The sequence below is a fragment of the Chelon labrosus genome, assembly GCF_963514085.1.
Source record: "Chelon labrosus genome assembly, chromosome: 4".
In the NCBI taxonomy this organism is placed as follows: Eukaryota; Metazoa; Chordata; class Actinopteri; order Mugiliformes; family Mugilidae; genus Chelon; species Chelon labrosus.
The window spans coordinates 4,634,255-4,706,343 of NC_140340.1; the positions used below are offsets into that span (position 1 = coordinate 4,634,255).

Here is a 72,089-nt window from a genome sequence, read left to right on the forward strand (position 1 = left end):
AAGTGGAGTAATGGAAGCCATCTACGTCGGATTGGAGGAGGACCTAAATTTAATCTGACATCAATTTACAATATAGTCCTAATTTCTGTCCCCAAGAAGTTTCAACCCCATTCACACCTTGAGACTGGAGCTTCTGACTGATAATGGGTCTATAGGGTTCCCATTCATACAGTACCCCCCAACGACAGGTAAGTATCTAGTTGTTAATGGACACTAGTCATGCCAGTTTCTGATCGTTAACAGAAACAAGTCAAGCAAGTTTTTTCTGATGTTCCTCAACTCAACCTCAACTTCCCTCCAGTCCCTTGGAACTCAAGAAGGTACTCGGATGAAACGTCTTCTCAAAAAAAAACTCTACAAGTCCAGTTACCTTTATTTAAAGCTTCTTGGATATATACCATGACCTGGACGATGGAGAACCTTCACAGACAAGATTCTCTGGGTTCTAATCCATGGGCCGACTGGTTCCTTTCTGTGTAGAGTTTGCATGTTCTCCCTGTGTCTGCGTGGGTTCTCTCCGGGTACTCCAGCTTCCTCCCATCGTCCAAACACATGCTGGTTATTTTCACTGGTGATTCTAAATTGGCCGTAGGTGTGAGTGTGAATGGTTGGAGACCTGTTCAGGGTGTACCTGGGGCGTCACGTGGGCACGCTTGTCTCAGTTTTGCTGGGTACAGGAGTTTGCATTGGCACACCATTTCCCCAATTAAAATATATGGAATATAATATGTCAACTTGAAAAATGAAAATGTGTGACGTCTCACTCACTGATAATCTAAAACTGCTGAAAAGCTGTGTTATTCACCTGTGATATTAGTGAATCGGGTTGACAGAATAATAAAAGCTTTACTTTTTAGGTTCAAGTTAACGGTAACAGTTTTTGGCATCATGATCCATGGGACGATTTGTTTTTTTCTTCTTTGCTTTATCTCGCCTGTCTTCATGCGTTAGTATTCCCCACGATAAATACTGGGCTCTTAACACATCCCATATTTTTTCAGGGTAAATACGCCGAACCAACACTTTTCAGCAAGCTTAACATCACCTTTGGCAAGATTCTGTGCTCATCTGTTGCCGCCGCCGCCGCCGCCGCTGCTCTGAGCTTCTTTTTTTATTTGACTTGCTCCTGGGAGATAGTGTTGCAGCAGTATGTGTACACTAAATATCAGCTCTCCTGTATCAGCCGCTAGCTGGCCCTTCGGCATGGGATTTTGGCTCTGCTTATTTGGTTGAATGAATTATTAATGGCTCACCGATTTTCCACGAGTTCCAGACGTTTTTATTTTTTATTTCTCTCCCCCAGAAGGCTTGATGTGGACTCCGTCTCCTCATCTCCACACCGCTCATATGCCCTTCTTTTTCTTCCACAGCCAAACGGAGGAGTGCTTTGCCCAGGAAATATTCTCCACTCTGTGGCGACTGGATGGGAAGGAGGAGAGTCTTTGACCTTGGAAAATGAAGATGCTGTTGCCATGGGAACTGTTAATCCTTCTGTCACTCAAAGAGTGCCTTGCTGGTGAGCAGCGCTGGATCCAGGTCGCCTCTCGTGACACAACTGATATGCACGGTAGTACATTTCTCACAGGGAGGGATTGTCTCTTTATCGTGCATGTTTAGGATATCATTTCATTTCAAAGGGATGACAGCAGCCTCAGAGGGGATCCCAGATTTGGTCACTTTTGTATGTGAGTCCACCGCATTAAAGACATGGTCAAATTTGAAAATTTCCTTTTTAGATTTTTAGAGTCTGAAATTCGTTTTTCCTATTTAACATTAGGGCGCTGTCACGAGGTAAGGATCTCAAGTGGAGTTCAGGTTTTCTTCTCAGAGCACCTCTGGCTCACTGTCAGAGTTACATCTAGAAAGAGGCTAACATACACCGATCGGCCACAACATTATGACCACTGACAGGAGAAGTGAATAACATCGACCATCTTGTGACAATTCAATGTTCTGCTGGGAAACTTTAGGACCTGGCATTCATTGGTGTGGATGTTACTTAGACATGTAGCACCCACCTAAACCAGACCAGACACCAACACCCCATAGCAATGACACTCCTTGATGACAGCAGCCATCCCCAGCAGGAACGGCTTAGAAACAGCTAAAAAAAAACAAAAAAACATGAAGAACAGCACAAGGTGTTGACCTGGCCTCCAAATTCACTAGATCCCAAACTGATCAAGTATCTGTGGGATGATCCACAGAGGCCCCTCCCCTCAAAGGCCCCTGACTAATAACATTATGTTGCCAGGCACCGCAGGACACCCTCAGAAGAACCATGTCCAAGGGAGACCTACGCAATATCAAGGAGGTGGTCATAATGTTATGCCCGATTGGTTTATAGGAGATCTGCTGCACTGTTTTCTTATACAGATTTCCATGTCCACATGCCACCACTTATATGAAATGTGGCCAAGCACTGTGCAAATCAACACCAGCTATTTCCAGCTATTTTTTTCTCCTCTGTACTCTAAACTACCTACACCCACGATATGCATTGAGGAAAAAGCAGACTAACACCAGGTTTTGGTTTCCTAACACCTGCATGAGTTATAGCCCCAGCATTAAAATTTCACTAAGCGCTCTCACTTTATGCCTGGATGGTGTAACCCCGCGCAGCCCGGCGATTTAATGCCGACAGTCACATCTGAGGGATACGCTGTGTGCTCAGCTCAAGTCAACCGTTTACAGGCCATCAAACAAATACATTTACGTTTATACAGCATATGGAGAGGGCTGTGTTTTACTGTTATTTATGGTTCCGTTCTCATTGATTTAGCGCCTCGCCTCAAGTCAGCCTTTTCGCCGGGAGCCGGTGCACCGTGCAGCCTGGAACGGAGGGCCATGCGTGCCGTGCTTCGTATGCATGTGTAGCTGCGGCGGTCGAGCTCCCGCCCGCTTGCACGCGTTCCCATGAAACCTAATTAAGAGCAATTTGTATGTGCGCGTGTGTTCCTGCGTGCTAGCGGTTCGCCTCCAGTTCGTGTGTTTACGGGGCAGGCTTGCTCTCCCAGTCATTTCCCAGGTGAAATAAACCGACTATTAAAGCTTCATTAATTTGTTTAATTTAAAGGACGCTGGAACCGGGGGTGAAAAAAATTAAAGGCACCTCCCTCAGAGGACAGGGGAAACAAGGCCCTTACCTGAGGCAAAGACTCCCGCTCTCATTAGGATGATGATGATGATGAGGATGATGTGGGAGGGAGCATTCTTTGTCCTGTTCAAGGTCAGAGACGTGCATAAAGACGAAGCAAGCGCGGAAAAAGGGGAAATGAACAATTTTTTTTTAATTTCTTCCGAGAGCAGCGGCGCTAAACGTCCCTGTTAACGTGACGCGCGGTGTCAGAAGAAAGTGACACCAGTGTTTGTGTGTGCGAGCGGTGCATCGTTTGAAGAAACGTTGGATTTCACGGGAGTAATTAGTGCTACATCGGCTAATTACTCCCGTGTATTGATAGTTTGGCTGGAGCAAACCAACGCTACAAGCCTGACAGGGCAGACGCACACACACACACACACGCTCAAACAACACACGTATAGACAGCAGCTTGACAGGGCTCCTGCTAATTAGATTATCAGCAGAGTAAGGCAATACTCTGATTATTGCAACTCTCACGTAAGCGCCGTAACCAAGTTATCCCTACTCGCAATAAAATAATGATGAAAATAAGCACAGCTCGATTAGCCAGCTGGGTAACTTGTCAGTCTCTCTAATTACACTCGACACGTCACAGCTTTCTGCTCTTGTTCTGATTCTGTGTATGATTTATGATTTTAGGCTTCAGAATGTATTGGGTTTGCACGGTTTGTGTGCTGTAGGTTTCATTTTAAATGAATCAAATTGACATTTTTTTTTGCCCATTGGTCCACACACAATAAACCCTAATGACATGAGCAGTTTTTTTTTTTTTTTAGAATATTTGTCAAATTGATTAAGTATTATCCTATTTTCAACTTCGTACTCGGGCAGCACAGTGACATGGTGGTTAGCACTGATGCCTCACAGCAAGAAGGTTCTGGGTTCTAATCCACGGGCCGTCTGGTTCCTTTCTGTGTGGAGTTTGCATGTTCTCCCTGTGTCTGCGTGGGTTCTCTCCAGGTTCTCCAGCTTCCTCCCACCGTCCAAAGACACGCTGGTTAGGTTCATTGGTGATTCTAAACTGGCCGTAGATGTGAGTGTGAATGGTTGTCTGTCTCTCTGTGTTAGCCCTGAGATAGACTGGAGAAGATGAATGAAAGTTTGGTTTTAAAAGCAAACACAAAAAGAAATTCTAAACAAGTAATATTGTTTAATAAAAAACAGAAAGACAATTAAACAAGAAATCAGTCATTATGTGATTCGTATAAAATTGGACGTTTTCGCAGAAGAACAAGACGACGATGAAGAAGAAATTAAACGGAGCACATGCACAGCCTTGGAACAATATTCAGATGCAGTTTTAGACTTTATACACACAAGGTATGTGGTCGTCCGAATTATTATTATTATTATTCATCTGAGTGTTTGTCTTCTGAATCTGGAGAAGCACCAGGTTTTGTTTATTTTTTTACACACGAGACGTCCTAAAATATCGGCTTTTTTTTTTTTTTTGCACTTGACTTGTCGCACCTTTGCTTTTTGAATCAGGTTAGTAAAAATAAAAAGTCTAATATTAACTTTTTATGGCTGCACAGTGGCGTGGTGGTTAGCACTGATGCCTCACAGCAAGAAGGTTCTGGGTTCTGATCCATCATGGCCGACTTGGTCCTTTCTGTGTGGAGTTTGCATGTTCTCCCTGTGTCTGCGTGGGTTCTCTCCAGGTTCTCCAGCTTCCTCCCACCGTCCAAAGACATGCTGGTTAGGTTCATTGGTGATTCTAAATTGGCCGTAGGTGTGTGGAGGTAGGAGTGTGAATGGTTGTCTCTCGCCCCAATGACAGCTGCTTCCTGAAGCGACCACAGCATATGAACACAAAACGAAACGAAATGAGCTGTGTTTTTGTTTGTTTTTTTCCACATCTACAACTATTTGTTATGTCCTGTATCAGCAAATGCTCATCCATTCCACACGTTGTATGCCAAAGGTATTTGTGTCATGTATATAATTACACTAATAAAGTCATCTCCACGAGTGTAAATGTTGTGAAGAAAATAAAATGTATTTACGGCCGTGCTGCAGATGGCCTATGTGCTACAGGGTTATCTTCAGTTAATTGCGCCCTCATCATAGTGTATTATCTGCCTGTTGACACAAGAAGAGGCTTTAATAAAATGCAGAATCTGCTCAGAGCTCATGTTGGCAGCTAATTATAACGGGTGGAGAGTGTGCATACAGTCACCTGAGCGCTAAGTGATGAGTTTTTGCCTTAATTCACTGTCACTCGCTTTGTGCCTTTGAACAGCTAATGTGTTTTTTTTAATTTTTTTTTTTTTTTTTTTTATTTTAACAGAGAATACGCGTCACGGTCCTGTCTTCACCCAGGAGCCGAGTGACAGCATTTTCCCAATGAGCACCGGAGATAAGCAGGTGTTCATTAATTGCAAAGCAAAGGGAAACCCGGCTCCGCATTACAGGTGAGCGTTTCCACCACTCTGTGATTATCTGCAAGGTGAAGCTCAGAGCGTGTAACATCTGTTGTTATATTTGACTCAACCATTAGAAATGTGGATTTCTGTTTGTTCACGTTCTATCCCAGCATTTCCCTCAGCAAAAAAAAAATGCAGAATGTGATTTACCTCATCAACAGGTGGAAAGTGGATGGGAAGGAGATAAACACAGACTCAGATCTGAACTACAGCCTCGTGGAGGGGAACCTGCTGATCACCAACCCTCACGTCATCAATCACGGAGGAGTGTATCAGTGCATCGCCACCAACGCGTTCGGGACTGTCGTGAGCAGGGAGGCAAGAGTCCAGTTTGCATGTGAGTAGACTGTCGTGCTTTAGAAACGTCTCTGCAGACGTGAACGGCCGCAGTGTTCACGACCCTGCATCCAGAACACGATCTACCCCAGTAGCCGTGTTAGCTAGTTATGGATCTAGAAATACAGAGATTCAGATTCAGATTCAGAAAACTTTTATTGTTCCGGGGGGGGGGGGGCAATTTAAGTCAGAAGAGCAGAAGCATGACGTGCAAGAACAAGACACTTTATAAGGACCAAAATAACTAAAACAGAACAATACACAGTATGTACAAAGGCAAAAACTATGCAGTAAATGTTTTAACTTTCCAAACTGTCCATGGAGGATGTAAATGTGACTGTGAAGTGAATAAAGTGCAGAGAGCTGAAGGAGACGTAAGCCTCTGGGTGTTCCTCTGCATTCACCAGCTCCACTGCAGTTTACTCATTTATGAAAACAGCTTTTCAGTCCTTGTGGACGTTTAGCCTGCAAATGCTCAGAGCTCGTGGGAAATGGGTCTTGTTAGGTGCCACACAAAATAAATAAATAAATCTGCAGTTGGATTGTTTAGCATAGGTGCAAAAGTCATCGGGATGAGTCCTGGATCCGAACACATCAGGGTTAGCGGTTTGATCCCCGGTACACGGACCACACACGGGGTAGACGTGTCATTGTGACTGTGAAGCACCAACAGGTAGAAAAGCGCTATATAAAAACATACACAAGCATTTCCTTTAGTTCACTTTGGTTTCCCGTGGCAGAGTTGGCCAGCTGGTCCCTCTGCTGCTTTTGTAGACGGATATCTCAGCAACTCACGGCCTGACTGCCAGAAAATTTGGCACACTCATTTATTGTCCCCTGGAGGAAGAGGAAGAAGAACTGACTTTCTATTTTATCTGGCATTAACAGCAGGTAAAAGGTACCACTTAAAATTTACGCCTATCCTTAGTGTGCTAGGATGATAAAAAGAAAATCTTCTTCTCTGAATTGAATGTAGAAACTTTTTATTTAGATATTTTAATTTTTCCACAAAACAAAACATTCGCTGACATATAACCCAATGAATTAAAATACAAGTAAACAGAATGCGATAGAAATACCATAAAGGTAAATCACATGGAGAATAGATATTTGTACCAAGGGGTATTACAGCAATACAACATCAATCACAGAGAAACACATCAATCTTACAATAACCCATATTCCTCCATCAGTCATCCAAATTCAGAGTAATACACCACCTTTCCACCTTTGTTCCAAAGTGTCTGTTTCCAGTTGCAGACTTGCAGCCATTCGCTCCGTTGTCTAGACCCTCCTCAGTCTCTGCACCCACTGAGTTATGGTCGTTGGTTTTGGATCCTTCCAGTTGACGGTTATCATTTTCTTATCAATCAGTAAAAGTATCCGTAACATGTATATTTGATCCAGACTATATGTATCCTTAGGTATAAGCTCCCAGTAGGAATATCAGTGGGTCTAGTGCTGGGCAGTCCCAAAAGATGTGTGAACTATCTCCAGTGTTTCCTCATTTTCTCCAACATAATTCCACATTAGGTTCTTTCACGTGCGTTGAAATAATGAGACGTTTATTAAAATACCTTATTTTTAATTTCCACTCAAATTATTTCCATAACTGACTACGAATGTAGAAACTTTTTTAGGTCTACTGTCGCTTCTATTAAACAAATAAATAAATAATGAATCTTGTAATTGTCTTTGCTTCTTTTATTTAATTTTTAATTTTATTTATTTAAATATTTTTTAAAATTTTATTTATTGCATTATCATTTTTTGTTTTATTTTTCTATCTTACACCTATTTTTCTTTTTACTGGTGGTTTTCAAGAGTGTTTTTATTATTATTTTTTTAAATCTACTTTCGCTTGTACTTAAATAATAAATCTTGTAAATTTCTTCATTTTTTTATTTTATTTATTTTTCTGTCTTGCAGTATCTTCAACATATTTGTTTTTACTAGTGGTTTTATTATTTTTTAAGTTTACTTTCACTTCTACTTGAATAATAAATCTTGTAATTTTCTTTGCTTTTATCTATTTATTTAACTTTTTTTATTTTTTTATTTTTTTATTTTATTTATTGCATTATAATTTTTTATTTTATTTTTCTATCTTACACTATCTTACACCTATTTTTCTTTTTACTAGTGGATTCCAAGAGTGTTTTTATCATTATTATTATTATTTTATGTGCACCTGAGCTACTGTGACCAAGTAATTTCCCTTGTGGGTCAATAAACTCTATTTAAGTCCAAGTTAAAGAACTTCTCAATAATACATAAACAAGTGCTGACAGAGATGATAAAATACCAGTAGGAGGTCTTACAGAGACCTCTTCATATTAGTGTAGCATGCACAAAGAAATGAAGACTGCGAGTCTTCGGGAGGGGGGGGTTAATCAGTTGGGCTCTGATTTGACCTCTTCTGATATTTGCTTGATCCTTCCTGGGACTTGCTGGTATTTCTAAGACATTAGGATTGATATGTCTTCCCGCCGCTTTTCCTCTCACGCGGCACAGCAGCATTTAATTAAAGGTGAAAGTAATCTCAAAAGCTGGGTGAGGGGCGCTCTGGCGCACCCTCTGCCCGATTCTCCCGGGCATGGCGTCATTCCGGTGATATTAACGGAGCAGCGTTTGCTTTGACTTGTAAGGTGGAGTGAAAAGACAAGGACTGAGATGCCCTTCCTGGAGCGCAGCCTTTAGGAAAAGAGCGATTACAGCTGTCAAACCCTGAAAAAATGTGTGCATTTATTTATTTTTTTTTTCATCCCCGACAGTTCTGCAGAACTTCAGCAAGAAGTCGAGGAACACGGTGTCGGTGAAGGAGGGTCAAGCTGTGGTTCTGCTCTGCGGCCCTCCGCCCCATTACGGAGGTACGGCGCTCCGTCCTAACTCTTCTGCGTTGCCTGCTGTAGCCTCACTCTCCTGCCTGCCTCAGCGATCTTTATTGTTCCTCACTCTGCTGCTTATTATCGCCCTGTAACGCTGCTGTGTCTCTTTTGTTTTTACACCTTCCCACCTTCTCTTTCCTGCTGCTCCTCTGACTCACTTCTTCCCCTTATCTGTCATACCGGGAAGTTTATTTTTTATTTTTTTATGATCAGCCGCTCAGACCCGTGCCTTCACATCTATAGTTCATAGTCTCATACTTCTTAACCTTGAGCTCACTTTTCTCGCCCATATGATCTGTGACCACGCTGTCTTCTATAAAGTCTCCAGTGCTCCACTTCCCCCAGCTGTCATTTCTCAGTGTGGGCAGGTTATCTGTTGGGTAATAAAGGCTGCCGGTGGCTGCTGCTGCTGCTGCTGCTGTGACCGCGGGAGCGTTTATCCCGTAGCACGGCTGTGAGTCGGCTCATGTGCCTGTGCGCTGCTGATTAGCAGGCCCTCAAAGTGGTCTGCACCCCTGCAGCCGTTCGGTGCCCACCAGCGCAATTTCACGCCAGCGTACCAGCCTTGCTCCGCTCTCCGTTTCCAGCTGAAACCTGCGGCCACGTGGGATTCCACACTTTTAGCAATTTGCCCTTCGGCCTTCCCTCCCCTCCCACCCGCTTTAAAATCCTAACCGGTGCATAGCCACACATTTGATGGGATTTGCAGGACATGATAATGCTAGCTAGAGGTGTTCTAAAATTGAAAAGTGGTGCAAAGTGGTGTGTTGTTGCTTTTTCGGTTGCTCTCGCCAGGTTTTAAGTCATATCAAAGCCCCTTTAATGCTTGCTGTTGCATCACTTGAGGAATGCAGTGAGGCTTCTTATTGAAAGAGGAGTCATCTGAAGCTTTTCTGTGCAATCAATCGGTAAGCGGACAAAAAAAAAAGAAGCTGCACTGAGAATTAAACTCTCGTCAGAGGACAGGAGATTATGTGCCTGCAAGTCCTCTGTTGCAGTGAGACTGCGGCTCTTCAACGTACCCGGTCTCTGATAGCCCCTAATCATGAAAGGTCTGTCAGTTTCTGACTTTCCTTGTAATGATTTTAATTCACAGTTTTCCCCGAAGGCAGCGAGCGGGACTTTTTAACATCTGTCCAGTCAAAGGGGCTGACTGCGGAATGTCATGTGTCTGAGGCAGGAGGCCTGCACTAACAGCCAAGTTCATTCTGCCGTCCCTGCAGACACCTCTCCCCCTCTCTCTCTCTCTTTCTCCTCTCTGCTCGTGTGTGTTTTACCTTTGTGCGTTGATATTCTCATTGTTCCTTTCCCTTCTTTATTGTGACCTGCATTCCTGTTAATCTGTGTACACCAACTAATACAGTCTTTTGTAGCTTCTATTATGTGACAAATAAGCACATGCAACGTTGCATGATCAGAAAACACAATTTAAAGGCTCTGATGTTATGTTGTAAGGGGAAGACTGCATACCACAGTACTACAGAGGATATATAGACAGTATAACACCAGCCGTGCAGCTGTCACATTCTTAATTAATGCCACAATTATGTAAATATTCATGGTTTTGACTAATTTTAATCAAGGACTAATGTGCAGATGAAACAGCTGCGTCATATTATGCGCTTGATTTTATAAAATAGCCCTGCCACTCAATTCAGACGTCGAATATTCAATTCAATTTTCAATTCAGTTTTATTTACATAGCGTCAGGAGCAATACAAAGCGGAGAGGAGGGCATGGGGAGAGCGGGACACACAGCAGTCAACATGCTGTACAGTAGTAGCACACAACTGCATGAGTAGTAGTAGAGAAGAAATTAGATAAGTATACCATATTATACTGTAGCCTGTAGTTACAGGTCCACTGCATTTGTCAGCCTCCTTCAATTTCACAATAAGAACTAAATTACTGGTATCTTGGTGTTAGCGGAAACACAATTGGATAATCCTCCAACCGATCAGAGCCATTTTTCTTGTAAACAAATTCACCTCCACGGTGCTCAGGTGGACGTGTATGACTTCAGTGCTGTTATTCTTCAGTCCGTCGCCGAATAAAGCACGTCCAAATGACCGTCTGCCAGATCTTTGCAGGAGCATGATCAGCTCCCAACAGAGAGACTCCAGACAACGGGCTGGAGTCCGTGTTAGCATTACTAAACAAACCAGTGCTTTTCAAGGTTCTTTACATTCACAATGAATTGCCTTCGTTCACACAAGCGCTCACACATTCGTAAACTGTAAGCAATTCGGGCTTCAGTGTCTTGCTCAAGGACACTTTGGCTTGTGGTCCACGTACCAGGGATCGACCCGCTAACCTTTTGGTTGGTGGACACCCTGCTTCCCTCTGGAATTACATACTGATCACTGTAATTTAGACACTACTACAACTAATGATAATAATCAGGGTGTCATTGCCATAGACTGTCTATAAATATGGACAATACGTCCCCACTTCCTTGCATTGGCCAAACTGGCGCTATTTTCCCGGGGATATGGGTAGCACCATCTTGTCAGAGTCTGATCAGTACGGTCCAAGAGTGGAGCCACGTGAAGACGCGTTATCGATGCCCCGCCCACACTTCCTCCAGACTCACTCGAGTTTTTGTTTATTCAGTACTACGCTCTGCTCTACCTCCATCAATTACAAAGAAATGTTGGATTATACACTGTACTTTACGGAGCGGTTGGCATGGCAACTGGTAGTCGCCATCATGATGTCACATCCTGTTTCTATAGAGTCAAAATAACTAAAACAAAACTTATCTAAAATATTGACACTTGAACATGCATCAACATGATATTAACTACCTAAAATGACAGAAACCATCCTTGAAAAAAAAAATAAAATTGACATGTAACGGGTTTTAGTTTGGCCCAAGTCCCGCCCACTAACATGGAGGGGGAGGAGCTTATGACCTACACTGCAGCCAGCCACCAGGGGGAGCTCTACTTGCTTTGGCTTCACTTTAGAGGAGCTGTTCCGCCTTCCATCTTTATTACTACTGTCTATGTACTGTCTATGATATGGCCGTACATATAGTCTTAAATAAAACATAATATATTAGCTCAAATAGGCTAACTAAGCTTGGCTAACGTTAAATAAGGCTGAGACCACCTTTAAACTTAGACTTTATTGATCCATGAGTGAAACAGTAGCTCAGTTGCACATAATAATAATAATAATACATTTTATTTAAAAGCGCTTTTCAAGATACTCAAAGACACTTTACATAAAAAGGACATCAAATTAGCAAAACAATCTGAAATATAACATCAAAAACACAATAAACTGAGCTAAACATTAAAAGCAATTTTAAAAAGGTGTGTTTTTGACAGGGATTTGAAGGTAGGAAGGTCGGTACAGTCGCGGATGTGTTTGGGGAGACACATATGAGCACATAAAACAATGAAATAAATAAAATAAAATACAATAGTATAAGAAAACAAAATACAAGATTTGCATATTTACAAATCTAAAAGAAATAAAAATAGAAGTAAATATGCAATATACACAGGACAAATGATATGGTGCAATAATAACGATGGACGTAAACTACTTACACGTGGAAGGCAATTCCAGCTACTTTACACGCTCGCAATCTTTTTCTCTACCATGTTGCAGCTGCGTGTTCAGCAACCACCACCTGGTCCCTCATATATACCAAAAGGGCATTCTCTAGCTCCTATGTGGTATTTTCTATCTATGAGTGAAAAGCCCAAACCCCCCCCAAAACAGTTCTTTTTGAGGTTCAGCTGAAATACATATTACAACACATTACAAAGTACTCCACTGGAAATGTTGCACTTATGCTGGAGAGTGTTGCATTGCCTTGTCATAAAAGTTCCAGGTTCAAAGCTAGCACGGACTGATCGTGCATTCTTACGCTGTATTCCCCGGTGAGGGCGGCCACGCAGAGCAATCCAATTCAAATTAGGACACTACATTATTTTTTGCATGCGTCGATTTGAACTCAGACCATCTCTCGGTGCCAAAAGAAGTTGTGCATTGCTTCTGGATTATTTTCTAAGGTGGAATAAAACACAGTATGGGTGATAGCGTATATGGGCCAGATGGAAAATAATGACAGCAGCAATGGTAAAGGGGATAAACGAACGTGTGACTCACTGCAAAAATATGACCCACTACAGACTTTTTATTCACATAGTTTAATGTTTTTTTGTGTCCCTCCTCTTTGACAAAACACTATATATTCAAGAACTGGACCATTAGCTGGTGTCATAGCTATTAGAGCATAGTAGAAGGTTTTACTTTGCACAACTTGAATAGTACAGTCACATCTAACGGATCAGATCTTCTCTTGTAATTAAACCCTCCACTGATTCTATTTAACTAAAGAAGCTTAGGACACTCAGCCATTTCACTGAGCCTTTAAACATTCAGGCGTCGGCTGCACGGGGTCAGTTTATCGGTAGACTGCATGGGATTTGTGGACAAAATAACACTGAAGATATATTACGTCTTTATATTTATATATATCTTGTTCTTTTTTTATTTTATTTTCAGAGATCAAATATTCCTGGGTTTTCAACGGACGGCGCGGCTTCCTGCACCAGGACGCCCGTCGTTTCATCTCCCAGAAGACGGGCAACTTGTACATAGCCAAAGTTGAAGCCTCGGACGCAGGGAACTACACGTGCGCAGTGAGAAACATGATGACCAACGCCACGGTGCTCAGCTCTCCGACCCCTGTGGTGGTTCGGAGGGACGGTAAGCCGCCCTCGCTCGCCTCTCGGTTATCTTGTGCACTGAACTGACACTCGCTGTCGGAGCGAGGGCGAGCCGGGGAGATAAATCGCCTGTTTTCGCTTTTGTTTCCAAGTGAGTTTTTTTTTCTTCCCACCACCATCTCCAGACCTCTGAACTACACGGGGTTATGTATGCGAGAAACCCTCTGTATCTGCATGAAGGCACATATTTGCATAAGCAGAAACGTGGCCTGACAAAAATGCATGCAGGCTCACACACACACACACACACACACACACACAGCAAGGAGCTCGCCACCCATACTAAACCCCATCACGACTATTTATGTGTACCACTCCAGATTTGAGCTGAGGCAGACATGTAATCCAAACCCACCCATCCACTAAGCCAAGCGCTGTTGTATACGCCGTCAACATGCACGCTTGCTTGTGCCAGTGTCATCTGCGCCGCGGCTCTTACAGCTAGTGTGAATTATCGGATCTGCATGCCCCTCTTGTTGTGTTTTGACTGATGTGATTTCCTCTTATCCCTCATGCAGCAGTGATGGGCGAGTACGAGCCAAAGATCGAGGTTCAGTTTCCCGACACCCTTCACGTCTCCAAAGGATCCTCAGTGAAGCTCGAATGCTTTGCCTTGGGAAAGTAAGTCAGCAAAAGCCTCGTGAAGTAGCTCCCGCTGTTGCGGCAAACAGACAAACTATCAAGTCAACAATATCAGCAGCCCTTCTGGTCAGCGTGAGCAGGATCATGTGGTCGGTGTGACCTTTTGTGTGTGACCTCTGCAGCCCGGTGCCTTCCATCTCATGGAGAAGAGCTGATGGAAATCCACTCCCTGGCAAGATTAAAATCAACCACTCCAGTGGGGTTCTGGAAATTCCATATTTTCGCCCAGAGGATGCCGCCGTGTACGAGTGTGTAGCTGAAAACAGCAGAGGACGAAATGTTGCCAGAGGGCAGCTTCTTTTCTACAGTAAGAAAGACATAAAATTCTGGTACTGCTTAATGGAGATGACTGCTTTTATTTTATTTTTTACTTCTCCCGCTGTATTTATTACCTTGTGCTTTGTTATATAATCATTTAATACGTGCACTATTAACCCAGAAACAAACTTCATTTTCATCACTAATACTGAGAGTAAAGAGTTATTCCCTCTGTATGATTAATACTAAGATTACCTGCAGGATAATATTAATTTTTTACGATCCCGACGTAAAAATCTCCCCCATCATGCTAAAAAAATGTATTTTAAACCGATGGCCCGGAGTGGAAAATACGATTACTTATACGTCAGGTTAGTTCTGCCACCTCCGTAGAATCAAAAGAAACTAGCTGCCAGACGCAAAGCTGCATGGCATAGGAGAGCACTGTCGTTCACGCAAGCAGAGTAATGAGTATGTGTCTCGCTTGCTCCTGTCTGTGATGATAAGAAAGTGGATGGATATCGGTCTCTATATTTTGTTTTATGTCGAGTCCGTTGTTTGGAGCGTAAGGCATCTAGTTTGAGACTACAGTGCTCATAACACGATGGAATTAAAATGGTGAAACACTAATTACACAGATTGAAACCAGTTAAGGCAAATAGCAGTGATAAAATAATTAGAAAATAATCAAATTCCATAGCGGAAGTAATTAGAGCTTAAAGTTCAGTCTCAGGTGGTAGGGAACAAGAAATGTTTTTAACCTGGCTTTAAAGGTAGTCGCGGTCTGGGCAGGTTCTATATCTTCTGTTCCAGTTCTCTGGTTCTAAATGCTCTATTTCAGAGTTTAATTAACCGAGATGGTTCATTCAGTAGACACTTGCAGATCTATCTTGGTCCTAAACTGCTGACAGGTTTGTAGACCAGGAAAAGTGCAAGAGGAATTACTCTGAATGAGGTGAAGCTGATCAAAGGGCCTGTTCAGACGTCGCATTAAGATCCGACCTGGGTGATACGATCACGTAAAAGACAGGTGTGAAAACCCCCAGGACGCATTGAGATCCCATTTGAGAGATCTGCTCTCTGACCACATTTGGAGGTGGTCTGGGTCGCATTTGTCTGCATGTGTCCATATTCCTTCGGTGGTGTGAAGGTAATGCGTCCTGAGTTTAAAGACCTCCTATACTCAACAGGGGTGCTCCTACGTCCTAGGTTTATTTACATACAGAGCACGAAACTGAGATCAGATCTGGAGTCGCATGTTAACGCCAGGTCTGAACACACATACCTAAAGCTGGTCACTTGCCATCGGATAGCCCAGATCGGATCTTAATGGAGGTCTGAACAGGCCCAAATGGACTTTTCAGTAGTGTACGTGGAATCTGCTCAGAAAGCCCCCTGCTCAGTTCATAACAAACAGAAAAACAGATCTTCGTGTTGAGAGAGCCACCTGGATCTGGAGTTTTGAAGCTGGACTTTCGGTTCAAAAGCCCTGTTCCTTTATCCATTTATGCTTTCTTGCTTTCTTCTTCTACTTCTTAAGGGATCTTTGTCAGTTTTGACTCTACAGGACGTATCGTCACCCCCCCTCCGTGTAAAATTACTTACAACTGCACTTCAGATTGCGCTTGCTGTCCATCGCGTTACTAGAATATGAGTCTGGTAACACCCCATTTGCGTTTCATTACGAGGCGTGTTTCAACTGATACAGAGAAAACAAAATACCTCTACATCCAATCTGATGCAACCAATCAGAGACATTTTGTTGCTAACAAATTAAACTCCACGGTGCTCAGATGACGCATACGACTGTGTTGCAGTTACTCTTCAGTCCATCAGTGATTGGTTGATCGGCCTGGCAGATCTTTGCCAACAGAGTAGTTCCAGACCAACAATCAGCCACCAAAGGTTTGGGGGTGGGGAATTGGGTCTTGGTTACAGGTTAACACATAACTGCTGCTTTAATCACTTCCTGATTCCATATTATACAAGGTCATTTTATATAAAAATATTATAATAATATAAGTTTTAAAACTGACAAGGTACAAGCCATAAGCACCTTATCTATACATATACATAGAAATCACACTTCTCAGAGATTAACATCCTGTACTGAAGTCAAATGTTTATGGTTTCCCTATTCAAGGTTTTTCTGATACATGATAATAATTATTCCACTGAATGGCCGCCCTGTACAAAACAGTTTTCTTTAGTCTTGGTTGGAAAAGATTTACAGTACCTTCGGCACCGTTACCTGACTAGTTTTGCAGCTGTACCTAATTTTAGCAATTGTCATTTGCCTCATTTTTGTCATTTGTTCACAATCAGTGCCTTACCAGTGATGACTAATTTATTTCCACCAGCCATTTCACATTATTCTATATAACGTGAGAAAAGATCAGGTCCAACGTGACCGAGAGTGCTGCTCGGCTCAGCTGTCACCGTTCACCCATTATGCCCTCGTACCGGCGCTGCCAGCAGGCATAATAAAACCTCTGCGAATGGTACAAACTGTGGCAGCCCGTCTGGTCTACAATCAGCCAAAGACACCTCATGTCACTCCCTCTTTTTATTGCACACCACTTCCTGTCTGCCGCTGCTCGCATTAAGTGCGGCTCACTAATACTTGCCTACAGCGTAGCCGCCGGCACAGCAGCCGCATACCTGAACTCAGGTTAATGAGCCGTCTCTTTCATTACAATCTGCAATTGAACAGCTAGTCCTACCGACTCTCCGCGGCAGGAAATATCAAACTCTTTTCCTGTGTGCTCCCTTGCTGGAATGAGTAACCAAACACCACTCAGCCAGCAGAACAATTCAGGACCCACCTCGTCTGAGAATAAATGTCATATATATCTTTCTCTCTCTCAGTATATTTATTTCTCTTTTGATTTTTAGTTTTAAATGTCATCATATCAGTCTAAACATAACTATAAAATGATTCTGGCTTTTTTTTCTCATAAATATTTATATTCACTTTTCTGCAGACGTGGAACATCTGCACTGGGTCCAGACACTGAAAGATGCCCAAATGGTAATCGATGCTAACCTGCAGTGGGAATGCAAAGCCATTGGTAAGCCGAGGCCAACATACAGATGGTTGAAGAATGGTCAGCCGCTAACATCAGAGGTAAGACACCAGAAATTCATAAAACCGTCACTGCAAAGGTGCGCTACTCCCAAAGGATACTGCCATAGTGTTTTTATGTGATCTTCAGGGGAGGATCTATGTGGAGGCTGGTAGGCTGACCATATCCAAGATTAGTTTGTTGGACTCTGGGATGTATCAGTGTGTCGCAGAGAATGAACACGGGTCTGTCTACGCCAGCGCTGAACTCAAAGTTGTAGGTAAGCAGGTTTGTTTACAACAAACTGAACCACAGGCGAGGCAGGGATATGCCGTCTGTATATTGCGTTATCGGTGGAATGAAAGGGCTTCCTATCTGAATGTGAATAAATAAATAATTAAATCACGGGCTGAGCTAGCTCCTCACTGAGCCACGGCCTTGCTCTTTCATTTCCATAATCATTTCAGACAATAAGTCAAGTCTGGTGGTGAAATATAATTTCCGTAATTGCCTGCGATGCACTTGACATTTTGGCTGACGCGCAGCTGTTGCCCGTCCGCAAAGCGACACCAATGTCCTCAACACCGGGGTCTCTTCCTCAGCCTCGCCGCCTGACTTCACCCGGCGGCCCGTTAAGAAGTCCACAGTCGTCCAGAGGGGGGGTGAGGCGGCGTTGGAGTGTCGCCCCCATGCGTCCCCGAGGGCTTCAATCTCCTGGTGGAGAGGGGGAGAACTCCTGAAGGACAGCAGGAGGTAGGGCGTTGTAAGCACCGCTGCACATGTCACTGATGCAGTAATTTCTAGGACTCATTGTTATTTATGCCTCCCCTCAAGGGGACTTTGGAGTCAGTGTTGCATAAAATAGCCTTGTTTGGTCAAGAGTTTTCATCTTTTCCGGACGCCTTATTTGTCAGTCATGAGTGTTGGTTTTCTCCTGACTTACAGCAGTTTTCCCTGGTGCCTTTTTTTAAAGCATACAAGAACGAAGCCCAGACACTGAGTCTTATCAGTTTTGCAATGCACAAGATGAAGCGCACAATTTGATTTGAAACTTCAAAGCATCCAGTGTCCCACAGTTTCACTGCTCTTCAAGGCAGAGGAAGAGCGGGATGTAGAATAGAGATCCTGCAGGGACGCTCTCTGTGTGAGAAAAACAATCTGCCTACATCATTCAGAGAAGCCTCCACCTCAGGCTACATGACAGGTCATGCCACGTCGTGATTTAAGGTCTGAGGCAACTCATACCAGCTGAAAGAAACAGTTTTTTGTTCCACTTTATCTTTGCAGAGACTAATGTCCACAATAAGAGGCAGCATAGTTCAAGCGCAGCGTGAGAGCAGCTTTCATTAAATGTTGGGTGTAGGAGGGTTGCTAAATGTTCATTTGGGATCTGGGAAACGGAGGTAGACGGGAACTAAAAGGTAATGAAAATCAAATCATTTTCCAGAAAACATTTGTCAACAATCTGACTTCTGAAGAAGTGGCAAAACAGCAGCACAAAGCATTTGTGACAGTATGTGTATAGATTCAGGTGGAAAATAAAAAGGGATTTCACTCTTCTGTTATCTTTTATTAGCTTACTTTAATTAAAAATTATCCAGTTACTCGAAAGTGCCGGCGAATCAATTTAGAAAACCACTGTCTGATGTAACCATGTAACCAACAACTGACCACAACAAAAACATTACAGGGGAATTACCGTTTTTTACAACCTGGACCTTATTTCTTGCATAAAATACAGTCGTTTACTCACCCATATAACTTTGGTGTCATTTGGAGTTGTTCAGAAGATATTTAGACCCAGTGGAGCGCCGTGTATATCCATATAGTGGGAGTGAATGGGGCACCGAAACGCAGCCTCTAAATAACACATTATCGGCCGCGAAACTCGTTCATTTCACCAATATTTTGTTATGATATGCTGGTAATATTCCCCGTTGAGTCTGGAGTTACTTGTTATCATCATCCGGGGTCTGTAGATTGACCTACTAACCTCTGACCTGGATGATGTCATCTCTCTTGTTTACCTCTAATTTGCTACTGCTAGTTTTTTCCAACATGGCTGAATACTTTTCCGATTCTGAGGTTGTGGACGGCGAGTGTGTGTGTTTATGATACACGTCCTCACCGTTTTGAACGTTTTGAACCAGAGTATACGGATGAGGAGCTCATTGAAAGGAGGATGCGGAGGCAGAGAGAGAAACAGCTGGCCAAAAAGAACAACAAACCGCTGCACGTCTGCAAATAGATAGTAATTGTCGTTGTTCTTGTGGACATTGTTCGTCTATGACAACAAAGGAGAATCTGTTTTCTGGAAAATGCCAGAAATAAGGTCCAGGTTGAAAAAAAACCCGGTAATTTCCCTTTAAAAAGGGAAAATGTAGATATGACCAAATTTTCTGTATCAATCAAGAAAGAAATGTGAAAGAAAAAAAGCATCAGAACAATCTCATCAGAGTGCTGTTCAATGTACTTTGGTTACTGTATGTGTCAGTGAAGTGTATTGCTGTTGTTTTCCTCTTATGCTTTTATTTTTTGGCTCTAGGTCTGATCAATATGTAAAGCCGTATTTTCACAGACTTTCCGTAACTCACCAGACCTGGTTCGATATGTGACCAATGGGACTGATTACTTATCATATTTTTCCAAGGCCTGGCGTTGACAAAATCGTGGGATATTACCCAGGCGCTGCACAGGCAGCACATTTGGACGAGAATAGAAACCCGCCGCTTGGAACGGAGTTTGTCTTCAAAGCAGATAGTTCTTTACGTTTCTATTTGTTTCGCAGCTCATTGCCCCTCAGGTCATGTTCTCGGTGCGCTTCCATCACTCAGCGTTTGATATTTTTGTCAATAAATCAGCGCAAAGCACCGCGTGTCAGACATGCTCTCTGGGTCTCAGCGTGGCCCGAGTGAATACATATTTATTCTTGGGAGCCACATATGAAATTGTTTGATTTTGGAGCCAGCTGCATTTCTGTTTGATTTAGTGAATCCAGAGGTTACAACAGGAGAACGTTATCTGCCTCATTTATGCACACGTTTACATGTTGTCAGACGTGTTAATGTTCCAGGGTATAATTTAAAGTATTATATGGTAAATAAATGTAAACATGTATTGTAACGTGTATTTAGACCATTAGAACATAAGTGCTGATTCAGGCACTTGTCAACATACTCATTAGACAGCCTAAGTTACATTCAGTGTTCATGCAGAGGTGGACCTTGTGGACCACATTTGACCTGAGAATGTTGCCCTGGTCTCCTCCGATTGGCTGGATGAAAACCACATGCTTCTAAACCTCACTGAGAGGCACCAGGACGCAATTTAAAATTTGTGTGGACGTTACCAAATACGGTTCCTTGCCCCATGAAGGGTTAATGTCTTTTCCCCCCTATAATCCAACTGTGTGAAGATCGTCACACATTTATATTCAGTTCAGTCCAATTTTGTTTACACAGTATCAATGACAACACAAACTGTCTCAAGGTGCTTTACAAGACCCAGAGCGATACCCGCAGCGTGATGAGACCACGACCTCAAATAAGTGGTAATGCAGCTCCGGCCCAGGGAAAGTCACAAGAAGATGGAGGGAAAGGGAGATGAGGGACACACGGCTAATAACATGCTATACAGCTGTAGCACATGAATACATGGATAGCAGGAGAGAAGACAATAACGAGGTGATCAGTGTTTCATGGGACGTCCCCCAGCAGCCTAGGCCTATAGCAGCATGACTAACAGATGGTCATCTGAGCCGGCCCTGACTATACGCTTTATTAAACAGGAAAGTCTTGAGCCTAACTTTAAAAGTTAGAGATTGGGACCTGGTTCCATAGGAGGGGGCCTGATTGGATCTACACTGAACAGCCACAACATTATGACCACTGACAGGAGAAGTGAATAGCACTGACCATCTTGTGACAATTCAGTGTTCTACTGGGAAACTTTTGGACCTGGCATTCATTGGTGTGGATGTTACTTAGACATGTAGCACCCACCTAGACCAGACCAGGCACCCCCACCCCATAGCAATGACACTCCTTGATGGCAGCAGCCATCCCCAGCAGGATGCAGCCACAAAAATGCTTTAGGAACAACTCAAAAAAACATGAAGAACAGCACAAGGTGTTGACCTGGCCTCCAAATTCACTAGATCCCTAACTGATCAAGTATCTGTGGGATGATCCATAGAGGCCCCTCCCCTCAAAGCCCCCCCCAACTAATAACATTCTGTTGCCAGACACCACAGGACACCCTCAGATGGCCCATGTCCATTCTCTGATGAGTCACAACAGTTTTGGATGCACAAGGTGGTCATAATGTTATGACCGATCTGTGTTTGTTTGTTGTTTATTACTTGTATCAGCCCCCTCTCCTCCATCATTGCCACAACACCACGACAGAAATCGCGGGAGAAGGGGAAATGTAGTTCATGAAAGTAAGTCACCAGCTGTTACGCTCACAAAACAACAAGGTCATCACTCCTCTGTGTAATTGTTGCTTCAGTCTGCCTGTGAAGATTCTCAGTCATCCAGGTCATAGTTAATCTCAGCGCTAAAACAAAGTCAAACAAAAACCATGTTTTTTCTCCTTCTAGCGCTCTCGGCAGGCCACCAGTCATTTTTAGAGAGGCGCTGCTCTGCATGCGCGTCCGTGGTATTACTTTTAAGAAATGGCTTATAGAATTTAGATACGATCCCCACGTGTTATAGAGCGATAAGGCTGAAGGTAAAGATCCCTTTCAAACTGCGTCCCCCCAATGCTGCCCTCCTCTCCCTATCACCGTCCTGCCCCGGCCCTGGCGGCCTGTTGTGTGTCCAATTAATATGTGCATTGAAGCTATTGTGCTGTCAATACTATGCTGACCCTACAGCAAATCTGTTCTGCTTCAGCTAAGATAATTGTTATCTTCTGAAGCGTGCAAATAGATTTTCGCAATAGATTCTAAAGACTTCATTCAAGAAGAAATAAGTAGGAGAAAAACGTTGAAATGGCTCGAGAAATGAGAGCACGCCGCGGACAAGATGTGGTTAATTTGATCCGTATCGTCTTTTTGTACGCGATTAGCGGTTAAAGAATTGATAAGCAAATGAGGCATGGGCTGTTTTCAGTTTTTGTCACTCTCCTCAGACGGACCATCATGGACGACGGGACGCTACGCATCACCAATATCTCCAAATCTGACGGGGGCAGGTACACATGTGTGGCCAGAAACCTTTTTGGAGCGTCCAGCAGCACGGGGACGCTGGCGGTGAAAGGTATTTCTTTTTTTGCACCTTCTCGTCCGAGGGTTTAAACTTTTGTTAAGGGGAAAAAAAAATAAAAATAAATACCAGCTCAAGCATGAAATTGATAATGAAATATATAGTCGTTTTACGTTCCCGCCTGTTTGACAGACGTATAAGTCATCCGCGCTTTTGTCAGCTGTGAGTTATTGTTCATGTAGCGGAGTGGGGCATGCCACCGCCGCTGTCTTCAGTTGTGAGTGAAGAATATTTTCATTTCATTTAAAAAAGAAAAAGAAAAAGAGCTCCTGTAGCATTTTGAGATTTGGTTTTCTTAAACAATGATGATTACCGAGACAGAGTCCTTCTCTGTCCTTCTCTATTTCTTTCTGTTAGACATTGTGATTGCAGTGTGTTTAATTATTCATTACTGAGTTATGGGAGGCATTCGCTTCCTAAGTGAAGTTATTTAAGGTCATTTAATTACTTTGATAGAACAGAATCTGTCTCACTGTTCTGGGCAAATTAAGCTTTGTTAACTTCCTCATTTGGCTGGATTTAGGAGAGATACAGCCTTGCAGATAGTAACGAATGATTCTTTTTTTCCCCCTCTTCTAAATGCCTTAGAACCTACCAAGATTATAGTCCCTCCATTGAGTTTGGACGCCACGGTGGGACAGAGTCTCGTGTTGCCCTGCGAGGTGTCCAGCGACTCATCCCTGAGCCCTGTCTTCAAGTGGTTCTTCAACGGCAAAGCCATTGATTTCAGCAGGCAGGAGCACTTTGAGATGATCGGAGGGGTACGTATGACATAGATGAATTATAGTCAGCACCAGGGATATGATCTGCATGGGTTTGTGTGCAGTGATTTTCCAGAAATGGTTCTCGAGCATCCAGTTCTTCGTCAAAACCTTGCCAGTTCATTGGATACACTAGTGAAAAAAACGTATCGTACGTCAAAATCCTCATTCAGTTTATTTTTCATGTTCAGCATTAAGCGTGGTTTATACCTCCACAGGACATAGCTTACATACGTAGCCTACGTTGGTGCGAGCCATTTATATCACCTGGCTCGTTCTGTAACAACGCCCCCCAAACACTAGTTGGCGCTGTGCCTTTTCTTGCCATTTGGGTTCATATTTGTTTCTACTTCCTGCATCACTTTCAACAATGGCGTCTGAAACTTTCACCGAAATTTCACCCAAGACAGGTGGTACAAATGTTTGCATCTCCGAACTTCCTCAGTTAACCTTTCCTCGATGCGTTCCATCTTTATTAATCCAAAATAATCAATTCGAAAGTTGCAGCGATGGAGAAGCAGGAGTACTAAAGCGGAAACACCCTACTACCAAATGGACCAATCACAGCTCTTGTGGTCTGCGATGCCGTGATGTGAAGCTAGATTTCTGGGGATTATTGCACGTCAGGCTACGGCGTTAGGGTCTACGTAGGGTCTGGGCTGTTGCCGTAGCTGCTACGTATTAAAGAGGTGGTGATTCAACTGGATGATCACTTTAGAGGACGTAGCTTGAGGTGCTGTTAAACTGGATTGACACTAAAGTGTTTCTGTTATTAAGCCTGGGCCACTGATTATAATTGGGTTGCTAAAAACTAATAGAAACGTGTTACTACAACACAGTACAATTCAATAATACTAGTCAGTTAAAATTTATCGAAAGCTGACTACCATCACATTTATGAAGCTCCTCTACAGCTGTACAGTGGTGGTAAAACTTTACTTATGATGTGTTGTAGACATACTGTATGTAACAGTTTGACATGTTTGGAAGTTTGTCTGCTTTCTTGCTGAGAGTTTAATGAAAAGACACGTGTCTCAAATCTGTCCAGTCGAGCATGGGGACCAGGCCACAGGGCCTAACATGCCTAGTTAGGCGTAAAAGGCTGAAAACGGGAGGGAACAATAACTCCGGCTTTTTCCAGCCGCTAAAGATCACTGTTTTAATGAGCACACAAAGAAATATAAAAATAACAATATGCGGTTTTGCAGGGAGTTATGCACGTCACAATTACCCTCTGCCATTGCTCACACAGGTGCTAAATCTTAACAGAGCGCTGACACGCACCAGCTCTCCTTCGCATACAGCAGCTTTATAGCGTTTGCTCCCCGGTGACTGTTCGTTGACAAGTTCTGAGTGTGTTACGGCTGTTAAGATACAGTTTGTGTTAAACGACACAGTCTAGCGTGAACAAGAACTGCATTACCAACTAGTAAAGTTTCTGAGGCGTCACTTCTCCCAGCCAAGAAATAGTTACACGGGCTTTGGGCTTGTTTTAAACTCTTTATTTTATGTGCAAATTAGGGCTGTGTCAGCGCGAATTCCTTTTAATGCACAATTAAAGCATGCGTGTTATTATGATTCAAACCCAAACTGCACTTTGGAAAATTAGGAAGCACCCAGTGTAGCGGAAATGCTGTGGAAAGCAAGCAGATTCTGAAGTGCAGTTGTAGTAAATCATCTTATCCTGCAGAGGGCAATAATAAGCCCTGTTATGTCAAAACTGCAAAACAGCAGAAAAGAAGCCCCTTTAAAGTCCCAGCAGATGGTTCTTTTGACAAGATAATTGCATTTACTGTAAATTCAGTTGAGAACTGAGCAGGGAGATTTCAGAGCAGCTGAGATAAAAAATAAAAACATGACAGCGCTAGTTCAAATTAAACGTGCAAATAGGTTACAGCTTGGACGGGCTTTATGCTAAGCTAACCACCTACTGGCTATAGTCTTAATTTCAAACTGCCTCCAGTGTTTAGGATGAGCTAGGACACTGATTTCTGCACAAAAAGATTTTTTTTTGAATTTCTGATTTTTCTTTTACGTCTATATCGACCTGATGACAATGAGTTGTTTTCGGCCGGTTTAGTTTAAGCTCACGTGTCAAAGGCCACGCTCATTTAATTCCGAGACGCCAGCAGACGTTACCGTGTGCATTGTGTCTAAACGTAGATGACATTTCTCTGGCCGGGAGGTGATCTCACCGTACGAGCAAATCAATCGATTTCCCCCCGAACAAAGGAGCTGAAATGTTTGTGATTACAGGCCTTGTAGGAATGCACCAGGCCCACTGAAGTTGCGATACGAGCACTGACATTTCCACAGCGATCACAGTCACAACAGCTGTTTAACTTGCCTTTGTTCACTGTACACAAAGAGAACGGCAGCATTTTGTTGGCTTTATATTTTATTTATTTTTTCGGGGAAAATTCTTGCATGCACCATCCTGCACAGCAAAAGCAAGATTCTTGCTAGAGACGTTCATCTCAGCTGTGAGGGCTAAGCGTGGACACAGCAAACACTGATCCAAAGGAAAAAAAGAAAAAAAAAAATACTTTCAAAAGAAGTCATTTTTATGTAGCCTTCCTTACAATGTACAACTGAATTAATTTGTTTTGCTAGACTGTCTTGTCATTATTTTCCTAGTAGTCCTGTGGTGAATTCTTCCGAGCTTATTTTGTAGAGGATTTACAACACATCCCTTCTAAAAGAAATGCAGCCAACCTCGGCTTAATGTGTTCCTGGGGATTTTACATAGGTTTTTTTATTTACGTTTTTTTTTTTAACTTTGACTTTGCTGCTTTTTTGGGGGTGTTTTTCTTCCTTTCAAAGACTTGTATATGTGTGTTTTCTGTCATTAGGGATTTGCAGGTGACCTGATGGCGAGGAACATTCAGCTAAAGCATTCTGGGAAGTACGTGTGCATGGTGCACACCGAAGTCGACACAGTTTCAGCAGCAGCAGACTTAATTGTCAGAGGTACGCCTGTTCCTTCTTACACTGCTTGTCATTCCGTTGCACTCTCTGTGGAGGCTTTCCGTGTCTTGTTTTTTGGGAAGGGTGTGTGTTTCTTAAGATTGTGACGCGCACATATCTCGCTGCTGTCTGACAAGAGCTGCATCGATAAGATGTCAGCGAAAGACAGAAAGACAGTTCTATTGCGGCTTCAGACTGACAAGCATGAACCCTCTGAAATTAAGATGAACCCATGCGCTCTGTCGTTGCACTTAACCAGAAGAAATACAACAAAGTACAAGTAAAGAAGATTCAGGCTTGTCCAAAACGATCACAGACTATTTTCAGGCAAGAATAAACACATGTATTGGTATTCATTAGATTCAGCCCTGTACTGTGTATTCAGTGGAGGGCATCTCTGATATTGAGCAGCTGTGAAGCTGTGAGCACACACAGCTCGGTGTTGTAGCCTATTGTGAGATAAGTCACGGACTTTTGATTATAAAACACCTTCTCTACCTGCTTGAACTACTGGAACATTAACTTGAAATGATTTTATATGTAAATACATTTATGACACTTAGAGTACCAATACTGGTGACACGGTTGGTGATAAATGGTAGTTGCAGGTGAGTTTGTGAACCTTACTTTTTAGAGATTCAAACAGATGGATCGGGCATAACATTATGACCACCTTCCTAATATTGTGTAGGTCTCCCTTGTGCCTCCAAACCAACTGTGACTCATCAGAGAATGGACATGGGCCTTCTGAGGGTGTCCTATGGGGGTCTGTGGATCAGGCTTGTTCCAGTGCATCCCACAGATGCTTGATCAGTTTGGGATCTAGTGAATTTGGAGGCCAGGTCAACACCTTGTGCTGTTCTTCATGTTTTTTTTTAGTTGTTCCTAAAGTGTTTTTGTGTGTGTGTCTGTGTCAGGCTGCATCCTGCTGGGGATGGCTGCTGCCATCAAAGAGTGCCATTGCTATGGGGTGGGGGTGCCTGGTCTGGTCTTGGTGGGTGCTACATGTCTAAGTAACATCCACATGAATGAATGCCAGGTCCAAAAGTTTCCCAGCAGAACACTGAACTGTCACAAGATGGTCAATGTTATGTACATCTCCTGTCAGAACAGACATAAATAAAAATATTTCTGCAACCAATCAGAGTTTCCAAGTAAGATAAGATAATCCTTTACTTATCCCACAGTGGGGAAATGTGCAGTGTTGCAGCAGCACACAGTCCAAATGACTGAAAGTAAAACACCAAATAAACACAGACAATCAAACACAATAGAATTTCTATGTATGCAGTCTACTGGGAGCAGGCTTGGTTGTACAGCCTCACAGCAGTTTGTCCTTTAAAGTTATTTCTCTGTCAATATCTTTTACTGCAGACGCTACAGCTGTTTAGACAGCTCACTTCTCTGGCGGCAGAAATTTTGTTGTAAACAAATTCAGGACAGGGAGATCTTTGCCAGAGCATACTCTGCTCCCAACGGAAGGCTCCCAGACAAACTGAACCCCTACAAAAGAATTTGTAGGCAGGGAAGTTGGTCTGGCTTCCAGTCCCGACGAATATTTATTTATTTTCCCTTTTGAATAGCTAAATGAAAATAGAAATTGGATCTAGTTCTATGTTAATGCTGGACTCATGAAGGCAGTGACTCAAAATGTGAGGTTACATACTGTATGCAACAAAAATTGCCACAAACAAGCACGCTGGGTATTGTCGCCCAGTCACAGTGGTGCTCCACATAGGTCACACTCAACTACAGATACCTTTCAAACGAACGGAGAGAAAAGTTCAGGCTGGAAAGTAACACTGTTTTCTGGGAGGTTCAGATTAGCAAAGCATGGCATCGAGAGTCTGCAGCCAACCTAGGCTTCATGTTTATATGCATAATCTGAAACCAAGCATTGTTGATGCTCAGTGATCTTCTTCCAGCTCTAGGTAGTCCCGCTGAGGGCGCAGTGCTACTTTAGCAGATTTACAAGGCTTAGCAGGAAATCTCGTGTCACTTATCCAAGTCCTGGCCCGCCTGTTTGAACCCATGTTGCCGCTTTCCCAAATTTCCATGAAATCCCAATTTGGGGTCTTGACTTGATTTTCCAAATCCCAGATCACCAGTGTTGTCTCTTATTATTGTCCTCTCCGTTCACTCTACTAGTCTGTAACCAGGCTCTAGAAAGAGAACTTCCTACACAGCAGAAATGTGCACGTATGGTTGAATTAAACACACTCATTTGTGCAAAAAATACAGATTACATTAACTGTAACAGAAAAACACTGCACACAGTGAGTCAAATGAGCTCAGTATACCCCAGTACAGGTCATCACTGGGATACTCACATCCAAAATATGTGCCGACGGATGACCATTCTTTAGAAGCACATGTACTATTGCTTGCCACACTTTGGAGAAGAAAGGAACTTTGATAATAATTCATCATTCTACTCTGATATATACACGGTTTCAGGTGGATCGAAAGGGCTCTGGGACACAGCTGGAGGTAAATTTTAGCCCGAGAAACATCAAAACTGGGTGAACTTGGACCTACTTTAGAAGTCGGAAAAGTAAAACTATACTCATTCTGTGACAATATCCATCCAGCGACTGAGATGTGCCAAGTCAATCTTTCCTATGGGAGACTGGAGAGTTTGTAATTTCATTCTGGGTTAGTTCATTCATTCATTCATTCAGTCATCTTCTGTAACTGCTTATCCTGTGAAGGGTCGTGGGAGGCTGGAGCCTATCTCAGCTTTCAGAGGCAGGGTTCATTCTGGGTTAGTTAATATTTTTCCAAATAAATTTATGAATCTATGTATTGGTTTAAAGAGCTAGAAGGTACAGCATGTAGATTGTATCTGTATTGAACATAATATACTTTTTATTACATTTAGGACGTTTATTATTATAATCAGGAAGCTTTGGTGAAACTAGTCACCTTAAAGGAAAATATACCTACCTACGTTTTTATGCCTCTGCACCGGCGACATCCGGAGGTGTTATGTTTTGTTATGTTCCCTTTCTAGAGGTATCCCAGGAACACCTTCATGGACGGAACTGATTAGAATCTGGTGTTAAGGGGTCAAAGGTCACCGTGACTTCAACACAACATGTCAATAATTCACATGTGCGTGTATGATATACACACAATGTCTTGTAGCAATGACATTTTATACAAAAACCAAAAACAAAAGGTCAAATGTCGACTACACTGGGGCACTAGAATGTTCTGCAAAAACACAAACAATACTTTCTGCTTATTGATACGAGTGTGGCCACGCGTGGGTATGAACAGCGAGGTGGTAATTCTAGTTCTTTCTGAATGAACCCACAAGCCTCTCAGATATTAGGGCAAACAAGCAAAGCCCAGAGAAGAGGACCAGTACAGAAATCTTTCTGTCCTAAAATATACAATTTATTCCTTAATCTCATTGGAATGCATCGTTTAATCACTGGTGTAAACACAAAAACATTGTATTTTAATTCAGTTTTAAACTCAAAACTGGAACATTAAAAACATGTGACTGATCTACCATCAAAGTGGTGAAAAGTAAAATTCTTCAATATGAAATGCAAGGTGCAGAGGAACATTAAAGGATTATTTTATCTTATATTATCAGTACTGTACATCCAACGGCACCTTAATATCTGCATGATCTAGGTATATCACTTATAACATTTTACTTAATTGAGTCTTGATTTATCCATTTAAAAAAACCCAAAAATATAAGGTGATGTACTTCAAGGCAGGTTTGCAGGTCGTATGACTTCATGGCCCAGGTGATTTACACAATCTACTGTCCAATGGCATCGCAAAACTAAGTAAATGTGGTTTTAAAGAGAAAAAATAAACACGTATAGGTTTAATTCAACCCATCACATTTTTTTATTTTTTCACTGAGCTGACACAGAACACGACCAGGCCGGTAATTATTCTGTTATGACACTACAAGACTGGAGTTAAAATCCCCGGCCTCGTGCATAAGTAATCTGCCAGAGTAGAAGGTCTAACCAGCTCAACAGCAGTGTTCGGTATTGATCAGCATGACGTTCCCAGCAGGGCCCATTATATTTCCTGAACTGGACTTTTCACCCGAGTTATGACTCAACACCTGCTGCGGAAACTCACTCTGCCATGCAACGAGCTAACCTGAAGTGATCTCATCTGTTGTGGCTGCTGCTGCTGCTGCTGCTGCTGTGTATAAGGATGCTGATGCAGTTGCCTTTTCTTATTCTTCTTTTTTTTTTCTTTTTTAACTTTTGCAGGACCTCCCGGGGCCCCTGAGGGCCTGGCAGTCACTGACATTACTGACACCACCGTGCATCTGTCCTGGGGCTCTGGACCTGACAACCACAGTCCCGTTACCATGTACATAGTGCAGGCCAGGACCCTCTACTCTATAGGCTGGCAGACTGTGAGGACAGGTAACAACAGCACCACCGTCAGACACTGTTTTCAATTAATGGCTGTCTGTCCTTCCACGAATTAAGCTCATCTTAAGTAACAATAAAAAATAAAAAAAAAACAGTGATAATGGTATTAGCAGTTGACAAGAATAGAATAAGAAGTTTTATTGTCATTGCTCTTTGGTTCGGAAGCAATAAAACTACAAACTATAGCAGCTATACACCATACAACGCAATATATCCAATAAAAGCACACCGTTTTATACCTGCTCTTGAAGAAGATATTCAAATATCCATTAAAACTGTCGCCCATTTGAAAACTCCTTATATTTAACCCTTTAAAATCCAATGCTACTGCTGATATTCATGTTGTTACATAGTCAAGCCAGTCTCATTTAGAATAAAATAAAATAAAATACATACATACATACAAGCATGGATACAAGGCAGGGTTTAAAACAGGCCAGTTAACACTGCACCTTAATTAGGCTGGCTGATTAAAAACCAAAACAAAAAAAAAAAACTGAAAAAACATTTAGTAACAACTATAGAATCAAGTTTTAAAAACCTGAACATTCACCAGCGTTTAACATCTTTGCAGCCTTTCCTGCAGCTCCCGTCAGCGCAACACTGATCATTTGTTTGGTTCGAAATTTATGAAATAATTTTAAAAACGCATAGTTGAAAAACCTTCGCCAGCCTTGCATTGACGTTCCTTGAACTCCAGTCTAGTTGGTAGCCATTATTTTTTTCTCCTATCTCTCAGGCTCTAATTCATTTTTTCCTTCTTTGACCTCGACCTTGGCTTTGTTGAAGACTTCATTTGAGTTTTAAAAAAACGTTGATTCGCAGACAACTGCAGGAAGATTTCTAGCTCAGCCACAAGAAGTTAAACAACCTCTGACTGCTTTTCTTGTTAAAACGTATTTAATTATATTAAAACATACAGATACAGATGCTAGTGTGCAGCAGTAGTCAGAGCAGTGACATATAGGTAGTGGTGTAGTATTAGTAGATTCGCATTTGATGTATTTCACCGGTTTTTCATTCAATGTATGTGTTGTTGTTGGATACCGCATGTGTGCTTCAGCAAAACCTTAAAAAGAAAAAACACTTCTCAATTCTAAATTCTTTAATCCTAGTTCCTGATTCTGTGCCTGGACAGATGATGCATGCAACGGTGAAAGATTTGAACCCCTGGGTGGATTACGAATTCAGGGTGGTGGCAATCAACGGCGTCGGTGTTGGAGAACCCAGCACGCCGTCGAAGCAGATTCAAACCAAAGCAGCAGGTACCCCTCTCTGTTGTTTCTCTCCGGAGCAAATTAATCAGCCGCACTCGAAAAATGTAATTTAACTGTTTGATTAGTTTCACTTTTTTGTCAGTGCTCCCTTTTTAATCTGTTGTTCGCTTTCATGCCGCCGCCGTGATTACTCCGTCGCATGCAAAACGACTTTTTAAAAAAAAAAAAAAAACCTTTAAAGAATCGATACTGAGCTCGTCTCGTGTGATTCATCACTGAGGAACATGTGTTTGGATTAATTAATGGCTGCATCAACAGAAAAGGTGACCTATCCGCACATGCCAAGAGGCAACAGCATGAAAGTGTGTCTCTCTTTTTTTTTGAGCCGGTTAGCTGACTAATTCTCTCCCGCTGTTTGAATCACAAGGGAACAAGTTTCCCGTTGTGCGTCACACACGGGGCTGACATACGGTGCTCGGCTAATAACACGGGAATGGATAAATAAATAAATAATAAATCCTTCCGCTGCTTTAAATCCCTTTTGTGATCTTTTGTGATCGTCTGCGATCAGCCAATTCAAGGCTGTGCGATTTAACAGAACCAGCTTCACCTACACTCGACCCAGTAGGCGAGACAGAAGAATGAATATGTTTTCTATGTGTCTCTGTAGCTCCCAAGGTCGCACCAGTTAATGTGAGCGGCGGCGGAGGAGCTCGAGGAGAGCTTGTTATTATGTGGGAGGTAAGAGGATCACGGGCATTCCTGAGTGGGCATTCATTGTGACGGAGTATTCTTCTTTTGATGAGGACGGGGATTTTTGGCAGAGTTACTGTGTCTGCAGCGGTCTGGCTTCAGTGGAATGGCTTTTAATTACAGAGCTTTTCTGATTTGCTGCCTGCTGACTCCCCCTGTTGTGTAAATCAAAATGAGCGATGTGTAAATCTAGAATTAGGGGACAACTTTACATTTTTTGGACGCGGCTCAGAGCGCCGAAAGGTGCTGCATCGGTATATTTGCTCAACAGTTTGTTAGACATAAAATGCTATTTCTGCCTCACTCTTTCACGGCCGCCTCATTTCATTTCTGCTCACAGTTGTTTGGGTCAAAGGCGTAACTCTTCTGTCCCTATCTCAGCCAGTTCCAGAGGAACAGCAGAGCGGAGAGGACTTCGGCTATGTTGTCGCTTTCCGCCCGCTTGGCAGCAGCACCTGGATCCAGACAGTTCTGGCATCGACTGACGCATCCAGATATATTTACAGAAACGACAGCATCGCACCCCTGTCCCAGTTTGAAGTGACAGTGGGAGTCTACAACAGCATGGGAGAAGGGCCCTTCAGTCAAGTCGTTAGAGTGTTTTCCGCCGAGGAAGGTGAGAGTGTTCACACGGTGCAAACGATCCTGTTAATTCCACAAAATGCAATGCTTTCACTTTTAACCGCAACGATGCATGATCCACGCATGGTCTGTGCTATTTAGAGCCCACAGAGGCGCCATCCAGGGTGTGGGCCCGCGCCGTGTCAGCCTCCGAGATTGAGGTGTCCTGGGAACCAATTCCCTCCAGGTCCAGCGGCCAGAAGATTGTCGCATATGAGGTAAGAAAAAGAAAAGTTGAAATAATAGCGCCAGGGGGAAATATTCAAACAAGGAGGAGACATTAATCCCAGAATGACTGACAGTACAATAAGCTGGCGCTCATTTGAATACGACTGCCGATGGTGTCAAAGTGAAAGTGTTCTGACATTAAAATTCTTCATGTGCTGGAGCGCCCGGTCTTTCACCGGCTTGATCTGGGGAATGAAGAAATCGGTTGGCAGCTGTTCCAGTCTCCAAAAAGAGCCTTGCACCCAAGGCTGTGTGAGAACTGCTATTACAAAAGAATAAATAAGAGAAAGTGTGAACATCATACATCGCTGTCCCCTCCAACAAACACTCTCCTGGGATTTGGATGTGGAAATCCTGGATAACAATAACGCACTTTACTAAACCCCAGACATTTTACATGACGGGGTCTGCCATTGGTCACTGCCAGTGTTTGGTACATACCGTTTAATAAGAAAGGAGTTAGAACAGAAGAACTTAAACTTCCAATAAAGCAATAGCAATGTACTTTACAGTTTATTTTACCATGCATAAGCTTTAAATATCTCTAAATGCTGCATTATACAATGTACAAGTTAAACCTAACAGCTCTTAATTAACCATATGGTTCCCATCTAAATAAACCTCTGCAACAACTCAGATTTGTTAAACTTTAATTCTCTCACTGCACAATCTTCCATGTTGGCACAATTTTTTTTTGGCGGCTGTTTGGAACAGCTTCATCTGTCAGAAGTGTCAGCGGTACGTGTGAAGATATTTAATCAAACTGTCACAATGACAAACTTTTCCCGCTGAGGTCTACTGGGATTCGGTGACATATATTCTAATTAATCTAATTTGGAGCTTAAATTGCCTCTCAAATCCCGCGTTAATGGATCGTGTGTGTTGCAGAGTTGCTGGGCGCGGTGCCAGCGTGTGGACTGTAAAAACGATGATACAGCGTCAAGAGGCAAGACAGTCGATTATGTTTCAACTTGGTTTCAAGTTATAGTGAAGTAGCTACTGGAAAATATACAGTAAATGTCTGAAATATTCTACTTTGGATCAATTTCAGTTTTATTTAGCAGTTAACATGGTATTCAGTAGTACCACAGAATTGTTTGAGTAGTAATAGAAGAAATTAGAAATGAGAGGATAGGAGCTTGGTGCCAAAGAAAAGAAACTAGAGGATAGGAGCTCGGTGACAAAAAAGAAACTAGAGGATAGGAACTCAGTGCCAAAGAAAAGAAACTAGAGGATAGAAGCTCTGTGTCAAAAAAGAAACTACAGGATAGGAGCTCGGTGCCAAAGAAAAGAAACTAGAGGATAGGAGCTCTGTGCCAAAAAAGAAACTACAGGATAGGAGCTCGGTGCCAAAGAAAAGAAACTAGAGGATAGGAGCTCGGTGCCAAAGAAGAGAAACTAGAGGATAGGAGCTCGGTGCGAGAGAGAAGGGATTAGAGGACATGTGCTCAGTGCATCGTCCCCCAGCAGCCTAGGCCTATAGCAGCATAACTAAGGGATGGTTCAGTCCAACCCTAACTATCTATGCTTTATCAAAAAGGAAAGTCTTAAGCCTAACCTTAAATCATCAGACAATGACATCTACTTTTAGAGAGTGACTTATTTCATATAGAGATCCATACTGTAGTTTTAAAAATACCCACTGATGGTAGAAAACGCATGCATGCATTTAGAGGAAGGTTAAATTTGCAGTCGCCTATTTCCGACCCTGTATGTGGAGGACCTTGGTCACCATCCTTTGCTTACCTTAACTTTCTACTTCCAGGAGCAACTCCCTCAGGGGTCTGACTTTGTCTGGGTGCCCTTGAGAAAGTGTATCCCAGATGTTGTCACAGTAATAACTTATCCCGGTGCTGGCTAGAATTGTTCTACTGATTTTGACTCTGCAGTTAAGTGGGGTTACTCTAGTGGACAGACATGTCAGCATAATGACTTTTACTATTCTGGCACATCCCATCACGGACTCACTGTCTGACCTTTGTCTGAGAAAGGCCTATTTATAACAAAAATTTGCAGATGACCGCAGTTTGTCATGTTTCGCTGACACGTCTGTGCCATGGATAGTTGTGGTTTGTAAATGGGCACGTCTCTAATGTCCAGCAGGCCACTTTTCCTTAAAGCTTTTATCTCACTCAACCTGTGGTTACAGCTTGGCTCGGGGACCGCAATATAAAGTGGAGACATGTGACGGAGTAACAAAAAAAAAGAAAAAGACAACAGGTGAGACGTGGTGAGCTTCTGCAGCTGAAAGGTGCTCATCTTAGGCCTCTTCAACAAGGCCCTTTATTCAATCTTCTCAGGTGTGGCTGGTTAGGGTGATTAAGCACAGCCACTACAAGGGCAGTAGAAGTGAATGGTTACCACGTGCACTGACTCGTACGCAGGTATTAACAGAATATATAAATCAGTAGATACAAGGTTGTGTCTCCACATGATGAATCTTTCACACTTTCACATGTGTGAAAGAATACATCCATTCTGGTGTGGAAGCCAAACCAACTGTGGCAGAAAGTTGGTCTGGAACCCCATGCTGTATGCGGAGATGGACAGAAGAGTAACAGTGACACAGCGCTACACGTTATCTCTTGAATTTGTTTACAACAATGTGTTTAGAGTCCGCTATTGTATTTTTCTGTTGTCAAAGATACTGACAGCAAATCCATATCTTAATCGCTCAATGTCACATACCAGATTGTTCTGATTATTGGCCGTAGGACTGCAGGATCTAATTGCATGCAGAGGTATATACTTTCTCTGTATCAGTTAAAATACGCCCCATTTAAATCCCAGTGGAGTATTACTGGAATCATATTCTGATAAGATTGAGTCTGGGTATGTCAGGCTGCAGCTGTTCACCAATAAACTGTACCTTTGTGTAGAATGTGACCAGTTCTGGAGGCCGCAGTCTGTGGTGCCGTTAAAGCGCACCATCTATTATTTTGACGAACCCATCACGTAGATTAGTATCGATAGGCTAAATAACATAAACACCTCAACAGCACCACAAATGACCTCCTCCACAATGACCATATCATTGTATCAACATCTCTCTTAACCTGTTAAAACCAAACTGAACATTACAAAGTTTCCCACAAGATTTTGTGAAGCCCTAGATTTTTGTGCTAGGGTTTAAACCCCAATTATGATGCTATCTGACCTATTAAAAACTATTTATGTCTGCACGTAGAAGAAGATCAAGCGTTGTTATCAGTCTGTTATGACGCAAATATTGGATTTAGCAACAAACAGCAGCAGCCTGTGCAGTTCATATACATAAACGGATGGACAGATGTATGCAAGATTAAATAAAGTATTAGTGAATAAAACTAATTTCTAGTAATTCTAGTAATAGCAATTTCAGTTTTATTTAGCGGTCAACATGGTATGCAGTAGTACCACAGAATTGCTTGAGTAGTAATAGAGAAGATATTAGATAATTAGAAACTAGAGGATAGAAGCTCAGTGCCAAAGAAAAGAAAGTAGAGGATATGAGCTTGGTGATAAAGAAGAGAAACTAGAGGATAGGAGCTCGGCGCCAAAGAAGAGAAACTAGAGGATGGGAGCTTGGTGCCAAAGAAGAGAAACTAGAGGATAGGAGCTTGGTGCCAAAGAAGAGAAACAGAGGATAGAAGCTCAGAGCCAAAGAAAAGAAAGTAGAGGATATGAGCTCGGTGACAAAGAAGAGAAACTAGAGGATAGGAGCTTGGTGCCAAAGAAGAGAAACAGAGGATAGAAGCTCAGAGCCAAAGAAAAGAAAGTAGAGGATATGAGCTCGGTGACAAAGAAGAGAAACTAGAGGATAGGAGCTCGGTGCCAAGAAAGAGCTCCTATCTCTTTTTTGGCACAGCAGCAGCCTGTGCAGTTCATATACATAAATCCCAAACAGATGGACAGATGTATGCAAGATTAAATAAAGAGTGAGTGAATAAAACAAATTTCTAGTAAACAGAGATGCTTTCGGGAGCATTAGAAAAAACATGATGCATGCACAATGTTGTTCGAGACATGCACAAATATTTCCAATTTGTTATGAGGCCATGGCGGAGTAAAATAAACCCTGCCGGTCCACCGTACTATACCGTTGTATGGGAACCTGCAACCATGATGAAAGGAGAATTAGACCTAATAAACCTAAGACAAGGTGGCAACTGAGTGTACGTTTGTGCCGAATTCATTTTAACTGCTACATTCACTCTTCTTTTAGCTCTAGTTTGGTCTCCACCACCTCCTGAGGGTAAAGTTTGGTTGCTCAGCTGCCACATATTGCTCTATGTTCCCCAGCTAGTGGCTTACCATTTCTGTTTGCAGGGAGTGGTCAGGTTGCTTTTGTTTTTTTTCAAATTTTTTCAAACGTGTAGCAAAACAGTAAAACAGGACACCACAAATCTATAACAGCGAGCTATAAAGCTATAGAGGTCAGCAGATTTACTGAGTAATGGTAACTGTCTGCAGGCAGCATTTGTGTAGCTGACAGTTTAAATCAGTTCTTGTTGTGGAGCTGTCTGAACTATCATTGCCTTGGCTGTGTGTTAGGACTTTAAAAGCATCAGCCATGCCATGGCTCAGTCTTTCCTACACAAGAGCCTGTTCAGCTGTGTTTTTCAGTGAGTTTTTACACTTCTTCTATTTCATGTACACCATAATTATGCATGCAGGTGGCCCACACCCAATACCGATGGTGCAGCTGCTGCTCTGCTAACATGCAGGTTTTACTGTGCACCCGTGTCGACACTACACGAGCGTTGGACTTGTTGTGTTGCACCGAGACTCCTCTTCTGATTGTAAACTGCAGTGGCATCAGGTAATTCCCCAGCTAAGCTCTGTGGACATGAGCCAGTCCCCGGATTGAGCTTTGGTAATGAGGATATCGACTGTAGGTGGAAAAACGTCATATCTACAGTCTTTGAAACGGGCTGCAGGCCTGGTGTTTAAAAGACATGAAGCAAGTGTGTTCACGACAAGCAACACGGTGGCACACTGGATGGTACTTTAGAAGGACCTACTTTTTCCCCGAGTCCCAGATAATACAAACTTTTCTACCTGCCGTCCTCTGGAGGAGCTCCAGGAATAACCTTCGTCTGTGGCTGCTCTTGAATCTCCCAGTATGGCCAGATCCTCCCACAGTGAGTTCCTCAGTCCAGCCAAAGAGGGAGGGGGGAAAGTGGAACTGGAGAACATTGCCCATTCATACCGTCGTGTCCAGAACACAGTGCTTTGTGCAAAGTTAATTTATCAGAGGCTTGTAGTGGTGGGGAAAGATAGATCTTTATTTAGAACTAGTGGCAAAATGTTTCCAGAGAATCCTTTATCACTGAGACCCTTTAATGTCTGACCCCTGTCCACCTTTAAAACATCCCCAATTTTGGTCAGTAACAGCTTAACTGCAAGACCTAAATGAACAACCGTGGGATCTACGTGTAGGAGACTCTGTGACACGCGCTCCATGAAGATATTTGCACGAGGCATTCATGTCCTGAGGCATTCGGAAACTTTCATTAAGTGTATGCATTTTATCAAACTGTTTTTTTCTTCTTCATTTATTTAGATGCATCCTAATTAGTGTAAAAAAAAGTTCTTGTTCAACCCGAATGACCCCATCACCATGAAACTCGCTTGTAGTTTCACATTGCGTAGTTTATTTAAAAGGGATCGATAAGGAAATAAGTTGAAGGATCGGGTCGATGTGTAGAAGCAGTAACTGTGCTTTTCATGCATCCTCGGAGGCTGAGCAGCCAGCCGCGGAGCAAAGAACCTAGATAAAAAAATATATATATATGTATGGCTCTGACAGTCTCTCCCAGCAGGGTGTCAGCCTCAAACAAACACCACTTAGGCGTTTGGAGGAGTGTCCTCAATTTCAGTGAAAATGCCTCCATCATATCTGATCAGAAGATGACAGGCGCACATTCAAGGCTGCCGTGCTGCTGAAGACAACCACATGAGTGAGTGGTGTGTCTAAAGACGAAAGCATGCTAATAGCAAATGAGGAAATGGAAACTTAAAATGCCGCGCAATCACGTCTTGCCGCCACATCAGCCGTGCAATTTGCTTCTTGAAGAGGCTGTCTCGTTTTTCGGGGCGTAAGCCTCTGATTGAAACAGCTGTTTGAAAGGCGTGAGGGAACCAGTGTGACTGGCTGAGAGGATAATAACTCGTCACAACAACCTTCAATTCAGCTTCCTCTTCATCCGACCGGCCTGCATGAGCAAAATAGCAGGGGGCCCTTGGACAAGCATTGTCTGACTGACCACACACGACCTTAATACAACTCCAAGTGTTAAAACATTGAGGATCTATGAAAAAGTCCACATCTAACCTCTCAGCAGTTACAATTACAAACTTTTGTGATTTTGTGCCATCATCAAAACAACTTCCCTGCCCAATGTTTTGTGGTGGAAAGTCAGTCTGGAGCGGGTCTGTTGGGAAGTGATTATTCTTCGGCAAGGACAGACACGCCGTCTTAGCCCTGTGGAGTTGAATTACACCAATCAGCCACAACATTAAAACCAGTGACGGGAGAAGTAAACAACAGTGATCATCTTGTGACAATTCAGTGTTCTTGCTGGGAAACTTTTGGACCTGGCATTCATTGGTGTGGATGTTACTTAGACATGTAGCACCTACCTAGACCAGAAGCCTAGACCAGCACCCACCCCATAGCAATGACACTCCTTGATGACAGCAGCCATCCCCAGCAGGATGCAGCCTGACACAGACACAGACACAAAAACACTTTAGGAACAACTAAAAACAAAACAAAAAAGACATGAACAGCACAAGGTGTTGACCTGGCCTCCAAATTCACTAGATCCCAAACTGATCAAGTATCTGTGGGATGATCCACAGAGGCCCCTCCCCTCAAAGGCCCCCACTAACAACATTCTGTTGCCAGACACCACAGGACACCCTCAGAAGGCCCATGTCCATTCTCTGATGAGTCACCACAAGGGAAACCTACACAGTTAGGAAGGTGGTCATAATGTTATACTTGATCGGTGTATATTGTGAGTTTCTTGTAATGTTTTCCTTGTTTAACACATCATCAAATGGCCTGATACTATACGCTAGATCAACCATCTGTTTTTAATACATAGCTCTGCTTTAAAACTCCAAGAAGTCATAATAAGCTTTAATTAGGGGTGTTAAACTGAGATCTACAAATAAATAAAATTCTGTTCTTTAAAAAGAAGTCCAGTTCATAAGTAAATAACTCCAAATCAGAGTAAATGCAACTTCAACAAATAAATCAATTGCGGTATGCCGTAAGAGTATCATGATACGTACTGGGCATCATGGTTTTCGGTACAGTTTGAATATCATGAGTATTAAAAATCAATCTATTGTTTTTTACATTGGTGAGGCCTCGCTTGCCAATGAACCGAACCGTGGGGTTGGTGTATTTTTATTTCTTAAAAATGTACAGTATTGTACAGCACTAAATGTAACGTGAAGATGCTTTCGGAAATAATGCAGTGAAGGGAAAAGAGTCCAAAAATCAATTGGTCAGTATCCTTTTCCTTGAGAACAAAACCAGTTCTCCTGGTGCACTTGCAGAAGTATGTCTGTGAAGGTTCTCAGTCATACAGGTCATGGTATATCCAAAAAAGGTTCAAAACAGGCAACTGGACTTGTAGAGTTTTCTTCTCAAAAAACTCAACAAGTCCAGCTGCCTTTTTTGAACCTTTTTTGGATATACTTGCAGAAGTACTGTACTTAACAAGCAAAATCAGCAGCATTGAGTGTCGAGTGTGTTTCCTACACACAAATAAAAGCTGCACCGGTGGTATGATGCACTTTACTCTCAGCATAAGACAGCTTAAGTCTCTTTAGATCCCTCTCTTTCCCTGAGCATGTGTTTAGATTCCACGTAGAGGTGGTGTAAAAAAAAAAATAAAAAATGCTTGGGTGTTTTCCCAAGTGCTGTGGAAAACTGCTATAATAAAACCTCTGGCAGAAGAGAGAGAGAGGAAAACACCCTAGGTGCATCTGTTATCAACAACTCCAGGCCCTGCCGCTAATCTAACCTTCCCAAGCAAGGGCCCTGAAAACCTGCGTGCAGCCAATTGAATAAGTAGCTACTCTCAAACCATCTGCTTGACATTTTCCTGTCTGGTGTCCCCGTCTCTTGTTGGGTTCATAAACGATCTCCCTGTGCATGCAGACTCTGACTAGCTCGTTATCCTTGCGCTCCTCGCCATCTCTGCAGCTTTGGGGGTTGCTGATTGTCAGATACAGTATCGTGCGGTAGTTGTTAAAAATGTGGATCGGACGGCCTGAGGGTTGACTGTAGCTCACGGAGCAGCCCGTGAAATCAAATTAGGTGCTGGGGTGGTTTTGTACGATATGTGTCGCACTATACTGTACATCCCCTGTGTTTTAGAGTTTGTCATTTACTTTATTTAAATTTAATGGCGACTCATCCTGCACTCGAGGCCGTATAGCAGCCTTTTTTTTCCCCCTCGACCCTCTGCATCCTGCTTTCACCACTGGCGTCAATTTCCTGGTGTGCATTGGGTTAAACAAATAAGGAGACAAGGCAAAGGTAGAGAATATATCTGCAGGTCTGTGGTTTAGTGATGTGGAAGTTCAGCTCTTTTCTGAGAGCCGGCTCTTTTGCCACGGCTCCCAAAGAAGAGCCAGCTCTTTCGGTTCTTTATTATAGCCTGATATTTTAGCTCAACACAGCAAATACATATGGTTTATGTGCTGATGAGCCCTTTTGCATTCAATGTTTTTGTGAGAAGCCTAATAATTGTCTCATTTTGTGCAGTTATTCTATTACAAAAGCGTTCTTACTTTTGTTTATTAGTTCAATAAAACTTTAATTGTGCAAACAAATGAACAAAACACTTCAATCAAATCCACACAAGAAAAAATAGAACCAAACTCAGTTAACAAAAGGTATAAATGTCCTTAGTGCATGTTGGCACTGAGAAAAATCTGATGCCTCAGCTTTGACGGGCTGATGTGATTTCTTCTCTCCGTGAGTATCTGCCCTGTTCACCGTAAGTCCTCACATGTGATTTGCCACATGGCGTACCCATCTAAACAAAGTCCTCACGCGAGCAGGAATGAACGAGCAAAAGGATAAAGAAAAAATAGTGGGGAGCCGGCTCTAACTCGATGGGTATCGGCTCTTCTGATTCACTACCAAGCATCCACTCTAAGACCCGGGTCTTTTGCACATGACACATTATTACAGTGGTGACCCTCGTCTGTTTGTCCAGGTTCTCTTCTGGGAGGAAGGCTCTCAGCAGAGCGACGCCGACACAGTGAGGGTTATCAACAGCACGGCTCTCCTCTCCGGCTTGAAGGGCAGCACGCTCTATCAGATCTCAGTGAGAGCCCAGAACAGCGCTGGACTTGGACCTTGCAGCCCCGCTTTTAACATCACCACCAAGAAACCACGTGAGTCCACACACAGGACACATCAATAGGATTTGGTTTCTTTTAACCACCTTCCTCTCTGTTTGATTCAAGGGTCTTTCCAGGTGGTTGCGTGTTTTGATGCAATTCAATTGCGCCACAGTGGAACAGACGTGGGTGTCTGTGATCGGTCCTCTTGTCCATACCGGCTTTATTACACTCACCGTAGGTTGAGTAATGGGAGTTTGGCGTTTAAATTGAGCTTATGTTCCATGATTTACAAATATAAAGAATATATCTAAGCTTATTCTGGTTTTAAGTGTGAACGTTTGACTAAAAGTGGAAAAAAAAAGTATTTAAATTCAATGTTTTCCGCCACGATAACATACATGGCAGTGTAGAGAAGGGCCAATAGCGCTGAGAGGATATTATGTAGATATAATGTATAATAAAGGAGGTAACAGCTGGGATTTGTCTAAATAATTAACAATAAGAAAAAGGATTTTGGATTTTGGATTCATCTCATAATTATTGTACTTTAGCTTCAGCTGAAAGTGTAAACCATATTTTGTGGATTTTGACTCCCACTACTTACTGTGTAGTCACACAAGAAAGACTAAAGTGCAAAGGAGTTACAGAGACATTGACAGTGTATGCCCTTAGCTTGCTTTCACACCTAGGTCATTGTTCCAAAACTGGGTGAGTTCATCCCTCGGATTAGTTTGTCCGGGCTGGTGTGAACACAGCGACGGCACTCTGTACCCGAACAAGTGAACCGAGCTGAGCCCGGTTAGAGAGGGTAGTCTCAGCCTGAGTACAACTGCTCCCCAGAGCGGTGTGTTTGCAGCGTGGTACACCTCAGTTCACCTGATGCGTCCTCAGAAGAGTCGTCATGTATAAGTAGATGCTGTTTTTTCAGAGTAGCCTAGATGCTTGATTGAACTGAACACGTTGTTCATGTACAGAACGCCGGAACATGAAGCACGGAACAGCAAGAAACACACAGTCGCTGCTGACGCTCTATTTTAAATGTGATCATTTCATGAAGTCCCGTTCTTCCTGCAAAATTATGGTCGAGCTTGTTTGCATGAACGTTGTCTCGACTGCCTGTGAACACAAACCCAACCAAGGTTAAGTGCGACATTTTAATTTATTGCTCCTTGAATTGGAACAAAATATAGGCGTGAAAACAGCCCAGGGGAGATCAACCATGATAGATTTCCATTACTTTTACATTTATTTCACTGTTTACATTCATTTGTTATTAACTCTGCATTGTTCTCGTTCTGTTTCCTCAGTTTTCTTCATAAAACAAGTTACGGGGTCAGCTCCATTTTTCACTGCAAAGGATTTCATTGCTCAGACACTTCCACTAACTCCATTCAGTGTTTACATACACACTGGTCATATTTCACATGTTTGTAATTCTTCTAATTACACTCGGTCAAACGGTTTAGTGAATTAAGGGTTTTCACCTTTTGTAAATTGTAAAACTATGTGCAGTTTTGATAATCATAGCTGGTGCAAACACCAAAACTGCATCATGTCTACAACAAGAGAAAGTATAAATGAGAAGAGAATCTAAAATGTCAAGTAATAAGGACAAACCTGCAGTCGTTTATTGCTGAAGGTTTATTTAAGCTACGTACCTTACCTAAGATCTGCACTTTTATCATATTGCAATATTCTCCAGGTTAAAATAGAGCGTGTAAGGCCTCTGAGGGAGGGATACCCTTTATATTCATACACTTGTTTGATATGACTACATTCAATTTCAACACCACTGAAGTCTGATTAAAAAGCGGAACGTTTGGCAGTTCTGTGCGTTTTACAAAACTGAAGTTTCCCGTGATAGTGAAAACAAAACCCAGCTGTGTGAGATGGAATCATTACCAGGCAGGTCCGTCGTTTTTCAGCTCTGTCTTCAAACAATATTAAGGCGTCTGCGTCACAGTAACACTTAATCATCCTGTCCATACTCAGATGGTGGAGATAATATACGGTCTTCCTTTCACTCAAAAACACATCCAAGAAAAGCTCCAGTTCTCCAAATGACACCAATTTCTTCTCACTTCAGAGCCTGTTAGTACATGCTTCCTTTTCATTATCCCTGCACTGCAGCCAGAGACGGTACTGTAACTCTTAACCCACTGACGCCTCGTAGCGGCTTCAAATTAAATATATTTTTTAAACAAAAATGAAAATGGGAAGATAGATCTGGCAGATATGTTATAGTCACAGGTAGATTATATGAAACTCCAGTTATTCTAGCTAATGTATATGCACCCACTTGGGATGACCATGCTTTTTTCTCAAACTTTTTTTCCCGTCTGCCAGACATGGACACACATTACCTTATCTTGGCAGGAGATATGAACTGTGCTCTTTCCAGTTTGGATCGCAGCTCTCCTAGAGTCATATCTCCAACCAGGTCTGCCCAGACTATTGAATTATTTCTCCACTCGTACGGTGTTTCAGATGTTTGGCGTTTCAACAATCCCACCTCTAGGTGTTATTCTTTCTTTTCACACGTTCACAAGACATATTCACGAATAGACTATTTTTTCATCGATAATCGTTTCCTTCCTATAGTCAGTAAATGTGAATATAATGCTATAGTTATCTCTGACCACGCTCCAATGTTGATGACACTACAGATACCCGTCTCACAAGTCACATACCGCCCATGGCGTCTAAATAGTTTATGGCTTGCTGATGAATGTTTTGTTCAATTTATCTCATCTGAAATAGTTACATTTTTGGAACACAATCAAACACCAGGCATGCCGTTCTCAACAATATGGGAATCCATGAAAGCATATTTAAGGGGACAAATGATCTCATATTGCGCCCAAAAGAAAAAGAGTGAAATGGCACGGCTTAAGACACTAACGGATGATATATTACATATAGACACAACACTTGCGCAAGCCCCATCATCAGATTTGTATAAACAAAGATTGATACTTCAAACAGAATTCAATCTCCTTTCAACCAAACATATATCAAACCTCCTCAATAGGACACACCACAGAACCTATGAACATGGAGAGAAGATAGGCAGAATCCTTGCACACCAACTGCGCCAAAAAGCTGCAGCTCAGTCTATATCTGAAATAACAGATGAGTTTGGCACCAAACATATAAATCACTCTAAAATTAACCAGGTATTTCATCAGTTTTATTCAAAACTATACACTTCAGAGTCACATAAAGATGAATGCCTGTTCAAGTCTTTTTTTGATAATTTAGAAATCCCCTTAGTGGGTGACCAAATGGCTTCTGAACTGGAAAAAGCATTCACAGAGGAAGAATTTCATTCTGCTGTTAAATCTATGCAAAATGGTAAATGTCCAGGACCAGATGGATTTCCTAGTGAATTCTTTAAAAAATTTGCTAGAAAATTAGCCCCTCTGTTGCTCTCTACATATAAAGAATCATCTACATCTGGCTCACTCCCTCCTACTATGCGTCAGGCTGTTATATCCCTTATTCTTAAAAAAGAGAAAAACCCAGTAGAATGCGGCTCATATCGTCCCATTTCTCTGTTAAATGTTGACAGTAAAATACTTTCAAAAATGCTAGCTCTACGACTGGAAAAAGTACTTCCCTCATTGATCTCAGATGATCAGACAGGATTTATTAAACATAGACAAATATCTTCTAATATACGTAGATTAATTAATATTCTTTATGATCCCACTCCACCCAAAGGCAAAGAGGTATTAATATCCCTAGATGCAGAAAAAGCCTTTGATAGGGTGGAGTGGGATTACCTGTTTTATACATTGAAATGCTTTGGTTTTGGACCAAAATTTATACACTGGATTGAGACACTTTATTCTCTACCTATGGCAGCTGTTCGGACTAATAACAACTTGTCTGCTTTTTTTGATCTACAGCGTGGCACTAGACAGGGCTGTCCCTTGTCACCCCTGCTATTCGCCCTAACAATAGAACCGCTAGCTATAGCACTGCGTAACAGCGCTGATATCAAGGGCATAATGAGAGGAGGGGCTGAGCATAAAGTGTCGTTATATGCTGATGACATGTTAGTATATATGACTGACCCCATGACCTGTTTGCCAAAGATGTTTGATTTGTTAAATTCCTTTGGCAAGATCTCAGGATATAAAATCAATGTGCAGAAAAGTGAGCTTATGTGTATTGACCCTAATTACCAGCTCACTACAATCCAGTCCCTGCAAGTTAAAATATGCACTAACAAATTTAAATATTTAGGTATTTGGATAACCCGAAAGTTTAAAGATCTTTATGACGCCAATTTCCCTCCACTTTTAAATTGCTTAAAAAAAGATTTAGATTGTTGGAATCTCCTTCCCTTGTCGCTAGGGGGGAGAATAAATGTTATCAAAATGAATATTATGCCCCGATTTTTGTTTCTTTTCCAGTGTATCCCCATCTTCTTAACAAAATCTTTTTTCATAAATATAGATAAACTTTTTCCGGTTTTATTTGGAATGGTAAAAACCCGCGTATACGTAGGGAAATTCTGCAATGTCACCGATTACATGGTGGGCTTTCCCTACCCAATTTTCAGTACTATTATTGGTCTGCCAACATTAAAAACATAATGCACTGGATTCAATTTTCTAGAGTTGAAGACCCAGGTCCCAAGTGGCTAGAGCTTGAGCGTGCATCCTGCACACAAACATCTTTACATGCACTAGCCTGTTCTAAAATACCCTTTCCAGAATCCATATCAACATACTGCATAAATCCAGTGGTGAGGCACTCCCTCAAGATATGGATACAGTTCAGACGGGCTTTTTCTTTAACTGAGATGTCCATGGATACCCCTTTGGTGGGAAATAACATGTTTACTCCCTCCATAACTGATGATGCTTTTAAAATATGGACTGAAAAGGGACTGAAAACAGTCAAAGACGTATATATAGGTGGCACCTTTGCAAGTTTTGAACATTTGAGAACACATTTTGACATTCCTAACTCACATTTTTTTAGATATTTACAACTTCGTAGTTTTGTTTCCGCAAATGTTCCATCTTTTCCTTTGATACCACCAGATTCCCTTTTAGACAAAATACTTAAGATGCCCCTTTGGCTTGGGGAGGTTGTTGGTAGGTTGTACTCTATACTCAACATGGATAATTTGAAACCATTAACAACATTAAAACATCAGTGGGAGGAAGAACTGGACACAGAGATATCAGATGAGCTATGGCAGGCCGTTCTCAATAACATACATTCATCTTCTATCTGCCTACGACATACCATTATCCAGTTTAAAGTTACTCATCGTTTACATTGGTCAAAAGCAAAGTTGGCTAGAATTGCACCAGATATTGACCCAGAGTGTGATCGGTGTAATACAGAGCCAGGCACTCTGTCACATATGTTCTGGAGCTGTCCTAAACTGTCTGAGTTTTGGGAGTTGATTTTTGCTTTTCTTTCTAGAGCATTGCATACTCATATTGACCCATCACCGATCATTGCCATTTTTGGAGTAGTACCACAAGAACTTGGCATAGGCAAACGGGATAAAACAGTGATAGCATTTGTAACTCTCTTGGCCAGACGCATTATTTTATTGAAATGGAAGGATAAGTCTCCACCTGTATTTAAACACTGGATTAACGATGTTATGCACTATTTAACACTTGAGCAAATTCGTTATAATTTGCAGGGTAATAACACTAAATTCAGTAATATCTGGCAACCTGTTCTTACATTGATTGAACAAATGGACTCTAATGACATTGTATGATGTGATTGTTGTTTTCCTCCCCCCTTTTTGTTATCTACATAATATGCCAATATGTATGTTGTGACTTGATGCATCTCCTTCCGTATGCTGTGATTTTGATGCATCCCTCCCCCTTTTTTTTTTTTTCCCTTTATACTAGTGGTGCGATGTGGGTGGGTGGGTTCTGGGTTGTTATGTGTTTGTTATTTGTTGTATGTTAAAATACAATAAAAAGACTTTGATCAAAAAAAAAAAATGAAAATGGGAATTTTGGTCACTATCACTTCCATTAAAAGCACATTAGGAAGTAATTTCTTACACTGACACCTTTTAGAAACAAACAAAAAAAACACACAAAGTATCTTTATTGATCAATCTCTTCCAAACATATAACTAATTTGTATAAAAAGTAATAAAAAAGTGGTGGTAGTAGTAGTAGTGGTAGTAATGGTGTATTTTTTAGTAATAATGGTAATGGTAGTAGTGGTAGTGGTAGTAGTGATAGTAGTAGTGGTGGTGGCAGTAGTAGTAGTGGTGTAGTGGTAGTAACAGTGGTAGTAGTAGTAGAAGTAGTGTATTGGTAGTAGTTGTGGTAGTAATAGTAGTGGTAGCAGTGTAGTGGTAGAAGTAGTGATAGTAGTAGTGGTGGTAGTAATAGTAGTAGTGGTAGTCATACTATTTTTTATTGTAATCTTTAATGCAAATTATTTTCATCTTCTCATTGTATTATGTGTTGTATTACGTGTGATATTGTGTGTTGTATTGCGTGTTGTATTGTGTCATGTGTTTCTATTTCCTATTGCTGAATGCAGGTTAGACCAGCACTGATGCTGTATTAGATGTGATGCTGTAAAGTCTTCAGGGTGAACCTTTCATTTCACCCTCATTAGTGGTCTTTTCACACTCTTAAATCAAAGGGGAACAAAAGAGCACAACAGTTTCTATTTGTCTCGACCTGTTTTTCTCCTGTGTGTCCTCCAAGGTTAAAGAGTGTCTCATTTAGAATTTGTGGAGAATACCACCGATGCCGTTGCTTCGTTACGTTCATTTGTGTCCTTTGTGTGATCGCATGCATGCTGCAGCGCCGAGTCAGCCCCCCGGGAACATCGAGTGGAACCTCACCAACTCCAAGATCTTTCTAAACTGGGAACACGTCAAGGCGATGGAGAATGAGTCCGAGGTGACGGGATACAAGGTGAGGTTGTCAGAGCAACAGCAGAAAGTCCAGAACTGTGGAAACAGACAGAGCCCCGGCAGCTGCCATCCTAATATATGGCCCTTCTGGCTGCAGTGGAAAGATAGACCTCAGCACTCCAGTGTTACATTATGGATTGGCCCTGTCTGGCCTTTTAAAATTAAAAGATCTGTTGCAGGTGATAAAACGAAAGGCGTCGTGGCACACGGGGAATTCAGCCCCTTCTAACCACCACAACAATGAATCATATTTGATCCACCACTTTGCATACTTTGTTTGGAGAAACACTGTTTCTGATAATGCCTTCCACACATTATATATATATATATATATATATATATAAAGATATATTTATCCTCCAGAGATATGCAGCCCTGCTCATTTAATGATAAGTCTTTTGTGGAGCTCTGTTGTAAGCGAGCGTGCGGCGCTTGCAGACGCGACTGTTTTAATAATGTGGACGAGGCAACACTCTGAATTAAGAGCGAACCTTACTTTCGTATTTTTCATCTTTCTAAAAATCCACATTTGCAGTTTGGCTTTTGAAGCTCGGAATTACACGTGTTTTGTTGCGTTTTGATCAAGAGGAAATTCCATAAACTGAATTCGTGCAAAGAACATTTGAGGCCTTGTGTTGAAGTGGCCTCGTCCCACCGTCGGGGCCAAAATCGGCGCCTTGCATGCCCTTTTCAATTTATTACCTCTGCGTAACCGATGTCTGGCCGCGGCCTCTTCTCTCAATCCGGTGGATTTTGATTTGTTTTTCCCGCACAGATAATGTAATACGTGGAATTAAATCGTACGTCTTTCCACTGAGAGGTCGTAAAGGTTTAATTTTTGCTGAAGAATTAGATTTTCAAGCCAGGGGATGCGTGCTGTCCTTCAGGTTGTGTACCGGCAGAACTGGAACGGCAGGACTACTGTGCTGGAGACCAATAAGACCAGCGTGGGGCTGCAGATGCCTGCCGGAGAAGACTACCTCATCGAGATCAAAGCTCTGACCGAAGGGGGTGACGGCGCCAGCAGTGGTCCCATCCACATACCAAAGATGTCCAGTAAGTCTCAAACGCTCCCCAGCATGCAATTGATCAGAGATGGAATTAGAAGCACCGGGATGGGGGCACTCTGTGTGACTGATACCGTTTATCATCTTCAACGTAGCTTGAACAAGGCCTTCACAATACATTCTCACTATTCATTATCTGTAAGATTTAAACAGGATATAGCTGTATTTTATGCACTGTATTGCTAACCCTTTTTTCCTTTCTTCCCAGGTCTCAACTCAAATGGATGTGTGTGTTCAGTGCCTGTTCAGATGAGCTGTTTTATGTTTTTTATCTTTTCTATGTTCATTTTGTAGCTTCTGATGCATTTATAACGTGCTCTGGACGTTAGAATGGATGTAGTCTCTGATCGATTTTCCTCTACATGTCCGACTTGTGGAACGAGCTGCAGCAACTTTTCATTCCCGGCTACAGCGGAGAATAATGGGACCGCTCTGACGCGGCGTCAAACGCCCACTCGATGCATGCATTTGACAAACACGGTGAAATGACTTTGACCTGAGCACAGGTTCATCCCCCGGTTTCTCCATTTGGCTTCCGAGGATTTCCTTCGGCTGTTGTGCAAAACAAACCAAACTGTGAACTCAACATGCAGTTTGAAAACGAACATTAGATTAGATTAGAAAGACTTTATTGTCCCAGTTTGGGCAATTTCATTTGCAACAGCAGTCGACAACCAAATTCATACCATAAAGCAGTACAGTACAATACATAGAAACATAGATATAAATAATACATTATTGTCTAATCTAATCTAATCTAATGCACAGATACAAGTACAGGCTGTCCGAAGGTCAACATGCATGTTAGTGAGTCCCCATTCAGACCTTGCATTAACATCCGTCCCGGGCAATCTGATCACAAGTTGCCAGCTTTAAGTCCTGTATGTGTCCTGGTTGAGTTCACACCTGTTTAAGTTGGCCACTTATTATCAGATCGCCCAGGACTGATGTTCATCCAAGGTCTGTAGAGGTCTGAGAAGAGCTTCTAACAGGCCACTTAGTAACGTAGGCTCAATTTCTAATTATTAGCTTGCAGTTTGTAAAATATTGTGCCTAATATTCCGCAACCCACACCTGCATCACAGTTTCTCTGGCCCTGCTCAGACCGAGTATTAACCTGCGCCCTGAGTGATCTGATCGTGACTATCCAGCGTTAAGCGCGCGTGTTCACACCTGGCGTCAAAATGTCCCCGCATGCGTCTCAAGCCACTGCTTGAGATCTGATCTCTGCATGTGAATAAACACATATTTGGGGTGCGGCGGGGATTTTGTGCAAACAGCTGCTGCATCGAAACAGCGACGCTCCACCTGCTGCTGTTTGAGAACCACAAGCAGCGGTGCTTGCCGTTGTGGGTTATAATGAGCTGTAAAGTCTCTCTCACTCGCTGAGAACACACATGTTAAGTTATTATGTTTGATTTATCTCCATCCCTGTTGACCCACACGAAGCTCAGGCGATGAGAACTACTGGTCATTATCGGGAAAATCTGTGCTTGGGGGAACTGCCCTTATCCCGTTTATATTCAGTCATTTCATTTATTAGTTTGTTCTTGTTTAGATTTATTTATTATCTAGTTAACAGCTACAGGGAGAGAATATTTTAAAAGGATCTTATTACTAATGAACACTACACTTATGGGGCTTCTGCCTTTTCAGGCGTTCATTCATAATAGCGGCTGTGTTTGTGTGTTTGTGTGTGGGTTGTTTTTCTGAGTGAATGAGTTAGAACTGTGCTAATGCAACAGGACATCAGCTGAGTAGGCGGTCTGTCACAGAAGCGCTCCGGATCACCTCCAAATGTGGTCTGAGATCGGATCTCAAATGCGTCCTCAATGCCCTTGAGTGTGTTCACACATAGACTGTATATAAATATGGACGATGCATCCCCACTTCCTTGCACTGGCCAAACTGATGCCATTTTCCCCGGGATACGGGCGCCGCCATCTTGTGACTTTGCAGCCCGAGTCTGCACAGTACCGCCCGAGAGTGGAGTCATGTGGCGGCGCGATATCGATGCCCCGCCCACACCTCCTCCAGACTCACTCGCGTTTTCATTTAATTAATACTACGCACTGTTCTACCACCACCAGTTACAAAGAAATGTTGGATTATACACAGAACTTATTTATTTATCTTTTCCAACTCTCACTTTACGAAGCGTTTTGCATGGCAATTGGTAGTTGCCATTATGTCACATTAACTAACTAACTAACTAAAACAAAAGAATTGACACTTGAACATGCATCAATATTATATTAACTACCTAAAATGACGGAAACCATCCTTGAAAAAAAAAAAAAAATGATGTGTATTTTAGTGTTTTAATTGAATCCAAGTCCCACCCACTAACATGGAGAGGGTGGAGCTTAAGACCTATACTGCAACCAGCCACCAGGGGGAGCTCTACTTGCGTTGGCTTCACTTTAGAGGAGCAGTTCCGCCGTCCATCTTTATACAGTCTATGGTTCACACCTGTACTTAATGCTAGGTCTGTGCAGGGCCTTCGTTTCACAGTTCTCTCCAGGCAGCGTTATCTCAACTACTTAAACTAACACCCAAACAAACCAGCAGTGTTTGTCTGAAGAGCGCTCCTCTTTAGCTCTGTAACATGCTGTAGGACATCTGAGAAAAAAATAAAAAATAAAAAAGTCCGACAATACAGCAGAACCAGACAAGCTTGTTTGAGATGGACTGAGCCTCCGCTGGAGAGCAGGCAGCAGCAGCAGGGGTGAGACAGGTCAGCAGCCTTCAGTCTGTTCAGGAATCTACAGAAAAACACTCACATCCTGAAAGACTGGGTCGTCATTTATTAAAATCTTATCAGACCCACGTATTAGTTTGTAGACCGTCTCAGTGCTTTAATGAATTGATTATGCTCAGCAGCAGCACGTCATAAATCAGTAATTCAATACCAGACCTTTCCTGCTAACATACACCGATCAGGCATAACATTATGACCACCTTCTTAATATTGCCTAGGGGTCCTTCGTGCCTCCAAAACAGTTGTGACTCATCAGAGAGTGAACATGGGCCTTCTGAGGGTGTCCTGTGGTGTCTGGCAACAGAAAGTTGTTAGTGGGGGGGGGGGGGTCTTTGAGGGGAGGGTCCTCTGTGGATCATCCCACTGATACTTGATCAGTTTGGGATCTAGTGAATTTGGAGGCCAGGTCAACACCATGTGCTGTTCTTCATGTTTTTTCTAGTTGTTCCTACATGTCACGAGATGGTTTAAATGTTATTTACTTCTCCCATCAGTGGTCTTAATGTGGTGGCTGATTGGTGTATGAATTAATAGTCAAACACTGAGGAAAGAAATGCAAAACAACAGCTTTCAATAGTGTCTGTTTGTATGTTATAGTATGATTTCTAAGATCCAACTTACTAGAAGTGTTTTTGCGTCTAAATACAAATAAATGAATTGTGAACATACAGTACAGCAGAACACACTAGAACTGTGGTATATTGTTTGCAGTTTATGGTCTGTGATACAAATGTGCAGCACTGACTCAAGTGACTTAACTTTCAGATTGTGTGCAGCTTCCTCTGAAATCTCACCTGGCTTTACACAACAGTTTTCATATATGCAACAAGCTCTACAAACAGATTTTGATATGTAAACGTGGTGGAGTTGTGCTTTACACCTGCCAAGCAGTTTGTATTTTGTAATACAAATGTAACCTTGTACCTTAGACAGCATGGCCTCTAAAAAAAAAAAAAACAACAACTTCAGAATGCAAACAGCATTTCATTCATCGTCTGTTCTTGTTCAGTCGTGTTCATGCTGCCTCAGCGGCACTGTTTGCTCACCTGAGTGGAACCGGGAGCTTGTTAATGATATTAATTACAGCTCTGATTTTCCCACTTTGACTAGAAAAGCTGCTCAGCGAGCAGGAGCTCGGCCCGACCATTACACACATGAACATAATTGCATTACGGCGGCTGAAGTGGCCCAAACAGTGGCATCTAATGACAGAAAATATTTTGGGTTTGCCCGTTTCTACTGAAGGATAAATGTAATCCCTAGTTAATGCCGACCGCGCTGGTTTATTTGGGGGTTGTAGCGGTTATCCACGTGCTTTACATAAATCAATGTCAGACTGCTGTGAACTTTTCAGGTTACGTGTGCGTAACCCAATTTTCGGGATTAATCATCCACAGAGTTAAGAACAAGTTCACCAAGCCATTAATGTCTTCTGTGTTGATGGGATTCAAAGGAATGGGCTGGGCTTTTTTAAACACGTATCGAGAAACACTTCTTTGGTTTTTGCAATTTAAAGTGATTGTGTATTTAAAAAAAAAAAAAGGAAAAAAAAAAAGTACAAACCCAGTTCAGATGACGTGTGTGATGAATCTGCTTCTTGCCTTAAATTAAAACTCTTCATCTATTGTCAGCTAATCGTATTTATTTCACAAAAGGGCCGTCTTCGCACACTACATACATGCATCATTACTTTATTGTATTTCAAAATGTGCATCTTGTGCTATTTTGAGTGCAGTCAGTTTAAAAAAAAAAACGGAATTACTGTGGTGGTGGTGGTGGCTGGGGGGCGGTCTACCATATGCATTTATTAAACATGCAAGAAATGTTCTGTGCACTTTTCCTAGTGCAGACATTAGCATCAGCTATGACAAAACATCATGTATAGCTGCATGGGTACAACAAAACTAGGACGCAGTTCCTTTTTAATAATGTTGTGTATATGTTTTTATTTAGCATTTAGCTTGGCGAAATAGTTACAGGTGAACGTAACACGTAAGAAATGAGTTAACCATTTAGCTGTCACCTTCACACAATACACTACTGACTAGTTACAAGTAAATGGGAGAAAACTGATGCAAGTTAAAATGATGTTGCAGACCTGAAATGTTCAAATTCTTTTGTAATATTTCTGTTTGAGATTGATTTCTTATTACAGGGTTTGTTTTAAATCATTTGATGCCTTTATTGTGCTGTACGACACGTTATTCCTTATCATACGGTATGAGACAACGATAGGTCTCCATTAATGTGTGTTGTTTTAAAGAGGAGGTGCAGGTATATAGTGTAGAATAGTTTGTCCCTCATGCTGATTTGTGTACATTATTTTTGTACAGCTACAGTCCTGATTATTATTATTATTATCTGATTTCTAAATATATTTGCTCTTATTGTTACAATTTGTTCATCCTAAATGAGACTTACCCTCAACTTAACCCTTCTGTTTGTGTATATAGTTTGAGCGATATGACTGAAAAAATATCTTCATTTCTGTTAAGATCGACATGTTTTCTCCAACTAAATCTGCAGTTTGTTAATCCAGTAATGTAATACCGTTGTATTGATATGAGATATCTCTGTGAGATGATGAAAATGCTCAATAAAGTTTCACACTGAAACCCTCCAATCAGCTGATGTGTCTTGTTTGAATTAGGTGCCTCGCCAGGAGACGGATTTTTATTTTTCGCAGGATGTGCTACAAGGGGTCCCGTGGAGAAACACAGCAAATGTGGTGAGTAAGACAGAGTGAGAGTGTCCCAAGAGAAACAGCTGATGGAAGAAAAGTCCTATAATTTCTAAGTGACAGCTTCTATCTAGTGGAATGTGGGACAGTACAGGACACAAAAAGTTTATGGACAAATTCAGTTAAAAGCTGAAAAAACATGAAAACAAGCATATGGTTTACCATATGTTTACCTCGCTGGATGATTCACTTTTAGAACGAAAATAAAATACATATAATAATGGTTAGTCAACACACTTTCCTCGTGAACCTAATGAAAATCATCAGTCCTAATTAGATTTAAACCTGAAACTATTTCATTACTCATTTGGGTGATTAAAAAGTCTCCCACATGAGAAAACTGTAAATTATAGTGCTGACTCTCTCCACTTCTGACCCTTTTATCGCTTGTGACGACCACCTGCTACCAGGGCCTGTTCTGTGTTTTCCCCTTGTGTTGTCGCTTGTCTGTTTCTGCAGGTACCTCAGTGGGCGGGTCTCAGTTTGGATAATTGGGAGCACCTGGCCGGTCCCCCTGAGCCTTTAAGATCTGGCCGTCACAGTCCTCTCTCTCTCTCTGCTCCTCGACCTGGATTCCTCCGGCGTGTGTTTTTGTTCTGCTGGCTTCAGCCTATTCGCTTTATGTTAGCACCTTTCAACAGCACACATCGACAAACACACTGATGCTCACACTCAAACCTCATTACTTCTCGTGGGTTGGTTTTTAGTTTTGTTTAAATTAATCTGTTAACCTTTATGTTTAGTCTGTGTCTCCGTTTTTTGTCATGGCTTACGAGCCAGGTCATGACACACTTAATGTTGTCAATAATCATTTTAATAATGTCGAAGGATGATTTAAACACTATGTGACATTATGAGATCCCACGGGTTTCAAGCTACAATCTGCACTTAGGACCAAACCACAGTTACTTAAAGGGGAATTACCGTTTTTTACAACCTGGACCTTACGATCGTTTACTCACCCATATAACTTTGGTGTCATTTGGAGTCGTTCGTCAGATAATTAGATCCGCGTATATCCATATAGTGGGAGTGACTGGGGCAACGAAACGCAGCCTCTAAATAACGCATTATCTGCCACGAAACTCGTTCATTTCACCAATATTTTGTTATGATACACTAGTGCTATTCCCCATTGAGTCCGGAGTTACCTGTTGTCTATTCACAGACGTGCAGCGGTTTGTTGTTCTTTGGCCAGCTGTTCCTCTCTCTGCCTCCGTAACCTCCTTTCAACGAGCTCCTCATCCGTATGCTCTGGCTCAAAACGGTAAGGACGTCCGTCATAAACAAAGTCGTCGTCCACGACCTCAGAATCGTTAAAATATTCAGCCATATTGCAAAAAAATAAAAAATAGCAGTAGCAAATTACAGGTAAACAGAGATGACATCATCCAGGTCAGAGGTTAGTAGGTCAATCTACAGAACCCGGATGATGATAACAGGTAACTCTGGACTCAACGGGGAATAGCACTGGTGAAAAAAGGCAACGACCAGGAATGATATGGAGTCACAGATGACTGAAAGGGTCTGTTTCTGCGGTGAAGTCCAGTTCTCTCAAGTCAACATAATATTTAAAATACTACTCCAATAATATCAATTACAAACTGATCTGATTGTAGGTCACGTGGGAAATCACGTTGCTGACCCACTGAAGGACGACCCAAGAAACATTTTAGCCACAGTAAGTATTTAATGAAGCACTGGAAATTCATACACCTGGAAAATTAGTGGAGAGCAGTTAATTCAGGGTTGAATCATGTTCGATGACATGTTTGATGTCCTACAGGTAACTAAGATACAGGAGTCGGAGCGTTCATGCGTCTATAAAGCTGCTCCAGTAGTCACGACTCTGTGCTAATGAAGCCAACATTGTGTCAGCTGCCAAACCTGCAAAAATTAAAAATAAATAAATAAATAAATATACCAGAATGGCTATCATATTACATAGTAATGTGTGGTATTCAGAGAGGAGGGATCTTTAGGCAGAGATGTGTACATACACTCATAAAGCTGATATCAGCAGCAAAGATCCTGGTTGAGCCAATTAAATGTATGATAGATTAGGAGGTTTATCCCTTTATCATTAGTCTTGGAAGATAAAATCAGCACTGATATGACTTTCCCCAGAGCGCAGCGGAAACTTTCAGATCTCAGCTCAAAGTCTCTGGGCCGGACTGAAACTGAATCTCTGCAAATATCTCCCAGAATGATGGGAGATAGTTGGCTTTTTAAGAGCAAAAAAAATAAAAAATAATAATATTAAAAGGTTCTCATTTGGATGTTCAGAAGAGGAAACTGGATATACACCAATCAGCCACAACATTAAACCACTGACAGGAGAAATAACATTTAAACCATGTTGTGACAGGTCACTGTTCTGCTGGGAAACTTTAGGACCTGGGATTCATTGGTGTGGATGTTACTTAGACATGTAGCACCCACCTAGACCAGACCAGGCACCCCCACCCCATTGCAATGACACTCCTTGATGGCAGCAGCCATCCCCAGCAGGATGCAGCCTGACACAGACACACACACAAAAACACTAACATCATTGTGTTGCCAGACACCACAGGACACCCTCACAAGGCCCATGTCCATTCTCTGATGAGTCACCACAAGGGAGACCTGCACAATATTATGAAGGTGGTCATAATGTTATGCCTGATCGGTGCAGGTGTTAGACAGAAAATAAAACAACCTGCAGTTTGCACATTTAGCACACCTTGTCTGACACGTCATATAAATGAAGGCGCGTATGTCGACCGTCTCAGCGGCTTACATCCATAAACTCCTCAAAGACAAGTTCCCGTCTCCCAAAACTGCCGCACAATCTCCTTTGACTTTAAGCTGCCTGTTCTACTGGGGCAAAATTCAGCCTTAAATATGTAAAGCAAGCGGAAGAACCAGAGCTTGACTCACAGCTTGTGGCTAATCCTTTATTCATGGAAAATCTCTTGAGAACGGCAGCGTTTGAGGAGTGGCTTCTTTACCTTTTGCTGGGCTGTGCACATGGTGCTGCTTTGAATCCACCTCCGCTCATTATTCCAAATATGCGACGCCTCCTGCGGGACAATCCCGAGAAACTGCTTGGGTCACCTGATAAGGATGGGGGTGAGCTCTTGTGAGCTAAACCCAGAGCTCTTATTTTATTAGACATGTGATCCCATCCCCATCATACACATGCTGCCAAGAAGAAGTCAAATATGGAGCGGATCAGCACGGGGAGGTAGGTGGGAGGCTCTGGTCGTACATCCAGTTTGAAAATAGGATTTGTTGTTCATATTGAAAGTGAGCTGGGGGCGGGGAGAAGCTGACAATATTTCCAGGTATTGTCGAGGTGTAGGCTGCAGGATGTGTCAGAAATGTGACAGTGTGTGGACCTGAGCTGAGCTCCAAAGTAGGGATAAAGTGGTGTGATGGACAGAAGATTGGCTGGGAATTAGAAAGACCATGAGCCCTCTCCGAGCACCATGGGACAGCTGACAGGCAGCCAGTAGAGCTCTCCTCCCCAGGTTCACAGGGAGTGGGCTTTGTGTGGAGGACCACTGCAACCACTGCAGTATTACCTTTCATTCTTCACTGTGGTCTGTGGATGCAGCATTTCTTTACAGAACCTCATTGCTACTCAGGTTATTGTGGCGTGACTGTGTGCCACTAAATTCTAGATCCAAAATCAATACAATGTAATTTCTAGACATGCAAAATATACATTTGTACATTTGTAGAAAATCAGCATTAATCATGGTTTTAACCACGATTCATTTATGACAACACTGTATAGAACAAGCTGGAGGTATTGTTAGAACTAAGTCTGATAGGCAAGAAAACCAGAAAGTCTGTAAATGAGCCAGCAGTCTATTTGCATTGCCAGGCATAACATTATGACCACCTTCCTAATATTGTGAAGGTCTCCCTTGTGGTGACTCATCAGAGAATGGACATGGGCCTTCTGAGGGTGTCCTGTGGTGTCTGGCAACACAGTGTTGTTAGTGGGGGCTTTGAGGGGAGGGGCCTCTGTGGATCATCCCACAGATACTTGATCAGTTTGGGATCTAGTGAATTTGGAGGCCAGGTCAACACCTTGTGCTGTTGTCTATGAAGGTTTTCAGTCATCCAGGTCATGGTATGTCCAACAAAGGTTCAAAAAAGGCAACTGGACTTGTAGAGTTTTTTGAGAAGACGTTTCACCACTCATCCGAGTAGCTTCTTCAGTTCTAGGGGACTGGTGGGAAGTTTGAGGTTTAAATAGGAACTCCTCCTGAAAACTTGCTTGTTAACAAGCAAGAACTGAAGAAGCTACTCGGATGAGGGGTGAAACGTCTTCTCAAAAAACTCTAGTTGCCTTTTTTGAACCTTTGTTGGATATACCTTGTTTTGTTCTTCATGTTTTTTTTGTTTGTTTTGAGTTGTTTCTAAAGCGTTTTTGTGTGTGTGCCTGTGTCACGCTGCATCCTGCTGCCATCAAGGAGTGTCACTGCTATGGGGTTGGGGGGTTGGAGCCTGGTCTGGTATAGGTGGGTGCTACATACACCTATGTATCCAAACATTTTCCCAGCAGAACATTGAATTGTCACAAGATGGTCAATGTTATTTACTTCTCCTGTCAGTAGTTTTAATGTTGTGGCTGATCTGTGTTTTTGGTCAAAATGTCATATGAAAGGACATTTTGTTGCAATAATCCAATTGTCTAATTTCTGGAGCAAAGGCCGACCAGGCGTTAGTCTGTAAACTGTGATGGAAGATAGCAATAGCTCGGTTCATAGTTTTACTGCGTCCCTCCATTTCCTCCTCCAGATCAGTTAGAAACGCAGACACTCAGACAATCAAATCCCAAAGTGAGTTTGTCAAGGTTATTGTGTTCACAAATCTCGGCAATGAACTCTGTGACTTCAGTGTTATCAGTGCTGATTGGCGCTAAACCTGAAAAATAACACCCGGTTTGTAATGAACCGGAATGAACATTTTAAGCTGCGCTACAGCTTTGGAAGCAGAACACACTTTGTTATTACCTCATAAAGTTTGGATGATGAAGCAACATTCACTCCTCTTGGTCTCCATCAACTCCTGAGGGAGAAGTTTAGGTGTTTTGGTACAAAAAGCAGAAAGTCAGTAGCAGTGCTTATTGCAGGTTTCTGAAAAGGGGGTTGGGCCAGAGCTCTTATTTTAATTATTGTCACACTACATTCATTGATGCCTGTCTGTTATTTTTCCCCACAATCTCTAGCTTTTGTAATTATAGATTCTGTCACTCTCACTTGATCCAATTCCCCACACTCACTGACTCACCGGGCCCCCCTACCCTCATACACCACCCCAGTTGCACTCATTCTCTGAAAACTATTCAGTATAAACGTACTCTGAATATCTCATGCTTCAGACGTTCTCCCAAAGGAATAAAATAAAATAGAACCACGAGGGTAAAACAATCCATTTAATACACTGAATAATGACAAATCCGTAGCCGTGCTCGCACTGAAATCATTAAGTACGGTGGTTTAAATGTCTGCATGGAAAAATTATTGAGAATATAAAGCAGGTATAATGTATTTAACGTGTTCACTAACAAGGCCACGCCTCGTGATATTCAAAGAAGTTCATTTGACCAGGTTAAAGAAGAGGGAAAGATAGGCGATCGAGCGGAAGGGTTGAGGGGAAGGGAAAGAGAATGGAGCAGCGACTGATGGTGATCCTTGGAAGACTGGACGTAGGAACCCAAGGAGAGAGATTCAGGTTGGGGGCATATATCTGGAGGCGTCGGCTCCTCGACCCCCCAGTTCCTGCAAAGAGGTAAAGGAGAAGAGAGAACAGAGAGGGTCTAGGTGGATGGGGTTTGAGAACTGAGTCAAACGGGTGAGGAGAGGTTAGATGCGCCTATATAGGCAGGTGCGGGTAATAGGGTGTTTGAGGTGTGGCCTTGTTCCTGAACCTCAGTTATTTAACTTCATTTAGCGTGCAAACATTTTCTAATGAAGTGCAAAGTACATTAGGGTATAGGAATGTCATTAGTTTTGCAGGTATTTTGTTATAAACCAAGTTACTGGTGAAGTTCAAAGTGAAGGCATCATCAACCTACCATCAAGGGCAGATTCCATTTAATCCATCAAATAGGTGTCAAGACATTTAAATAAAAAGCATAATGCGGTGTGGGAACCAAAAAATAATTAACAAATCCAAGTAGACTTTTAAATGCCTGAGTGAAAATCTTGACCTGCTGATGGGTGCAAGCTGAACAGTCAGGCATTTGGATTCATCCGGATCCAAATGAAATTAAAGATTTTTGAGCTATTTCACTGTAGACCAATGTGGTGCATTACTGACAGACAGCTTCTCACTATTCGGTCACAACACTGTGAGGATTTTCCTCCGTCCTGAAGGACAATTTGGGGGAAAAACAAAAACAAAACAACCAGTAGTAAGGAGCCGCGATCCAAGTCGAAAATAGAGGGCAGACACCAAAACCAGAACGCGCTCCAAACAAGCTGCAGATACGCGACGTCCCTTTGTTACTGTCACTCTTCGTCTTTTCAACGCGGCTGTCGGCGCACAGTGGTGTCAGATATCGGATGCATCCCAGAATAGATGTGAGGAAAACATTCAAGAAATGTCAGATGGAAGGAGCAGTTCAGAACTAAAAGGGTGTAACGCGTGAATGTGACCCATTTCACACAGCTGAATGCTGGCACCAACACTAGCACAGCAGCTGATTTAGTTTTCATTGTATTCTGCTCTGCTGTCATATAGTACAGCACATCTCCTCTGCACTGTATACGAATTCCTGGTAAGTACATTCTGCACCAAGTGTGTCAGCCCTCTATTATTGATTACCTACTGTGGAGCTGCAGCAGCAAGAAATCTTCTCGGGTTCAAAAAGTGCTTTTTTTTGTTATTATTATTTAAAAAGAGATTTGACACATTCTGCTGTTGTGAGTCTTTTTCTCGTGACCCCTGTCGCGCCGCTCGCTCCGTCGTTCGCCTCCGAACGATAATGTCCTCTTATCTGTTATACCCTGTCATGCGACCTCTAGCATTTCAGCCCATTAATGCATGTATGCCATTAACCCTGGAAATCACTTGGGAGCCGGATGATGATGCCGCTGCTGATCGCTCCTTTGTAAATTATTGATCAGCGAAACATGAGTTTGGATCCCGTCAGGTTGCCTGCATGTCATCTTCCTTGTACAGCAGCTTTAAATGGAACATGGTTTTCAAATACCGCTGGTCATTCTTGTCGGTGCCTTCTCTGTTCATATTTTTTTTCTTTAAAATTTCATGACTATCTTTGAAATATGTAAATGTGATGATGGTGCCTCGCCTGACAAACACAAACATACATCACATCTGATCTTGTCGGTAAATGGGATGACACACCGCTATAATGATAAGACAACTCCAGGCAGCGAATGGCCCAAACATGACTGGAGGTGTGTGTTGAATACTTGCACTGGTTCAAATGCATGCATATATATGTGTGTGTGTGTGTGTGTAAAAACTGTTTATTTATCACAGTGTGATTATTCAAATTGATGATTGTGGTTTTGACCGGGAGCAGGCGGCAGCAGCAGCTGGAGACGGAATGCAGCTTTAAGTCTGCATGGAAAGCTACAGAAACACTCGCATCCTGGTCCGATTCCCATTCTGTGAACGCATTGAGTATATATACCAGTCTGTGTGCAAATTTTCCATTTGCTTTAATCTCGACAGGATGGCATGTTAAAATAGGAGATCTCAATTCTGCTCGTGGTTCAGCGTCATGTATACCAGCATCAGTTTCCTGCAGTGAGTACATCAACTGACTATATAGAATCACAGAACAATAGCAGTCATTTCTAATCTCTCAGATGTTTTGAATCACGGTGCAGCACATCCGTACAGTAGTTGTTTTGGGGAATCCTCATATCTGACTGCACGTTCACATCATGCCGCTCGACACCACTACCATGCAGCGGCAGATTTAAGGCCTTAAGACAGAAAAGAGCTTAGTTTGGCAGATGATTTTGTTCCATCTGCTTATGCCATTCTTCAAATAATGGTGTTTGCCATTTAAGGAATCTAAAATAAGCGCCCCAAACTAACAAATAAGACTTGTTTGCACTTGAAATAGGCATTAGCTTTCAATATAATTGCAAAGAAGACAAGAGCATTTTTAGGGACTCTCCGGCAGAGCCGTACCTTATTTCATCTCTTATTTCAAATTGTGTTCTCCCTTTCCTTTGGGTCAGGTTTAAGAGGACCTATTTCCCAGCTATCTTGAGTATTGCCTCCAGAGGAGCTCGATAAAGAAAAGAGGAACGTAAGAATGAAATGATTGAGACACAGAATGTGGACTAAAAACTCATGAATTGAACAGTGTGTCATGGCGAATGTGTCATATGTGGAAAAGAAAAGAGTATGTGTGGAGTCATTCTCTGGAAAGTCACAAAAGGAAAGTTTTTTAGTAATCTGCAGGCGTTCATATGTCCGTGGGCAGATTTATGCCACGATATTTCCACAAGTGCTCAAGATGCAGTTATGACACTTTGCAGGTGCGATACTGAGATCAAAATGAAGATAGGCATGGCATTTAGTAAATGTAGTGAGTCACATGAGTAAATACACAAGTCAGGAATAGTGTAGTATGCAACAGCTCAGTTAGGAAAGATCAAGTGGGTGCAAAATGAACATTTACAGAGAAAACATTTACAAGCACAGTAATAACTTGGTGGTTAGACTTTAAAGAGCAACGATGAATGCAGATGTAGGGACAGAAGTCTTCACCGCTGATGAAGATATCTAGGATGACCATGGAGAGGTGGAGCTAGGGAAGGAGGAGGGTTGCACAATAGAGTGACACATGTACACCGATCAGGCATAACATTATGACCACCTTCCTAATATTGTCTAGCTCTCCCTTGTGGTAACTCGTCAAAGAATGGACGAGGCCAGAATGAATTTAGAGGCCAGGTCAACACCTTGTGCTGTTCTTCATTTTTTTTTTTTTAGTTGTTCCTAAAGTGTTTTTGTGTGTGTGTCTGTGTCAGGCTGCATCCTGCTGGGGATGGCTGCTGCCATCAAGGAGTGTCATCGCTATGAGGTGGAGGTGTCTGGTCTGGTCTAGGTGGGTGCCACATGTCTAAGTAACATCCACACCAATGAATCCTAAAGTTTCCCAGCAGAACACTGAATTGTCACAAGATGGTCAGTGTTACTTACTTCTCCTGTCAATGGTCATAATGTTGTGGCCAGTGCAGTTATTAGAGCACAGAGATGAGGGAGTGATTGCCTGGGAGAAAGTGTGCAAATGGTTCATTGCATTAAAAAGTAGACATGCAGAAATTGAGGATGGATTAATCCTGACAGCTTGGGAAACTTGAGAACAAGACCTTGAGAACACAGACCTTCCTTATTGAACTTTCCACTAAGTTTTATTCCCTCAGTTCCTTCAGTGTTCCTCCTCTGCATCAGTTGCTTTGCGTTCAGAGGAAGAATCTAAAACACCCAACTTTGATCTGGAGCATCAAGGACGCTCTCTAACATCCATTTCATTCTTCTCGACTGCCAGAGAGCACATTCATAGCCGCTCGACTGCTAGTTGCTGAAAAACAACTCGCTACATGACTATCATTGCTCCCGTCTTCAGCCTTGGCGAACAGTCCTTACTGGCTGATGTGGGAATACTGCCACAGACTTAAATCCCTCTGTATCTTGTAGTATAGCAGCATTTTAACAGGCACTGATTAGCTTAACAAGCGCTGTGAGAACTTGTCTGGCGACGGCTTGAGTGTAACAGATGTTCATTTATATGTAAAATTCCAAAGTATAGTTTTAATCTAACGTTCTTACTCACTTCTGCTTCATGTGCTTGACCAAACAGATGGGGTACAACTAGTTTCTTGTTTTACACTGGGAGTTTTCACAAGGCCAGGAAACCTTGGCACACAAATCCAAAAAAAAAAAAAAAAAAAAACTAAACTCAACTGGAAGGATTTTTTTTGGAGGAACTGGTGTAACACACTGAATATGGATTCATTTCAAAGTTGTCAAGCTGCTTTTAAGACACCTCACATTATTAGGGTGATCTTACCAAAATAATAAGGCTGCAGCCACAAACCACCCAGGTGCTCTTAACCGAACACGAGCATGTGAATTAGCATTTTCATCTAAAAAGAAAATGATGTTTGAAACATCCAGCGTCCACCTTCAATGACAGTAAAAAGGAGCAACCTCAGCTTGAGGCCATTTAGGATCGTGTTTTTGTCATAATTTGCCGCCGTTTCCCATAGCAACAGGTACAATCCAGACAGCGGAGCACCAATGAGCAGAAGTAGTGATGTTTGTTTGACGGATCAGAATAGAAGGAAAACAAGTGTAGTTATTGATCCTGTTCTAACACTGAAAGAAAAGCAACTTTCTTTCTTTGTTTGCTGTATCTTCCTCAGACTCACGGACGGCTTGTGATATTAACTTTTTCAGCCAGCAGTCAACGCTGGATTTTCTTGGAGACGGCATAGTTGCATCGATTTGTGTATTTTCCTTTTCTTCCGTTTTTTTGTTTTTTCTCAACCTGAAGAATCTTTTTAAGGGGAGATGTAATTCCTTTTCCTGTTTTCCTCTCTAGTTTCAGAGCTCAGTGCAGGCTCGCAGACGGGAGGTTTATAATAGCACCGTTGCAATTCAGATTAACCAGCTGAATGAACGGGGATTTAATGAAAGGTATTAGTGAGTCGTTTGCTTAATTTGGAACATGGGTGCTCCTTAAACTGCAGCATTTAGCGGTCAGCTGAGTGGGTTAAGAGGCGTTAATATGTCAAATGTGAGCTTGTTAAGAATGAATTGCATGAGGATGGATGCAACATTCTCAGCTCATTTGCACCATTATCAATACAACCTTCATTCTTTCATCCATCTGTTAGTGAAGAGTCCATACTGCCTTGATCATCCCGTCCCAGCTTTGGCTCCAAACTTTTAATTACCAATCTCAGGATTGGCATTTGTGCGCCCCGTGAAGCAGTCGTCTTCAAAGATGCAATTACTGAGACAACCAATTTCTTCAGCATCATTAAGATGCATAGATGTTGCAGAGACAACGGAGCTTGTTAGATACATCGCCTCGGCTCTTATTTGTTATGGATGGAGAAAAGAGATGAACTTTCAAATGTTGGCTGGATTTATGCAAATCTGTCTGCAATCAAGGTGGACCTGACAAAACAAAGTATGTTCATATAACGATGTAAAGAATTCGACATCCTTTAACGCCTTAACTTTCTTCAGTTGCTATATTTTCCAGATGTCCTTCACACTGTTCTCAGACTGACTGGTAAGGACATTTATTTTCATTCCTGACTTTGCTTTAAGCAGATGAACATCCTGATCACATCAGAGCTAGACACTTGGACCCTTCCAGCATTTCCTAATGCTGCTGCTGATGCCAGATTGACCACAGGCTCTGTGGTGGATTGCTGTATGCTGGACCGTATCTCATCACAGATTCCATTTCTTCATTGAACCAGTTGTTGTGTTAAGTATTTAAAACTCTGACATCATGCATACAATATAAAATGAAGGCCTTCTAATATATCAATCCTGCACTAAATCTTAGCTTCATGAAGATTCCGGTATTCAGCATTAGTTTAAAATAACTGAGAGAGCTGTAGAATCTGTGGTTTGTGTTACTAATAAATTGTATTGTGTTGCACTGACACATGTTTCTATTATTTTGACAACCACAATTTAGTTCAATTTCGATACAGTTTAACATCACCACAGACTGCATGCTCCAAAATGATCCCATAGCTGCAACAGTTGCACCTTCTGAGGGTGTCCTGTGGTGTCTGGCAACACAATGTTGTTAGTAGGGGAGCCTCTGTAGACCATCCCACAGATACTTGATCAGTTTGGGACCTAGTGAATTTGGAGGCCAGGTCAACACCTTGTGCTGTTCTTCATGTTTTTTTTTTTTAGTTGTTCCTAAAGTGTTTTTGTGTGTGTGTCTGTGTCAGGCTGCATCCTGCTGGGGATGGCTGCTGCCATCAAGGAGTGTCATTACTATGGGGTGGGGGTGCCTGGTCTGGTCTAGGTGGGTGCTACATGTCTAAGTAACATCCACACCAATGAATGGCAGGTCCAGAAGTTTCCCAGTAGAACACTGAATAGTCACAAGATGGCCAATGAGATTTACTTCTCCTGTCAGCAGTCATAATGTTGTGGCTGATTGGTGTAAATCAGCTTTATATTAACTACCTAAAATGACAGAAACCATCCTTAAAATATATTTGACTTGTACTTTAGTGTTTTAGTTCAGTGCTTATGACCTATACTGCAGCCAACCAACAGGGGGAGCTCCACATGCTTTGGTTTCACTTTTGAGAAGCTGTCATGGTGTCCATCTATGGCTAAGAGTCACTTTCTTGATATAAAGAGGCCAATCATAGTTTGGGGTTCACAGAGTAACAGTTAATGACATGGCATTGCTATAAATAGAGTCTCGTCCTGAGTCTTCTGAATGTTTCTGCGTCTTGCTGAGAAAGGATCTTCTCCTCAGCAGTAGAGCCATTGACTGAATCACTGGCAGCTGGTAAACAACTCCCCACACCTGACTCCACTCCTGTAATTAAACACAAGAAACAGAGGAGCCTCCAGACTGGAAGGCAAAGGGCCGTGACACCTTTTTCCTCACTCAGTCTCATGCATTTGTTTTCACTGACATACCTAATGTTTTGGCAATTGAGGGTAGGTTTTCCAACTGGAGAACAGGGCATGCGTAGCGGCCTCTTTTGAAAGTAACCCCACAAACAGGTCCCCGTTGAAAAGATGCACCATATGGTGGACATAAACAAGTGCAATATCATAGCTCTTGTGAGCTGTGTTCATTAGCCCCAAATGACCTCTGAAGGTGAGCAGGGACAGTGAGCTAGACACGGCAGCGGGGTGGGATTTGTGTGCTAGAGTGTTATCACGGAACTGAATAATTGTTTTTTCTAATTATAGACGTCGTGAAACCACAGTTAAAGCCACAGCCGGTTCCTTGCTCCTTGGAGAAAATGGAGTAATTGAGTGTAGCTCGCGACAGATTAATGACATGATGTTGGCAAGTTGGCAACTAGCGCTTATTATTATTGGCAAAGGAGGATTGCTACATATTGTGTGTAAACACGGCAATGATTTGATGAAATGATCCCAGTTTCCCCGCTTCGCTGCTCAGTTTCAGAAGAAAAATTGGTTTATTAGTACAGTTTCTCCCCCTTCCCCCGGGTGAGCGAACGTCTCCTTTCAATGTTCCGTTTCTCCCCTCCTCTTCCGGGCAAGTCATCCTAAGAAAATTACACTGAAAGCAGAAGTTGTTCCATGAGAGTGACCCCAATTAACGCTGTCATCTTCCGTGTCTGAATAGTGCTCAACCTTCTGGCGACCACAAACATTCAAAAGTCTGTCAAGTGTCCCGTCTTTTCTTTCTTCTTTCAGGGACTCGTCTCGTTCGCTGGATTTTCTCCGTTACAGTTCTTTCTGTCAGCACTTCATCAGCAGCCGTTCAACGTATTGATATTTCAAGGACTCTTGTCAGCCCGTCCAGGTAAGCAGCGCTGGCCTGTTTAGACATTTTCTGCTAACTAGGCTGCTTAAAACGCTCTGTATTTAGATGGACCCTGCTATTGATTAAGCTTCAAAGCTGCTCAAAAGTCATCCTCACGTGACAGAATGAAACGCTGAAGAATAAACCTTATAGAGTTTTAGGTTTGCACATTGAGAAAGGAGGATGTCCTCTCAGCAAACACACCGCCGCCAACACTAACCAGAATTAATGTTTACGCTCCTGGCTTAGGGATACCTTCTTCCAAGATACTGATTTACCCAGACTGTCTCCGAGACATGCTTGTCCAAGAATTCACATCTGTGGCTGGCGTGCGAAAATCTTTATACGGATAACTGGAATGGCACAGCGTTCGTTCTGTGTTCTTTGCATGCATGCATGCGTCGTATGTGCGAGCATCATGCCAAGCCTTTGATTCCAGTGGACAAGCTTCATGAGTTTCTTTGTGGTTGATTGAAGATAGAAATGCAGCGACGCCTCCACGCACTTTTGATTGACAGATGTTCCTCCGAGGCGTCCGTCCCCCGAGAGCGACTGCTCAGTGGCCAGGAGAGCCCGGTGGCTTGGCTTGATGATGATAGATGATGCAACTGGGACGAGCCTACGTCGTGGATCAAACGTAAAGAAATGTGACAATGAGAAATTGTTTGACGGAAAACTTAAATGTGATCGAATGGCCCTGGATCAGTCTCATCATCAGTCTTCTCATGGATAAAAGCTGGAGAACTGCAACACAACAGCGCTCCTCGACTGCAACGCGATCTGGGGGATGCAAAAAAACGCTTAAAATAGCTGCTCATATTTTATTAACCCGGGGAGAGCATTCAGCAGCTGTTATACAGAAACTTACATGCATTCACTTTTTAGCTTGAATATTCAAGTGTTCGGAGCCCTCTCTTGTTCACATTTGCCGGGGTTGCTGAGATAAATATACTCCTCTCTGTGAGATATTTGTAATACGAACACAAGTGAAGCCAGCTCACAGTTAAAGAAGCTCAGACTTGACTGTGTGTTCCTCCAGGCTATAGGAGAGCAGCCATCTGCGAGGGTAGTAAATGCTACTGATGTATCGGAGCGAACACACACAAGTCAGGACTATTTTACGCAAGGAAATGAAGTCCATGCTCCACCGACAATCCAACAATATGCACTGTGGATTTGTGAAATGCAAAAATGCTTTCTCAGAAATTGTTGCCAACTATAGCTCTGTAGCTACCCAGTCTATGACATTTCTGTCTTTGGTGTTTTAACAGAGAAAGACTGATATTCTGCCTGAGGACCAGTGATATTTCTCAGGCATTGCCTATAACACAACATTTCACAAACTACCATAATGTTCTTTTTATACAGTTTGCAGAGCAAAGCTTCTGTGGCAACACTGTTTGTTTAATAAGGGTACAAAACTTATACGGTGCAAAAGTAATGCTTCATTAAATCAATGTATGACACACTGCAGCAGCCTCAGGGCCTGTCTGGGCTACAGGACACATTCAGGTACAGTACGGAGTGTAGGTCACTCATGTTTTAGTAGCACTCAAAGCCAAACTAGGCTGATCAGCAACTATTGAATCCTTAGCAATAATCAAATGAAACATTTTATTAAAAATTGAAATATAGGCACAGTGGCGAGGTGGTTAGCACTGATGCCTCACAGCAAGAAGGTCACCGGTTCGAATCCATGGGCCGGCTGGCCTTTCTGTGTGGAGTTTGCATGTTCTCCCTGTGTCTGCGTGGGTTTTCTCCGGGTTCTCCGGCTTCCTCCCACCATCCAAAGACATGCTCATTAGGTTAATTGGTGATTCTAAATTGGCCGTAGGTGTGCATGTGAGTGTGAATGGTTGTATGTCTCTGTGTTAGCCCTGCGATGGACTGGCGACCTGTCCAGGGTGTACCCCCTGCCTCTCGCCCGATGACAGCTGGGATAGG

At 42.3% G+C, this 72,089-nt stretch overlaps 1 protein-coding gene across 1 annotated transcript; it reads left to right on the plus strand.

The window, feature by feature from the left end:
* The first annotated feature begins 1,337 nt into the window (after positions 1–1,337).
* cntn6 (contactin 6) lies at positions 1,338–51,548 on the plus strand. The gene is made up of 22 exons (XM_084543427.1): positions 1,338–1,516; positions 5,433–5,556; positions 5,730–5,905; positions 8,679–8,774; positions 13,317–13,520; positions 14,059–14,161; positions 14,305–14,489; positions 17,425–17,567; positions 17,656–17,785; positions 18,108–18,258; positions 22,639–22,766; positions 23,361–23,533; positions 26,386–26,503; positions 30,754–30,912; positions 32,037–32,186; positions 32,809–32,879; positions 33,273–33,507; positions 33,615–33,730; positions 42,968–43,148; positions 49,917–50,029; positions 50,916–51,084; positions 51,304–51,548. The coding sequence occupies exons 1-22, from the start codon at positions 1,456–1,458 to the stop codon at positions 51,387–51,389; spliced, it is 3,072 nt and encodes a 1,023-aa protein (XP_084399553.1). The 5' UTR covers positions 1,338–1,455; the 3' UTR covers positions 51,390–51,548.
* Positions 51,549–72,089: the final 20,541 nt, after the last annotated feature.

Excerpts from the sequence above, each read along its gene's own strand:
- cntn6 (XM_084543427.1), top strand. The coding sequence starts at position 1,456 with ATGAAGATGCTGTTGCCATGGGAACTGTTAATCCTTCTGTCACTCAAA. Across the intron at positions 14,490-17,424 it reads AGGGCAGCTTCTTTTCTACA|ACGTGGAACATCTGCACTGG; the intron begins GTAAGAAAGACA and ends ACTTTTCTGCAG. Across the intron at positions 30,913-32,036 it reads CTGGCAGACTGTGAGGACAG|TTCCTGATTCTGTGCCTGGA; the intron begins GTAACAACAGCA and ends CTTTAATCCTAG.